Raw genomic sequence first — 72,089 nt, 5'->3', positions numbered from 1 at the left:
ATCTGAAACTAAAAGAAACAGTCTGCAGCATTCAGCAAGTGGAGATCAAGCAGACAGAAGACATTCGGCCGCCGAACATAACCCACTTTCGGCCGCCGAACTCCACTGAGCTTCAATCATCGCATTCTGATGCACCACTTCAGAAACACAATGCGCAAACAGAAGACGCACTTCGGCCGCCGAACATCTTTCGGCCGCCGAACTTAGAAGATTTGCGGAAGCCGAATCCATCGCCGCAGCTCATTCCGGAACTCGAAGACATTCGGCCGCCGAACTCAGTTACTTTTCGGCCGCCGAACCTTTCACAGCAGCCCCCATCACAAGCAAGCTCTTCCAAATCACCTTTGCAACCACCTTCTGATCTGAAACCTCTCCCAGACCATCTGAAATACATGTACTTGGGAGCCAACAAGACACTTCCAGTAATAGTGTCCAATGAATTGAACCAACATGAAGAAGCAAGCCTCTTGAAGGTACTACAAAAACACAAGGAAGCCATAGGATGGACCATTGATGACATCAAAGGAATTTCTCCCTCCACCTGCATGCATAGAATTCACATGGAGGAAGAATGCAAGCCAGTTAGAGATGCTCAAAGAAGGTTGAATCCACCCATGATGGAAGTGGTAAAGAAAGAAATAGTCAAACTCCTTGATGCAGGAATCATCTACCCAATCTCTGATAGCAAATGGGTGAGCCCTGTACATGTAGTTCCAAAGAAAACTGGAATTACCATTGTTCCAAATGCTGAAGGAGAACTTGTACCCACTAGAGTTCAAAATGGATGGAGGGTATGCATGGACTATAGGAAGCTCAATTCTGCAACAAGAAAAGATCACTTCCCACTTCCCTTCATTGATCAGATGCTAGAAAGGCTTGCAGGTAAAACTCACTATTGTTGTTTAGATGGTTATTCAGGTTTCTACCAAATTCCAGTTGCCCCAGAAGATCAAGAGAAGACTACTTTCACCTGCCCTTTTGGCACTTTTGCCTTTAGGAGGATGCCCTTTGGACTATGCAATGCACCTGCCACCTTTCAGCGATGCATGATGAGCATATTTTCTGACTATGTTGGTAAGACAATTGAGGTATTTATGGATGACTTCACAGTTCATGGCAACACTTTTGATGAATGCCTTTCCAACTTAGAAAAGATTTTGCAAAGATGCGTTGAGACTAACCTTGTGCTTAATTATGAAAAGTGTCATTTTATGGTTAATCAAGGTATGGTCTTAGGTCATGTTGTTTCAGCCAAAGGCATTGAAGTTGACAAAGCTAAGGTGGACACCATCAAAAATCTGCCTTACCCTTCCAATGTTAAAGACATCAGTTCCTTCCTTGGACATGCAGGCTTCTACAGAAGATTCATAAAAGACTTCTCAAAAATCACACAACCATTGTGCAAATTACTCCAACAAGATGTTGCATTTGATTTTGATGCAAATTGCAAAAGAGCATTTGATCTGATAAAAGAATTGCTTGTGACTGCCCCAATCATTCAAGGGCCCGACTGGAGCCTACCTTTTGAAATCATGTGCGATGCAAGCAATTATGCTGTAGGAGCAGTCTTGGGACAACGTGTGGGAAACTCACCCCACGTCATCCACTATGCCTCTCGCACTTTGGATGCTACACAAAGCAATTACACAACAACTGAAAAGGAGCTCTTAGCCGTTGTATTTGCCCTAGAGAAATTCAGACCATATCTCTTGGGTACCAAAGTCATTATCTACTCTGACCATGCAGCTCTGCGATATCTGATCAAGAAAAAGGAAGCAAAACCAAGACTCATTCGGTGGATCCTTTTACTACAAGAATTTGACCTAGAAATAAGGGACAAAAAAGGGAAAGAAAATCTGGTAGCTGACCACCTCAGCCGACTCCCATCCACTTCTGCACCTTGTCCAGTTGAGGAAGCTTTCCCGGACGAACACCTGTTCGTCACTCATTCTGCCTAAAGTGATCATACCATGCACACCACACCCCAGGGAAGTACTCAGTGTCCTTTGTTCTTTTATGTTTCTTATACATTGAGGACAATGCATGATTTAGGTGTGGGGGTATTCTGTATATCTCTGAATTTTATTTTTGCTTTAATCTTTAGTTTGCTTGCATTAGGAAAATTTTTTATTTTTTGTTATTGTTATGCTTTCAATAAAACACACACAACCACAACCTTCCTCTTCTTTTTTTTGTTTTGCTCTACTCAAACTAATGAGCTATGTTAGATGAGTCTTTTTTTTCCTTGACCCCATTGATGTTATAACTCTTTAAACTCATGTTGAATCACTTGCAGTGGGTTGTGTTCATGTTTGAGAAGTGCCTTTTGAATTGAATCTTTGAGTTTGCCATGGTGAAAAACATATTGATGACCCTCAATTGATGAGAAAAATCTGAATTTGTGTGAATGAACTTAATATGACTTGCTTAGCAATAGGTGTTGATTTGCCCAAGTCGTTGAGAGAAAGAAAATTCAGCAAAGGCAAAGCCCTCAAAAGCACAAATTCAAAAAACTGTTCCAATGGTCAAAAGACTAAGAACAAGGCTACTAGCCACTTGGATAGGTGACCAACTGAAATATCAAAAAGTTACATCAAAAATAGGTTGGTGACCTTTCCAAGCAAGATCTAAAGTGCAAAAGCCTGAATAAAGTACTTCAAGGTAAGGGCAAGTCACACCAAGAGCTGGAAAAAGTCTTAACAATAATATGCATGATCTCTCTTGAGGAAAACAAATCCTAGCCATGGTAAGCAAAGGGAATCAAGGAAAAGAGGTAAGTAATCTTCATGCACATACTCTTCACTACAATGCTTCAACATAAGTGTCTTGAGTAAGAGCTTAAAGTGGAAATAAGGATCAAGTAGCAAAGAAAACTTATTTGACTATGTTTGTTTGCTTGAGGACAAGCAAAAGTTTAAGTGTGGGGGTATTTGATAGAGCATAAATTAGCCCATATTATCATGATATTCTTGATGTCTATTTACACCTTTTCTACCTAATTTTGTGGTTTTAATCATGTTTTGCAGATATTAGGTGAAAAGGGACATTCAAGAGAAAATGCTCTTAAAAACGCTCAAAAGTGCAAAATCTGGAAAACCCACCTTCGGCGGCACCTTCGGCCGCCGAACATTGGCTCCAGAGACGAAAGTCGACCTCCTTCGGCCGCCGAACTCCAACCTTAGGCCGCCGAACCTTCAGACCAGAACCGAAGTCCAGCCTCCGAAACTCAATTTAGGCAGCCGAAAATGCGCTCTAATTCATTCCTTCCTTATTCAAGAAGCCATATCCCAAGTTGCCATATTTGAGGAGCCAATTAAGGGAAGTATCTTGAGATCCAAATCTTCAAGATTCACATTTAATTATTGGATCTCAAAGATTTAGCTCATTAAATGAACCAAATCCAAAGATCACATCTTTCCCACTTCATTCAAGTTTCCTAAGAAGGCTCCATCTTCCTGATTAGTGCATGGGCAATCTCTTGGACTTAATGTACAACATCTTGAGGATCTTGGACAGCTATGAAAAGACCAAAGTGCCCCCACTTGCCTCCCATCACATGTGACTCGTTTTTGCCTTCACTCATGCACAACCAAGGCACATGCAACACCAAGGGCACTTTGGACAGCCTCTAAAAGACTCATGGACTGCCACCAAACCCTAGGCAGCCTCTCAAGACATATTTAAAGGCTTCAAGAAGACAAGAAGGGGGATTTTTTAGGTTTTTTCCTCTCCAAGAATCGGCAGCCTCTTCCAAGACCTCTCTCACCCTAGTTCTTCATTTTTCTTTCTTCTTTTCTTTTATTTTCTGTTTTGGTTCAGCCATGAGTGGCTGAAACCTTTATTCTAGTTGAAGTTTGGTTGAAACTAAGGTTGTTTAAAGGGTTGTGAGATCTGAACAGAAACTTTTGTCTTTGATTATATTCAATATTCATGCAATTGATGCTTAATTCTAAGATTGCTTTGTTGTTTTGATCAAATTGGCCACTTGATTCTTGATTGCAAAGTTAATTGATTGTTGGATTAGGATATTTGTTAGTCCGTAATTGCTGGAAATATTCTGTCCATAGAACACTTGGTGTAAAAACCAAGAATTGCATGATCTAACACCATCTCATACGTTTGAGTAGTTAGGGTTTGGATCTTTCTTGTTCTTCATGCAATTGGCAATTGTTTTGATGCCTATGGCCCAAGGACGTTCCTTGGCAATATGTTGATTAGTAATTGGTTAGAGGACGTTCCCTAATCAGTTTGTTCATAAGGAAAGACATGGTGGTGAGAAGCGTCTTCCACCCCCATAACCAACCTATTGAATCAATCAAGGTAACCATGTTTCAATGATCAACCCAAACAACCAAAGTGGATCCATATCTTCAACTAGACTTTTCTCTTATTGATTTCCTCTTTATTTTTATTACTTGCTGTTTTAATTACTTTCATTAGTTGTTAATCAAATCATCTCAAAACCCCCATTTTTACTTTCCTTGCACTTTACTTTTGTTCTATTTGCAATCACTTGCTTTCACTTGTGCTTTCCATTGGTTTGATTGGTCTTGATTAAGACAAATAAGTAGGTAATCAATTCTCTGTGGATACGATCCTTCACCACTGTCTACAGTTGTATTTGTAGGTAACCAAGAAGGTTATTTTTTACCGGCTTCGACAACCGCTCCTGTCAGAGATCTTACGGGATCCTGATCTTTTTTGTTCCTGGGTGACCTCGGGGCCCCGCCGGCTGTCTTTTTCTTCAGGAGATCTTACAGGATCCTGATCTTTTTTTTGTTCCGGGGTGACCTCGGGGCCCCGCCGGTTGTCTTTTTCTTCAGGAGATCTTACGGGATCCTAATCTTTTTGTACCTTCTTGAGGTTTTACACAATATTCAGGCATATTGGTCTTACTGTCGCTTCGTCATCTCAACTGGTTTTGTGTCTAACTGAGGTCTTGTTTTTTCAAGAGGTCTCTTTGAGCCCTATTCGTTCTTTTTCCACGGAGGAGTATTATTCACAAAGATAATCACATTGTATAAACAATTTTATTCACTCATGTGTGTCAGAGTACAATGTTTTTCTTTACAAATATTTTAAGGGAAATACCTCTTTAAGTGCTGGATGTTCCAAGCGTGGGGTTCGGGGTTTCCTTGCATATCTTCGATCCGGTATACCCCTGGCTTGACCACTTTTGTCACCCTGAACGGACCTTCCCAGGTCGGTGCTAACTTGCCCGCGGCCGCTCTTTTCCCTGTAGCTTCTAGGTTCCTTAAGGCCAGGTCTCCCATTTTCAAGCTTCTCTCTCTAACCTTTCGGTTGTAATATCGTGTTGCCCGTTGTTGATAAGCAGCAGTTCGGATTTGTGCTTCTTCCCTAACTTCTTCAAGAGCTTCTAGGTTGCTTCTTAACTTGTCCCCATTAGTGTCTTCACTAACGAATTGGACTCGGTGAGTGGGAATCTGCAGCTCGACTGGGACTACGGCTTCCGTGCCATAAGCAAGTGCAAAGGGTGTTTCTTTAGTGGGTGCTCTGGGAGTGGTTCGGAGTGCCCACAGGATACTGTTGAGTTCTTCAGCCCAATTCTCCTTTGCGCCATCTAGCCGTTTCTTTAACCCTTGAAGGATAGCTCTGTTAGTGACTTCTGTTTGGCCATTAGTTTGAGGATGGGCCACAGAGGAGAATTTGTGCCATATGCCCACGTTCGTCGTGAAGGCCCTGAAGGTACTGCAGTCAAATTGTCTGCCATTGTCTGAGATAAGCACTCTAGGTATGCCGAATCTACAGATGATATGCCCCCACACGAAATCTATCATCTTGCGAGCTGTGATTGTGGCTATCGCTTCTGCCTCTGGCCATTTTGAAAAGTATTCTACAGCCACCACTACGAATTTCCTTTGCCCCGTAGTCTTGGGGAACGGTCCCAAGATATCGATTCCCCATTGTGAGAAAGGCCATGGACTGGATATGCTTGCTTGAGGAGTGGCAGGGGTCCTGATGGCATTAGCAAATCTCTGACATACGTCGCACTTCCGGACAAACTCTTCTGCTTCTTTTTTAACAGTGGGCCAATAGTATCCTTGCCTGAATACTTTGTTGGCTAACGTTCCTGCTCCCTCGTGGGCTCCACACAGGCCTCTATGTATCTCTTCCATTACTTTTGTAGCCTCTTCCGGGCTTACACATCGGAGCCATGGACTGGATTTTCCTTTTCTGTATAAGGTCCCCCTTATTGCTTGGTAGTTAGCGGCACGAGCTGCTATCTTTCTGGCTTCATCTTTATCTTCGGGGAGCTCGCCCTTTTCCAAGTATCTCAGGTATGGAGTCATCCAAGTTGGACTTTGTTCTACCTGCAATATCGTGTTAGTTTTATTAAAAGCGGGTGTATGGACCTGCTGTATGTATACTTCATCGGGAAGCTGTTCCAGTTCTTCTTTGGATAATCGGCTGAGCAGATCTGCTTCCTCATTTTCCTCTCGGGGTATTCTTTGAAACCTGACGGTTACTCCTTGACCCATGAGCTCGGCTTCCAAAGTTTTTACTTTGTTCTGCATGACGGGGTCTCTAGCCTGATATAATCCTGTCACCTGGTTGATCACTAGCTGAGAGTCGCTATTCACCTCGAGGTCGGTTACCCCTACCTCCAAAGCTACCAACATTCCATTCACCAGGGCTTCATATTCTGCTACATTGTTCGAGGCTTTGAACTCTAGACGTAGGGCGTAACACACCTTAAACTCCTCTGGCCCCTTGAGCATTATTCCGGCACCATTGCCCTCAGTGCTTGATGCTCCGTCTACATATAGCTTCCAGTTAAATTCTGGATGAGGCTCCCCCTCCCATTGCTGTTTTGCTGCCCCTGAGGATGATCCTCCCTGCACCTTATTGAATGAGCACTCTGCTATGAAGTCAGCCAAAGCTTGGGATTTTATAGCTGTCCTGGGTCGATATTCTAGACAGTAAGGGCTGATCTCGACAGACCAAGCCAACATCTGACCTGAAGTTTCTGGCCTGCGTAAAATCTTCTTTAAGGGTTGGTCTGTCATCACAACTCCTTGGTGGCCCTCCAAGTAAACCTTGAATTTCCGAACTGCTAGCAATAAGGCGTAAGCCATTTTTTCAATGTTTGAGTATCTGACCTCGGTATCTCTGAGTACTTTGCTGACGTAAAATATGGGTTTCTACTCCCCCTCTTCCACCCTCACTAATACTGCGCTGACTGCTTGTTCTGAGGCCGCCAAGTATATCAGAAGTTTCTCTCCTTTTACAGGGCTGCTGAGTACATGGGGCGAGCTAAGATATTTCTTAAGCTCTGCAAAGGCTTTTTTGCAGTCTTCCGTCCACTCGAAGTTCGGTACTTTCCTCAACTTCTGGAAGAACGGCAAACACTTTTCTGCCGATCTTGACATGAATCGGTTAAGCGCCACTACTCTCCCAGTTAGTCTCTGGACGTCCCTTACACAGGTCGGCTCTGGCATATTCAATATGGCTTCCACCTTCTCCGGATTAGGTTCGATGCCTTTTCCGCTTACCATGAATCCCAGGAATTTTCCTCCTCGAATAAAGAAAGCACACTTTGCTGGGTTCAACTTCATTCTGTACTGATTTAATACCCCGAATACCTCCTTCAGGTCTGCTACGTGCTGCTGGAAATTTGGGCTTTTAACCATCATATCATCTACATAATCTTCTACGTTCCTGTCAATCTAATTTTTGAAGATTTTATTCATCAATCTTTGGTACGTTGCCCCGGCATTCCTCAATCCGAATGGCATAGCTCTGTAGCAATAAGTCCCGTCTTCAGTGATAAACGAGGTCTTTTCCTCGTCCGACCTTTCCATTGGGATTTGATGATAACCAGACATAGCATCCAAAGAAGACATATAATCAAAACCGGCCGTAGAGTCGACCATTTTATTAATGTCAGGAAGTGGATAACAATCTTTAGGGCAGGCCTTATTTAGGTCAGTAAAATCTATGCACATCCTATATTTGCCATTGGCTTTTTTGACTAATACAGGATTTGCTAACCACTGTGGGTACATAACCTCCCTAATAAAACCTGCCTCCTCAAGTTTCTGCACCTCTTCCCTGGTGGCCTGCTGCTTTTCTCTTCCTACTACTCTCTTCTTCTGTTTTACTGGCTTGGCTTTGGGGAGTACATTCAACTTGTGTGTCATTACCATGGGGTCAATTCCAGGCATGTCGGAGGGCTTCCAGGCAAAACTAGACGCATGACCTCGGATCAGGGCCATGACTTCAGCTTTCTGTTCTTTAGTGAGGCCGGCGTTGAGACTAAAGACCTTTTCTATCTCTGCTTTTGATAAAGGGAAAGTCTCCAGCTCCCCCACCGGTTCTGTCCTGGCCTCTATTTTCTCATCTCGAACCTCTAGGACTTCCGAGTCAAGAGCTTCTCCAATGGAGCTTGGTTCTGCTACTGTGGCTAAGTATACTGCTCTTGCCTCTTCCTGGCTGCCCCGGACTATTCCCACTCCTTCTTCTGTTGGAAACTTAAGCGCCAAATACCTGATACTGGTGACGGCTTCAAAATTGAACAGCGCAGGCCTTCCCAAGATCACGTTATAGCTTAACGGAAGTTTGACCACTAAAAATACCTCGTGGTGAGTACGAGTTCTGGGTGCTTCGCCCAAGGTGAGAGCCAGCTTCACCTTCCCTTCTACGACCACCGGTACCCCTCCGATCCCCTTGATTGGTGCCTGGTCTCGGACCAGCTGTTCCTCCGGAATTCCCATCTGCTGAAAAACCCGGTATGGCAGCAAGTTGACTTTACTTCCGTCATCCACTAAGACTTTCTTTACCCGATAATTATGAATGACGGCCTCAATGACGAGCGCGTCATCATGGGGCATCTGAATACCCTGAGCATCTTCTGAAGAGAAGGTGATTGTCATGGGAGAGTGGTCAACGATCTACATGACCTCAGTGCTGCTGGTCTCTCCCTCCCGATTTCTCTTCTTCCCTCGGCGGCCCATCCGTCCTCCCGTTCCTCCAACAATCATGTTGATGGTCCCGCTGGATCCATCGTTCACTGGTCCCGTTCCTGTTCTCCTCGGCGCCTGGACCGCCGGACTGGGTTGAGGCCTTTGTCCCTCTGATTTCTTTACAAAATTCTTTAGGTGCCCCCGCTTTATCAACCTCTCTATCTCTGCTATCAACTGGAAGCAGTTGTTGGTATCGTGGCCATGCGTCCGATGATATTGACAGTATTTGTCAGGATTTCGATGATCTGCTTCCGACTTCATAGGTTTGGGCCACTGGAGAAAATCCTTATCCTGGACAGCCATGAGCACCTCGGCTCGGGACACATTTAATGGTGTCGGCTTTTCAGGGACCCAAGGGGGAGGCATCCTTGGCTCAAGGGCCCGTGGAGGGGGAGGCCTTTGATCCCTTCGCTCCCAGGCCTGCTTGTATGGCTCGGGCCTCTTGCCGTGTTTCTTTTCATGTTTCTCCGGCCTCCTTTCCTCTGAGGCTTTTTCTTTTCCTGCCATCCTTTTGGCAAATCGACTCGTTACTAAGGTGTCATCCTGCCTTATATACTTCTCCGCTCTCTGCATCAGCTCGGCCAGGGATGTGGGAGGCTTCCTGCTCAAGGAACCGAAGAACTCGGCAGAGGTCGTTCCCTTTTGCATTGCCTCTACCGCCCTTCCTTCATCAAGATCGGGAATCTGCAGGGCCTCCGTGTTGAAACGAGCGACATACTCTCTGAGTGATTCATCTTCTCTCTGCCTTACTGTCTCCAAGTAGCTCGTCTTCCTCTCCGCTGGCACTCCGGCTACGAATCGACTGATGAAGCGAATGGCTAGGTCTCCGAAACTCCTGATACTTCCGGCCTCAAGGCTGTTGAACCACGCCCGCGCTGGTCCCGAGAGCGTCGTTGGAAATACTTTACACATTAAGGCATCAGACAGAGTTTGCAACTCCATGAAGGTCTTATAGTTCATGACGTGCTCCCTCGGGTTACCAGTTCCATCATAAGCCACCATTGATGGCATCATAAACTTCTTAGGGACAGTCTCTTGCTGCACCCACTTTGAGAAAGGGGAAGAAGTAGGCAAAGAGGTTTGGCTTTGGTCTTTCTTACCTAGCTCGGCGAGGAGCTGTTCTTTCCATTTTTTCAACTTTTGGTCCACCTTATCGTCTTCTAGGCTGGGTTTTTTCTCCGGGTGGTACTCTTCCTCCTCTGCTCCAGTTCCCGTCCACCCGGTTATTTCAGCGGAATAGTTATCCACCTCCTCATTTTCTATCATCTCTCTCGCCCTCCTCGCATGGATTCGGGCCTCCGGTCCTTCCTCTTCGCCGGCTTTTCTCCCTCTTTCTTCAGTATCGCGGCTGCTGGTTTGAAGATGGTCAGGTGCAGGGCGAGGGTCATTGGTCTGAGGTTCCTCTACAACCGGAAGTGTATTTACTGAGGTGTTGAGGCCTCTCTGTTGCATTATCTGCCCCAACCAGTGGGCGGTATTCTGTAACTGGAAAGCCATGTTTTGAAGATCTTGGTTGGACAAGATAACAGCGGGAGTGTTCCCTGCCAAACTTGGCGAGGGATTAAGAGGAACAGGTGTTTGGTTGTTTAATGTCGTAGGACTGGAAAAGGAGAATTGTTGCCCCTCTTGGGCAGAGTTTAGGTCATTTGGGATGTTAAGGTTACTTTCTTGGTGATTGGCCATCGTGGATCTCAGTGGGTTTTGTTAAGAGTGAAAACTCCGGTGATGAAAAGATCTCCGTCGTTTTCCCACAGACGGCGCCAATTGATGATCTGAGATCCAATAGAATAGGGTTTTACAAGGGTTTTTGTATTAGAGAATAAAGCTTCAACATTCTGAGGAGGGGACTCCCCTTTTATCCATTTCGTCTTGCTTGCTGGTGACGTGTAAAGGTCTCTCCAGGATTGGGCCACGCGTCTCTGCCATACAGATTCGGGCGTACGAGGGTATCAGGCGCCTGCCCCATGCGTAACGGCCTCTGATTCTCTCTGGGCTTACGTTCGAATGGATCTGCCAGGCTGTCTGGTGAGTATCATTCTGGATACTGGGTCGGGCTGAGAGTTGGGCCAGAGAGGAAAGGGCCTGTTTTGCGCGGACTGAGCCCATCTGAGTGAGGAGGATTGGTCGAGCCTGACCTTGGAAGTTGGATGAGCCGGACCTGCTTTGGGTGCCAAGTACATGGGTCTTTACTCTGTGGACTTTAGGTTGTGGTCGAGGTCCTGGGCCGGGATGAAGGGATCCAGCGGTCATCATATATATATTATTTGATATCTATAATTTCAGATATTTATATTATTTAATTTTTCTAATTAAAATTGAAATGAAATGATTAATTATTTTTTTAATAAATAAATTAAATAATTTAATTTTATAAAATATAAAAATATTTTAATAGAGTAATTTTAATATAGAAATGAATTAATAAATTTTTAAAAAAATTAAAAATTTTATAATAATTCTCTCAAACCGATAAAACTCCTATATTATTTTTATAGCAACTACATTTGGTCTAAATAAAACTTCTATATTATTTTTATAACAACTACCTTTTGTTCATATATTTCTTTCCATCTTTTTTTTATCTAAAAAATTTATTTTTAATTTTAAATTTTTTAATTTTAAAATTTTAACTCTAAATATTTTACTTAATTTTTAAAAAAATATTTATAAAATCAATTATTCACTTATTATTTAATTTATTTTTATACATATTTTTATTATTAAAAACATTATATAAATTTTTTCAATTGCTTTAATTAAACTTAAAAATCAATTTAAAAATCGTCTTTAATATACATCTGAATTCTTGAAAATATTTTAAATTTTTTATAATATTTAATAGTTAAACATAATAAAAAGACTAATTAATAAATTCTTAAAATTTTAAAAATATTTTAATATATTTTTTAAAATCGAATAATTCTAATAAATTTTTATATAATATAAAAATTGTAACGACCCGGAAATCCGGACCGCTACCGGCGCTAGGATCCAGATCGACTTAAGGTCGCCGGGACCCGTAGCAAACCTAACATACATCCTGTACAGCTGGTATAATCTCATACATGATCAAACATTTTCATAAAACATTTAAAACTTTACTTTTAACCAATTTGACCTGTGTATGCACTATGACTGAACTCATAGAACCCCTAGGGTCAGCATACCCTATGTCAAACTCGGTCCATCACATGAAACAACATAAAATAAAACTCATGTACAAAGGGATTATCTAACTCGGGCCAAGCACAATACTATAACTCTGAACATATAACATAATGTCATTTTACAACATAATTCTTTTACATCCTTACTTAACTTTACATTACATCATGTCCACTACTATTCTATTACATAAACATGACCATGGACGTAACCTGCTGATCTCCTGACTATCTCTGACCCTGCAAACCTGGGGTTAGGGGAGAGGGGTGAGCTAAAAAGCCCAGTGAGCAGAAACCATAAAAGAAAACAGTTCATTTTAACATATGCTATCATGAAATGCGTCACATCACAAATAAATCACCTCAAGGATGAATCTGTCACCAATAGCCCCCTACACAATCAATCTCGTACCATATCAAGTCAACAATACTCTATGCCAGGGGCGATACGGCCACGCCTGGACTTCACATACTCTATGCCAGGGGCGATACGGCCACACCTGGACTTCTTATGCTCTATGCCAGGGGCAATACGGCCACACCTGGTCTTCTCATCTCATATCATATCGTACATGCCATATCATATCAATTCATATCATGTCATAACATACTGAGGGCTAGAGGATCATCCAGTATCCATCCACATCATTATCATCGTATTATGCAATGCATCATATTCGTGAATTCTAATGCAATCAACCTATTGCATAACATGGTATTCATGATGCATGAACATGCTTGAACATGCCGAAATCATTTGATTTAAAAACATAGGGGTTAGTTCCACTCACCTCTGGCTAGCTCTGAACTAACTCTAAAGCAGCTAACACTGCTAGACACCTCGGTTCCTCGGGTCCGATCCTACACAGGTGGACTCCAGTGAGGTGCCAAACATACTCTAAACAACTCATAAACAACTCCCCAAAAACCCCCTAAAGCATCACTTAAACATGCATAGAAAATACTCATGAAAAGGCTGGACAGGGCACTTTCGGCGGCACCTTCGGCGGCCGAAAGTCCCACTCCAGAGACGAAAGTCAGGCACTTTCGGCGGCACCTTCAGCGGCCGAAAGTCCCGGACAGATCCGAAAGTCCTCTTTCGGGGGCAAGCTTCGGCAGTCGAATGCTGCCTCCACGAGGGGGTTCGGCGGCCGAAAGTTCCTTCGGCTGCCGAACCTGGTTTCTGCCAAACGGGCAGAAAACATGGTTCACATGAACCTCTTGCCTCCCAAAGCCTCAAATCATGCATAAACTTGTTCTAAAACATGCATACATAACATACATTACACCTAGGGGTCTCAAACTAACATATACCCCAACTACAACACTTCAAACAACACATTTCCAACATACATAGCTCAAAACATAACATTTATCCAAAAACTCATACAACCCTATATATGCCATTCTACCCCATGAAACTTCATAAAACTTGTTTAAATCATACATTGAGCTTAAGATCGGCTCTTACCTCTTGAAGATCGAGGGTTGAGGAGATCTAAACTTGGAGATGGGAGAAGTTCCAACTTTTGGTCTCCAAGCTCCAAAACTCGTTCTAAGCTCAAAGATCTTCAAAACCAAAGTTATAAACTTGTAAAAATCATGGAAAAAGGAAGGAAAAACTCAAGATTGGGGAAGGATGGCAGAATGCTCACCTTGGCCGAAATGGGGAGAAAAAGCTCGCCCGTTTTCGGCTAAGGGACCCTTTTATAGGTGGATGGCCAGGCCACGTTCGGGGGCCGAAAGTGCCTCCGCATGCATGCCATGTTCGGCGGCCGAACTTGACTTTCGGCGGCCGAACCTGGACTTCCCTCGCTCATGCTTTCGGGGGCCTAACGTGCCTCCAAAACGTATGCATGTTCGGCGGCCGAACTTGACTTTCGGCGGCCGAACCTGGGTTTTCCTCCAAAGACTTTTCATGCAAAAACTCGTTAAATTTCATACTTAAAACCATTAAAAACGTGAAAACATTTCAAAAAAACATGCTTTTACCCTTCTAGAGGTTTCCGATATCCAAATCCCACCGGACGGTAGGAATTTCGATGTCGGAGTCTAGCCGGGTATTACATTCTTCCCCCCTTTAAGAACATTCGTCCTCGAATGTTCAAACAAACAAACAGGCAGCTCAAAGCATAGCATCTAACATACATAAGCAAGCAAGCAACAAGCAAGCAAAACCCAAAAAAACCTCTCTTCTAAAAGAGAGACACGGTCATTGCTGGAGTATAAACTCTCGGTCTCCCCGGTGAACTTTTCATCTTAAGGTGATTCTAAGGGACTTTCACCATCGGGATTTCCTTGTTTCCACACTTTCTGACTTGTGTGTCGGTGGTCCGTACTAGCTGCTCAACATAAGTGAGATCCTCTACGGTCTCCACCTCTGGTTCCTTTAAGAACCTCACTCGGACCCGACACGAACTCATATATCGTGGAAACATGGAAAAACGAATGGATCTCTTCCATTGAAGTGGGTAAATCTAACTCGTGGGATGCATTCCCAAATCCTTTGCAGGATTTCAAGGGGTCTAATGTATCTTAGAGCTAATTTACCTTTCCGCCCATAGCGAATCACCCTCTCTTTAGGAGACACCTCCAGCAAACCTCGACTTCCTCGAGAACCTCAACACGCTTCCGCCGTGCACTCTGACAAAACTCTTCTTCTCTTCTGAAACTCTACATGCCTCTTGCGGACAACTTCATAACTCTTCTGCTGACTCATAGCAGTTCTGATTCTTCTCATCTTCTGACTATGCAGCTCTTACTCCTTTTCTCTGCCTCTGATTCTCCTCTCTTGACTCAAGATGTATTGCAAGCTCTTTCGATCTGTAAGGATCTGTCCTCATACCTTTTACAGGTATCGCCTCCACATCTTGAGTGCAAGTATTTCCATTGCCATCTCTGGATCGTGTGTAAGATGATTCAACTCATGCTTCTTCAGCTACCTAGAAGCATAAGCAATCATTCTACCACTTTACATTAACACACAACCTAGTCCCACACGGGACGCATCACAGGACACTGTGAAATCTTCATTACTGGCGGACAGAGCCACCACTGGTGCTGTCATCAACATTTCCTTTGGCTTTTCAAAGCCCTCATCACTCTGAGTAGACCACACCTTCTGGTTCTTCTTGATCCATCTGGCCATAGGAGCGGCAACTCTAGAAAAGTTCTAGATGAACCTCCATTAGGTAACCTGCCCAACCCAAAAAGCTCTTGATCTTAGTCATTACCATGAGCCTGGGCTAGTCTGCTACAACTTCAACTTTCTCAGGTCTACTTCACTTTCTTTTCCCCGACACACATGACCCAAGAAAGACATGCTCCTCGACTAGAACTCACATTGGAGAACTAGGCATCCAAGCCATGTTCTCTCAGAATCTACAATCCTGATTTCAGATGATGGGCATACTCTTCTGCATTCCTGGAACTCGCCGAGATACCGTCAATGAAGACAATAACGGAGTGATCCAGGAACCGACTAAAACTCTGCTTATGAGGTCCATGAATGATGTAGGGGCGTTCATTAACCCGAACGACATTCCTAGGAACTCATAGTGCCCATATCTGGTTCTAAACACTGCTCTCTATACATCTTCTTCCTTGATCTTAACTGATGGTACCTAGACTTCAGATCTATCTTGGAAAGGCAACTAGCTCCTGCTAGCTGGCTTAAAATAGATCGTCGATCCAAGGTAACAAATACTTGTTCTGGGTAGTGACTTTGTTCAATGACTTGTAGTCGATACAAAGTCCTAGGGATCCATCCTTCATCCTCATAACAACACTGGAACACCCCAAGGCGAAGTGCTCAGTCAGATGGGAACCCTTAACTACCAACTCTCACAACTGATCCTTATCACTCCTTTAACTCTGTTGATATCATCCTGTGGGGAGGAATAGAGATTGGTCCAATTCCATGCATTACTTCTATTTTGAACTCTATCTCCCTGACAGGTGATAGTCCTAGGAACTCGTCTGGGGAAACATCTAAACTCTCTAACAACGGGCACTGAGGCGGGCTCCCTGACCTGACGGCTATACTCTCTCTCAAGAGCTAGAACCCCTGACAACTTTTCCTGAACAACCTACGAGCCTATAGGGTTGATACTGAACCTCTAGGTATCCCTATTCTGTCCCCTCTAAGGACTACCTCTGATCCATCCTTACCTCGGAACCTGACTACCTTGTCTCTGCAGACTAGGTAGTACCACTAGTAGAAGAACCAATCCAACCCTAGAATGACATCAAACAGTCAAATCTAGAACCGCTAGGCCAGCTGGAAGGCATCTACTCACACACACACTCTGACTATACCGGCAGACTGACTCTGCCACTGTAACGCCCCGGAAATCCGGACCGCTACCGGCGCTAGGATCCAGATCGGCGTAAGGCCGCCGGGACCCGTAGCAAGCCTGACATACAACCTGTATACCTGTATAGTCCCATACATGATCAACAGCATACATAAAACTGTAAACATTTTTCTTTCTTTTCCAAGCTCAACCTGTGCATGCACATAACTATAGACATAAACCTCCACTGGAGCCCTCATCAAATGCTCCCATGGGGTGTCTCATCATTACATAAAGCTTGGACTATCATAAGATCATATCTCATAAACAACTCTATAGATCATGTGTATAAGAGGGACAACTATACATATAGGGTCAAGCACATTTCTAATCCTCAATATCATACATAACATTACATAACTGTTCAATACTTTTACATTACATCAAAACATTTGTCATGTCCACATTCTAACTATTACATAACATCTCTTCAGTACTCTGGCTAACCTTCTGATCTACCCTGTACCTGCACATCTGGGGTTAGGGGAGAGGGGTGAGCTAGAAAGCCCAGTGAGCAGAATAGAGAAAAAACATTATATTAAAGTTTCATGCTCACATGAAATGCAACACATCACAAACAAATCACATAAGGATGGAATTGTCACCTCTAGTCCTCTACAATCCAAAGTGCCGGGACGTAGAATGGGTCAACCGGTCTTTCTCTTACATAACATACATAACATAACATTCCAATATGCCAGGGACGTAGAATAGGTCAACCTGGTCTTTCTCTTATTCTGGCCGGGACGTAGAATGGGTCAACCGGCAAACATACCATACCATATCTCATCATAACATATCAAGGACTAAAGGATCATTCAATGCCCATCCACATCATCATCAAGTATGCAATGCAACATATTCGTGAACTAATGCAAGCAACCTATTATATTCACATGGCATTCATGATGCATGGGTCATGCTCAAAATTCACATTTCATTAATTAAAAATTTAGGTTTATTCCACTCACCTCTGGCTAGCTCTGACAATACTCTGAAGCAGCTATCACTGCTGGGGTCCTCGGTTCCTCGGGTCCGAACCTACACAGGTGGACTCGAATGAGGGACCAAACATACTTAATCAAGACTCTAACATACTCCCCAAAAACCCCCTAGAATATCATGAAAACATCACATAAAAATATGCATGAAATGGCTGAACAGGGCACTTTCGGCGGCAGGTTCGGCGGCCGAAAGTCCCAGACAGAGACGAAAGTCAGGCAGGTTCGGCGGCACCTTCGGCGGCCGAAAGTGCCAGACAGAGACGAAAGTCTCTTTTCGGGGGCACCTTCGACAGCCGAATGCTGCCTCCACAAGAGGGGTTCGGCGGCCGAAACTTCCTTCGGCTGCCGAACCTGGTTTCTGCCAAACGGGCAGAAACTTGGTTCAAATGAACCTCCTGCCTCCCAAAACCATAAATCATGCATATGACTCAACCAAAACATGCATACAAGCTCCTAGGGGCCTCAAACAAACATATACCCCATCTACAACACTCCAAACACACACAATCAAGCCACATTGTTCATTAAAGCATCAAAAACCCATAAGCTCAACATATACCCTAACATGCATTCTACCCCTTAAAACTTCATAAAACTTGTTTAAAACGCATAACAAGGGTGGATCCGAGCTTACCTCTTGAAGAAACGAGAGGGAAGACGATCCTAGCTTGGAGATGAAGAGATTGAGCTCCTTGAACCTCCAAGCACCCAAAACTTGTTCTTTGCTCACAACTCTTCAAAATAGAAGTTAAAACTCGTGAAAACCATGAAAGATCTAGGGAAAACACTCAAGATTGAGGGAGGAGCGGTGGAGACTCGCCTTGGCCGACAATGGGAGAGAAAAAGCTCGCCCGTGCGGACCAAAGGGACCCTTTTATAGTGGCTGGCCAGGCCACGTTCGGGGGCCGAATGTGCCTCCGCATCCATGCAATGTTCGGCGGCCGAACATAAGGTTCGGCGGCCGAACCTGCACTTCCCTCACTCATGCTTTCGGGGGCCTAACGTGCCTCCTAATCACATGCATGTTCGGCGGCCGAACTTGTCTTTCGGCGGCCGAACCTGGGTTTTTCCTCCAAAGATATTTCATGCAAAAACTCATTAAATTTCATACTTAAAAACATTAAAAACATGAAAACATTTTATAAAACATGCTTTTACCCTTCTAGAGGTTTCCGACATCCGAGATTCCACCGGACGGTAGGAATTCCGATACCGGAGTCTAGCCGGGTGTTACATTCTCCCCCCCTTAAGAACATTCGTCCCCGAATGTTCCTCAACTAGTACATGCATAGCATACACAACAATCATAACATACAAAACACATAAAACACACAGGGACTAACCTTAAAAGAGATGGGGATATTGCTGGAGCATAGACTCCCGTGTCTCCCAGGTACACTCTTCGATGTTGTGGTGGTTCCAAAGGACTTTCACCATCGGGATTTCCTTGTTCCTCAACCTTCTGATCTGTGTGTCAAGAATCCACACTGGCTGCTCTACATAAGTGAGATCCTCTTGGATCTCCACATCAGGCTCACTAAGAACCTTGCTCGGATCTGACACGAACTTCCGTAACATAGAAACATGGAAAACCGGATGGATTCTCTCCATGGAAGCAGGCAAGTCCAGCTTGTACGATACATTCCCAACCTTTTGCAAGACCTCAAAGGGTCCGATGTACCGTGGAGCTAGCTTACCTTTCTTACCAAACCGAACCACCCCTTTCATTGGAGACACTTTGAGCAACACTAGATCCCCCTCCTGAAACTCTACCTGTTTCCTGCGGATGTCTGCATAACTCTTCTGTCTGCTTGCAGCAGTCTTGATCCTTTCTCTGATCATGGGCACCACCCTGCTGGTGATCTCTACTAGCTCAGGCCCTGCTAAGGACCTCTCTCCAACCTCTTCCCAGCAAACAGGTGACCTGCACTTCCTCCCATACAAAGCTTCATATGGGGCCATCCCTATGCTAGCATGATAGCTGTTATTGTAGGCAAACTCCACCAAGGGTAGATGCTGCCTCCAAGAACCGCCAAAATCTAGCACACACATTCGGAGCATGTCCTCTATTGTCTGGATGGTCCTCTCTGACTGTCCATCAGTCTGGGGGTGGAAGGCAGTACTGAAGTCTAGCCTGGTACCCATAGCACTCTGCAGACTCCGCCAAAATCTGGAGGTGAACTGGGGCCCTCTATCTGACACTATTGAAATAGGAACCCCATGCAGCCTGACAATCTCATCTACATACACCTGCGCCAACTTGTCCACAGAATAGCCGCTCCTGACAGGGATGAAGTGAGCAGATTTAGTGAGTCTATCCACTATCACCCATATGGAGTCTAGTCTGTTGGATGTTGCCGGTAACCCCACTACAAAGTCCATAGCTATATTTTCCCATTTCCACTCTGGAATAGGTAGTGGGTTAAGCATTCCAGCCGGCTTCTGATGTTCCAGTTTCACCCTCTGACACACTTCGCAGGCTGACACGAACTGTGCCACTTCCCTCTTCATAGCTGGCCACCAATACACTCTCTTCAGATCCTGATACATCTTGGTGGCTCCAGGGTGAATACTGTATCTCGCATTATGAGCCTCTCTCATAATGTCTCCCTTTAGCCCTATGTCATCTGGTACACACAGTCTGTTCCCATAGCGGAGGATCCCCTTACTGTCAAATCTGAACTCACTGTCCTTGCCTGACTGAACAGTCCTGGCAATCTTCACTAACTCTGGGTCCTCGTGCTGTTTCTGAGCCACCTGCTCCAGAAACACAGGTGTCACTTTCATCTGGGCTATTAAAGCACCTGTACCAGACAACTCCAACTGTAGACCTTCCCTCATGAGCTTGTAAAACTCCTTCACCACCGGTCTCCTTTCTGCTATAATGTGGGATAGACTGCCAAGTGATTTCCGGCTTAAGGCATCAGCAACTACATTAGCCTTACCCGGATGGTACAGAATCTTGCAATCATAGTCACTGAGCAGCTCTACCCATCTCCTCTGCCTCAAATTCAGCTCTCTCTGGCTCAAAATGTGCTGAAGGCTCTTATGATCGGTGAAGATCTCACACTTTACCCCATAGAGGTAATGCCTCCACATCTTGAGTGCAAAGATAACTGCTGCCATCTCCAGGTCGTGTGTGGGGTAATTCAACTCATGCCTCTTCAGCTGTCTAGAGGCATAAGCTATCACCCTTCCATTCTGCATTAGCACTGTAATACCCGGCTAGATTCAGACATCGGAATTCCTACCGTCCGGGGGAGTTCGAGGATGTCAGAGGTCTCTGGAAGGGTAAGAGAAAGTTTTCTAAAATATTTTCAAGTGTTTTAAAGGTTTAGTGTAGAAAAGGATTGAGTTTTGAAGAGATATGGCCAAGGAGGCATTTTGCCATGTTCGGCCCCCTAAGGTTAAGTTCGGCCGCCGAAAGTGCCCAATGTTCGGCCCCCGAAGGTTAAGTTCGGCCCCCGAAGGTTGCATGGTTTTGCATGCGATTCGGCAGCCGAACCTGAGGCGGTTGCTCATCTATAAGGGCACCGAGTGGCAGAAAAAGGAGGAGGTTTCTTCTCTCCTTCTGACCTAGGTGAGGTCTTGATCTCCTTAAAGTATTTTCATGGTTTTTCTTCAAATCTTTCACGGTTTTAATGAGTTTTACCCTTGTTTTGAAGAGTTGTGAGCTTGAAACAAGGTTTTGGAGTTTGAAGCTTTTGAAGCTTGGTTTCTCCATATCTTTGAGTTTGGATCATCTCAGCCTTTGTTCTTCAAGAGGTAAGTGTTGATCCATGGTTCTTATGATGTTTTTATGAGTTTTGTAAAGGGAAAAGGGAGCTAGGCATGAGTTTGCATGAGATGTGCATCATAGGGTTTATGAATCCTCTATGTTTGATGTGTGTCTTGTGAGCTTGTTTGTTGGAGTTTAAAGTTATTTGAAGCTCCCTTAGGCTTGTTGAAGTGTTTATGCATGTTTTAGAAGGGTTAAATGCATGTGTTGAGGTCTGAACAGGTGATGGAGGGACTGGCAGGCGTCCTTGTGCACGAAACTGAGTTCTGGCTAAACTCAGGTTCGGCCCCCGAAAGTCCAAGTTAGGCCGCCGAACATGCCTGACTTTCGTCTCTGGAGGAGACATTCGGCCGCCGAAGGTGCTGCCGAAGGTGCCCTGTCCAGCCTTCCTTTGCTTGTTTTGCATGCATGTTTTGTGATGTTTTAGAGGGTTTTTGGAGAGATGTTCATAGTTATGTTAGAGTATGTTTGGTACCTCATTTAAGTCCATCTGTGTAGGATTGGACCGAGGAACCGAGGAGGCTCCAGAGTTAGAGTTGGCCCAGAGTTAGCCAGCATTGGCTAGAGGTGAGTGGAACTAAACTGAATATTTTATTTTGAGAAATGACACGATTCTAGCATGATCCATGCATCATAAACTGCCATGTTATGTATTAGGTTGTATTGCATTAGACTTCACGACGATGATACATTGCATATACGTTGTTGGTTATGTGGATGAATGTTGGATGATCCTTAGCCCTTGACAGAGAGCAGATACAGATTTGTGGCATGAGATAGCCATACCAGGTCGCCCCTGGATAGTCCAGGTCGCTCCTGGTACTATGAGTGAGACAGCTGGGCTGTCAAAGCAGAGATAAGAGTAGACCAGGTGATGACATCGTCTCCCTGGCACAGTTGGTCATGTTATGATATCAGAGCAGAGATAAGAGTAGACCAGGTGATGACATCGTCTCCCTGGCACAGTTGGTCAGATTATCACATGTAGTTGAGGGCTATTGGTGACAAGTTCATCCTTGAGATGATATGTTTGTGATGTGATGCATTTCATGAAAGCATGTAATGAATGAACTGTTTTTATTGTTCCTCCTCACTGGGCTGTAGTAGCTCATCCCACTCCCTTAACCCCAGTTTTGCAGGTTCTGAGATAGCTATGGGAAGTTAAAGTCAGCAAGAGTACAGAGGGAAGATATGCATGAATGTATGGTTGTAATACAGTAGTGGACATGATGTAACTCAAAGATTAGTGGTAATGTAATGTGTATAGATATGTACTGTCGTATACTGGATAGACTTGTGCTTTTCCTAGTATCATTGCTATAGTGTGATGTATGATTAATCCCTTGTACATGAATCCTGTTTTACATTTCTTGATGAGAAATGTGTGAGTTAGGCTTAATGTATGGCTTTGATGTGATACCAGTGGATTGTGTTACAGAGAAAAAGGGTTTAAATCCCTTGATCCACAGCAGATAGTAGTCCCTGGTATAGGCCCTGAGGGCCATTTCAGATTGATATATCTGAGTAGCAGTAGTTAAGCCTACAGAGTTTACAGGATTGGTGAGTCTCTTTGTATCATGTATGGGATTTATCAGGTACACAGAGAGTATAGTCGGCTTGCTACGGGTCCCGGCGGCCTTAAGCCGATCTGGATCCTAGTGCCAGTGATGGTTCGGGCCGTTACTGAGGGGTACCGGTTTCCGGGTCGTTACAAGCACACAACCCAAGCCTACTCTGGATGCATCACAGAACACTGTGAAGTCCTCATTGCTATTCGGCAGAGCTAACACCGGTGCTGAAGTCAACCTCTTTTTGAGCTCCTCAAAGCTTTCTTCACACTGATCGGTCCACTCGAACCTCTGATTCTTCCTGGTCAATCTGGTTAGGGGAGCTGCAATTTTTGAGAAGTCCTGAACGAACCTCCTGTAGTAACCAGCTAAACCCAAGAAACTTCGGATCTCTGTCACTGAGGTGGGTCTAGGCCAGTTAGTTACAGCCTCTACCTTCTTGGGGTCTACCTCTATTCCATTCTCTGACACTACATGCCCCAAGAATGATATGCTCCTTAACCAGAACTCACACTTGGAGAACTTGGCATACAAGCCATGTTCCCTCAAGGTCTGCAGAACTATCCTCAGATGATGGGCATGCTCCTCTGTATTCCTGGAATACACTAAGATATCGTCTATGAAGACAATAACAAAGTGATCTAGGTACGGTCTAAACACTCTGTTCATGAGATCCATGAATGCTGCAGGGGCGTTAGTTAACCCGAACGGCATCACAAGGAACTCATAGTGCCCATATCTGGTCCTGAAAGCTGTCTTCGGTACATCTTCCTCTCTGATTCTTAGCTGGTGATACCCGGATCGTAGATCTATCTTGGAGGAACATCCAGCTCCTGCAAGCTGGTCAAATAGATCATCGATCCTTGGCAACGGGTACTTGTTCTTGGTAGTGACTTTGTTCAACTGCCTGTAGTCGATACAAAGTCTGAGGGATCCATCCTTCTTTCTCACAAATAGCACTGGAGCACCCCAGGGTGAGGTACTCGGTCGGATGAAGCCCTTGTCTACCAACTCTTGCAACTGTTCTTTCAATTCTTTCAACTCAGCTGGTGCCATCCTATAGGGAGGGATAGAGATCGGTCTAGTTCCAGGCATCAATTCAATCTCGAACTCTATCTCCCTAACAGGTGGTAAACCTGGCAACTCGTCTGGGAACACATCTAAAAACTCATTGACCACTGGCACTGCGGCGGGCTCTCTAATCTGACTGTCTAGCTCTCTCACATGAGCCAAATACCCCTGACATCCCTTCCTAAGCAGCCTTCGAGCCTGTAGGGCCGATATCAGACCTCTAGGCGTACCCCTCTTGTCTCCTCTGAAGGCAACCTCTGACCCGTTCTGATCTTTGAACCTGACTACCTTGTCCCTGCAGTCCAAGGTAGCTCCATGGGTAGATAGCCAATCCATCCCTAGAATGACGTCAAAATCTGTCAAGTCTAGAACCACAAGGTCGGCGGAGAGGCATCTTCCCTCAACAAACACTGGACTGCACTGGCAGACTAACTCTGCAACTGACGGGTCACATTTGGGTCCACTGACCCATAGGGGACACTCTAACCCAGAGACCATCAACCCTAATCTCTCAACTGCCCTCGGAGCAATAAAGGAATGAGATGCACCCGGGTCCATTAATGCATACACATCGGAACACCCAATGATGAGATTACCTGACACCACGGTGTTGGATGTGTTAGCCTCCTGCTGTGTCATGGTGAAGATCCTGGCTGGAGCTGATGGACCTTCACCTCTGAACCCTGCTGAGGAAGAAGCTGACCCTCTCCCTCTGCCTCTGCCACTGGCCTGTGTAGCAGCTGGAGCTACTGGCTGCGCCACACTACCTGATGCTGTCTGCTGAGGCTGTGCCGTATGAACTGCCCTAGGACACTCCCGAGACAGGTGTCCCTCTTGCCCACATCTGTAGCAGGCTGTCGTCCCAAACCGGCACACTCCCCAGTGTTGCTTGCCACACCTTGCACACACGGCATTATCTGCACCAGAGCTCGAACCACTTCCCAATCCCAGACCTGATTTGATCTTGTTCCAGAATTTACTCTTCTTTGATTTCCTGGAGGTAGTACCCCACCTCTTGCTGCCTGAACTCAAGGATGCAGGGTCCACTCTTCCCCCACCTGGGGTCTTAGAACCAGAAGGTTGTGCCACTGATTGTTTAACTTTGCCCTCAATGATAGCACTAGCCTCCATCCTCCTAGCCATATCCACTATGGCGTGAAAACTTTCTCTATCTGCCGACTGTATCAAGGAGGAATACCTGGAGTGGAGCTTCATGATGTACCTCCTTGACTTTTTCTGGTCTGTATCCAGATTCTGCCCAGCAAAAGGCAACAGCTCCAAGAACCTGTTGGTGTACTCATCAATACTCATTTCATCCGTTTGCCTCAGCTGTTCAAACTCTATCATCTTCTGTTCCCTTGAGCTATCAGGGAAGGCCCATCCTGTAAACTCGTTTGCAAACTCCTCCCAAGAAAGACTGTCCACCCTTGGCTTCACATAGGCCTTGAACCACTCACGGGCCTTCTTGCATTTTAGGGTGAACCCAGCCATCTGAATGGCTCTACTGTCATCCGCCCCTATCTCATCTGTAATGGTCTTGACCCTCTCCAGGTACACAAACGGGTCATCACCTGTTTCATATTGGGGAGCACCCAACTTCATGTAGTCGGTCATCTTCACCTTGCTCCCTCCAGATGAGCTAGGTTGAGGTATTTGGGTTTCTGGTGCTGCTGGGGGTGGAGGAGGTGCAGCATTCCCTGGGGTAGGGTTTGCTGGATTTGGATAGTATGGTGGAGGTGGGTACATGGGGTACTGTGTGTAGGGTGGGTAGTATGGTGGGTATGGCATCTGTGTGGGATAAGGGGTGAAGCTAGGATAATCCGATGTACCTCCCATCGAATATCCAGGATTATGTGGAAAGGGTGGGTACTGTGATGGCTGAACAAATCCCGAGGCCTGAGTGCCTCCTTGGGATTCTCCCATACCCTCTTCTGACATGCTCATCCCCAAACTGCCATCCCTCCTCTGCTCCACATCCATGTCATCTCCCACGTCCTCTGACATGCCTCCCTGAACTGTCCCTCTAACTGATCTGCTCCTTCCCAGATCTAAAGACCTTCTAGGGTCTCTCGCCGCTCTTTCCCTGTTAGACCTGCTAGACATTGCCCTAGGCAATGCTGGAGGACGGGCGCTCATGCCCTCATCCTCAGGTGGTACTCCAGTCAATCGTGCAGATCGACGAGTTCCTCTCATCCTGTTTCTGAAAAACAGCACATAACAAGCAAACATTAGCATCTTATGGTTCATGTGGGCACACATGAACCCTCATCACATACATATCACATCATTTATGCACATGCATATTATCATGGCATATCACATTATCATAGCAAGACAGGACTCTACATCCTATCCTAGTGGACATGACTTTTCCTATTGTGCTTGACCTTCTATAACCTCTATGAGCCCGACACGCTAGGTCCGACCATATGAACCTAGGGCTCTGATACCACTCTGTAACGCCCCGGAAATCCGGACCGCTACCGGCGCTAGGATCCAGATCGGCGTAAGGCCGCCGGGACCCGTAGCAAGCCTGACATACAACCTGTATACCTGTATAGTCCCATACATGATCAACAGCATACATAAAACTGTAAACATTTTTCTTTCTTTTCCAAGCTCAACCTGTGCATGCACATAACTATAGACATAAACCTCCACTGGAGCCCTCATCAAATGCTCCCATGGGGTGTCTCATCATTACATAAAGCTTGGACTATCATAAGATCATATCTCATAAACAACTCTATAGATCATGTGTATAAGAGGGACAACTATACATATAGGGTCAAGCACATTTCTAATCCTCAATATCATACATAACATTACATAACTGTTCAATACTTTTACATTACATCAAAACATTTGTCATGTCCACATTCTAACTATTACATAACATCTCTTCAGTACTCTGGCTAACCTTCTGATCTACCCTGTACCTGCACATCTGGGGTTAGGGGAGAGGGGTGAGCTAGAAAGCCCAGTGAGCAGAATAGAGAAAAAACATTATATTAAAGTTTCATGCTCACATGAAATGCAACACATCACAAACAAATCACATAAGGATGGAATTGTCACCTCTAGTCCTCTACAATCCAAAGTGCCGGGACGTAGAATGGGTCAACCGGTCTTTCTCTTACATAACATACATAACATAACATTCCAATATGCCAGGGACGTAGAATAGGTCAACCTGGTCTTTCTCTTATTCTGGCCGGGACGTAGAATGGGTCAACCGGCAAACATACCATACCATATCTCATCATAACATATCAAGGACTAAAGGATCATTCAATGCCCATCCACATCATCATCAAGTATGCAATGCAACATATTCGTGAACTAATGCAAGCAACCTATTATATTCACATGGCATTCATGATGCATGGGTCATGCTCAAAATTCACATTTCATTAATTAAAAATTTAGGTTTATTCCACTCACCTCTGGCTAGCTCTGACAATACTCTGAAGCAGCTATCACTGCTGGGGTCCTCGGTTCCTCGGGTCCGAACCTACACAGGTGGACTCGAATGAGGGACCAAACATACTTAATCAAGACTCTAACATACTCCCCAAAAATCCCCTAGAATATCATGAAAACATCACATAAAAATATGCATGAAATGGCTGAACAGGGCACTTTCGGCGGCAGGTTCGGCGGCCGAAAGTCCCAAACAGAGACGAAAGTCAGGCAGGTTCGGCGGCACCTTCGGCGGCCGAAAGTGCCAGACAGAGACGAAAGTCTCTTTTCGGGGGCACCTTCGGCAGCCGAATGCTGCCTCCACAAGAGGGGTTCGGCGGCCGAAACTTCCTTCGGCTGCCGAACCTGGTTTCTGCCAAACGGGCAGAAACTTGGTTCAAATGAACCTCCTGCCTCCCAAAACCATAAATCATGCATATGACTCAACCAAAACATGCATACAAGCTCCTAGGGGCCTCAAACAAACATATACCCCATCTACAACACTCCAAACACACACAATCAAGCCACATTGTTCATTAAAGCATCAAAAACCCATAAGCTCAACATATACCCTAACATGCATTCTACCCCTTAAAACTTCATAAAACTTGTTTAAAACGCATAACAAGGGTGGATCTGAGCTTACCTCTTGAAGAAACGAGAGGGAAGACGATCCTAGCTTGGAGATGAAGAGATTGAGCTCCTTGAACCTCCAAGCACCCAAAACTTGTTCTTTGCTCACAACTCTTCAAAATAGAAGTTAAAACTCGTGAAAACCATGAAAGATCTAGGGAAAACACTCAAGATTGAGGGAGGAGCAGTGGAGACTCGCCTTGGCCGACAATGGGAGAGAAAAAGCTCGCTCGTGCGGACCAAAGGGACCCTTTTATAGTGGCTGGCCAGGCCACGTTCGGGGGCCGAATGTGCCTCCGCATCCATGCAATGTTCGGCGGCCGAACATAAGGTTCGGCGGCCGAACCTGCACTTCCCTCACTCATGCTTTCGGGGGCCTAACGTGCCTCCTAATCACATGCATGTTCGGCGGCCGAACCTGGGTTTTTCCTCCAAAGATATTTCATGCAAAAACTCATTAAATTTCATACTTAAAAATATTAAAAACATGAAAACATTTTATAAAACATGCTTTTACCCTTCTAGAGGTTTCCGACATCCGAGATTCCACCGGACGGTAGGAATTCCGATACCGGAGTCTAGCCGAGTGTTACAGCCACAGATGGATCACACTTGGGTGCACTGACCCCAAGGGACTACTCTAACCCATAAGCTATCAACCCAACCTCACAAGGGCTCACAAGCAAACAAAGAAAAGAGAAACATCAGGGTTCATAAAACAGACACATCAGAACATACCAGAGTGAGATTACCTGATCCCATCGGGTTCGATGTGTTAGCCTCCTGCTGGGTCATGGCGAAGATCCGCGCTGGAGCTGATGGACTTTCCCCACGGGAACCTGCTGAAGAAGGGGCTGTCCCCCTGTCTCCGCCTCTACCACTGCCCTGAAACATGACTGGAGCTGATGGCTGTGCCATACTGCCTGGAGTCGTCTGATGGGAAGGTGTCATGAAAGCTGCCTTAGGGCACTCTCGAGCTATGTGCCCCTCCTGGCCGCATCTGTAACATGCTGTAGTCCCAAACCGACAGACTCCCTTGTGCGGCCTACCGCACCTCATACACTCTGCAACCTCTGTGCCTGAGCTCGAGCCACTTCCTAATCCCAGACCAGACTTTATCCGATTCCAGAACTTGTTCTTCTTCGATCTTCTGAGACCTCTGTCTCCCTTCTTACTTTTTGTGACAGCCTCGCTCAGAGGGGCGAGATTAACATCACTTGTCCCCGGGATTTGGAGTCCCGAAGACTGTGCCACAGACTGCCTAACTGTCTCTTGAATGATGGCACTAGCCTCCATTCTCCGTGCCATATCCACTAATGCATGGAAGCTCTCCCTTTCTGCTGATTGAACCAATGAGGAATACCTGGAGTGAAGCTTCATAACATATCTCCTAGACTTCTTCAGGTCTGTGTCAAGACCTTGTCCTGCAAACGGCAACAGCTCCAGGAACCTGTCTGTAAACTCCTCTACGCTCATCTCTTTCGTCTGCCTTAGCTGCTCAAACTCAATCATCTTCAGTTCTCTGGAACTATCTGGAAAAGCCCATCATGCAAACTCATTGGCAAACTGCTCCCAGGATAAGCTCTCCAACCTTGGGTTCACATAGTTTTTGAACCACTCCCTTGCCTTCTTGCATTTCAATGTGAACCCTGCCATCTGAATGGCTCTACTGTCACTTGCTCCTAGCTCATCTGTTATCATCTTTACCGTTCTGAGGTACTCAAAGGGGTCATCGCCTGCTTCAAACTTGGGGGCATCCAACTTGAGGTAATCTGTCATCTTTACTTTACCCCCAACTGATGAACCAGGTTTGGGTATCCGGACATCAGGGACTATTGGTTCTGCTGGTGGAGGAGGAGGTGCAGCATCCCCTGGGTTAGGGTTTGCTGGACCTGGGAAAAAGGGTGAGGATGGAAACATGGGGTACTGTGGGTAAAAGGGAGGATAGGGCATAAAGGTGGGATATGGGTTATGGCTAAAGAAATCCGATGTACCTCCCATCGGATACCCTGGCCCTTGCGGGTAGGGTGGATACTGTGGTGGAACAAAGCCCGAGGCCTGAGTGCCTCCTTGGGACTCTCCCATATCCTCTACTGACATACTCATGCCCAAACTACTATCTCTTCTCTGGTTATCCTCCTCTGTTTCCATCACATCCGCTGACATAACTTCATGAACTGATCTCCTCCGACCTGCATCAAAAGACCTTCTAAGGTCCCTTGATGTACTTTCCCTGATCGTCCTACAAGATCTTGCCCTCTGCAGAGCAGGGGAATGGGCATCCATGCCCTCATTCTCTGGCGGAGCTCCAGTCAATCTCGCAGATCGACGAGTTCCTCTCATCTTGACTTCTGAAAGCATAACATAGCACATAAACATAAGCATCATACGGTTCATGTGGAGACACCTGAACCTGCATCACATACATATCATAGCATTAATGCACATGCTCATCATCATGGCATTTCACATCATCATACAAGACAGGACTCCATATCCTATCCTAGTGGACATGATCCTCCTATTGTGCTTGCCCTACTATAACCTCTATGAGCCCGACACACTATAGGTCCGACCATGTGAACCTAGGGCTCTGATACCATTCTGTAACGACCCGGAAATCCGGACCGCTACCGGCGCTAGGATCCAGATCGACTTAAGGTCGCCGGGACCCGTAGCAAGCCTAACATACATCCTGTACAGCTGGTATAATCCCATACATGATCAAACATTTTCATAAAACATTTAAAACTTTACCTTTAACCAATTTGACCTGTGTATGCACTATGACTGAACTCATAGAACCCCTAGGGTCAGCATACCCTATGTCAAACTCGGTCCATCACATGAAACAATATAAAATAAAACTCATGTACAAAGGGATTATCCAACTCGGGCCAAGCACAATACTATAACTCTGAACATATAACATAATGTCATTTTACAACATAATTCTTTTACATCCTTACTTAACATTACATTACATCATGTCCACTACTATTCTATTACATAAACATGACCATGGACGTAACCTGCTGATCTCCTGACTATCTCTGACCCTGCAAACCTGGGGTTAGGGGAGAGGGGTGAGCTAAAAAGCCCAGTGAGCAGAAACCATAAAAGAAAACAGTTCATTTTAACATATGTTATCATGAAATGCGTCACATCACAAATAAATCACCTCAAGGATGAATCTGTCACCAATAGCCCCCTACACAATCAATCTCGTACCATATCAAGTCAACAATACTCTATGCCAGGGGCGATACGGCCACGCCTGGACTTCACATACTCTATGCCAGGGGCGATACGGCCACACCTGGACTTCTTATGCTCTATGCCAGGGGCGATACGGCCACACCTGGTCTTCTCATCTCATATCATATCGTACATGCCATATCATATCAATTCATATCATGTCATAACATACTGAGGGCTAGAGGATCATCCAGTATCCATCCACATCATTATCATCGTATTATGCAATGCATCATATTCGTGAATTCTAATGCAATCAACCTATTGCATAACATGGTATTCATGATGCATGAACATGCTTGAACATGCCGAAAACATTTGATTTAAAAACATAGGGGTTAGTTCCACTCACCTCTGGCTAGCTCTGAACTAACTCTGAAGCAGCTAACACTGCTAGACACCTCGGTTCCTCGGGTCCGATCCTACACAGGTGGACTCCAGTGAGGTGCCAAACATACTCTAAACAACTCATAAACAACTCCCCAAAAACCCCCTAAAGCATCACTTAAACATGCATAGAAAATACTCATGAAAAGGCTGGACAGGGCACTTTCGGCGGCACCTTCGGCGGCCGAAAGTCCCGGATAGATCCGAAAGTCCTCTTTCGGGGGCAAGCTTCGGCAGCCGAATGCTGCCTCCACAAGGGGGTTCGGCGGCCGAAAGTTCCTTCGGCTGCCGAACCTGGTTTCTGCCAAACGGGCAGAAAACATGGTTCACATGAACCTCTTGCCTCCCAAAGCCTCAAATCATGCATAAACTTGTTCTAAAACATGCATACATAACATACATTACACCTAGGGGTCTCAAACTAACATATACCCCAACTACAACACTTCAAACAACACATTTCCAACATACATAGCTCAAAACATAACATTTATCCAAAAACTCATACAACCCTATATATGCCATTCTACCCCATGAAACTTCATAAAACTTGTTTAAATCATACATTGAGCTTAAGATCGGCTCTTACCTCTTGAAGATCGAGGGTTGAGGAGATCTAAACTTGGAGATGGGAGAAGTTCCAACTTTTGGTCTCCAAGCTCCAAAACTCGTTCTAAGCTCAAAGATCTTCAAAACCAAAGTTATAAACTTGTAAAAATCATGGAAAAAGGAAGGAAAAACTCAAGATTGGGGAAGGATGGCAGAATGCTCACCTTGGCCGAAATGGGGAGAAAAAGCTCGCCCGTTTTCGGCTAAGGGACCCTTTTATAGGTGGATGGCCAGGCCATGTTCGGGGGCCGAAAGTGCCTCCGCATGCATGCCATGTTCGGCGGCCGAACTTGACTTTCGGCGGCCGAACCTGGACTTCCCTCGCTCATGCTTTCGGGGGCCTAACGTGCCTCCAAAACGCATGCATGTTCGGCGGCCGAACTTGACTTTCGGCGGCCGAACCTGAGTTTTCCTCCAAAGACTTTTCATGCAAAAACTCGTTAAATTTCATACTTAAAACCATTAAAAACGTGAAAACATTTCAAAAAAACATGCTTTTACCCTTCTAGAGGTTTCCGATATCCAAATCCCACCGGACGGTAGGAATTTCGATGTCGGAGTCTAGCCGGGTATTACAAAAATAAAGTAATAATTTTTTTTTATATTAACTTATATCTTTTAGTTTATTGATGTTGAAAACTCGAATTTAAATCTAATTATGCCATCTTCCAATTCCTTTATAATTAGTGTCAACCCTCTGAATGTTAATAGCCACAAATAATTGCCAATCAATTAGATTTTTTATATCCGTCTATTTACTCATTATATTTTGTTTTTCAGAACAATTAATTTTATTATAAATTATATTTTAGTTTTTAAATTTTAATATAATTAATAAATAATTTTTATATTTTTAAAATTAAAAACTTAATTTCATTTATAATTAATTCGTGTAAACTGAAAAACCATTTCATTTGTTTATAATTCTGTTATCCAGCAAGTATGAGGAGAATAAATATTTAAAACACTGCATTCTAAACACTTAAAAGTGGATAAACTATTTCATATTGTATAAATTATATTTTAATTCTTAAATTTTAATATAATTAATGGATTTGTTATTATATTTTTAAATTTAAAATTTTAATTTTGTTTTGAAATAGAAATCTTTATATTTTTGATATTGAGTTCATTCAGTTAGTTCAGTTCAAAATTGAGTCGAACTAAACAAATCAAAATTTTAAATTTTAGTATTTTAAAAGTTTAAATCAAATTGATTTTAGATAGAAATTAAATCAATCTGATTCAATTCGATTTGATTCGATTTTATCAGTTGGACTTTTTAATAGATATTTTATTTTTTACATTATTATTTTTAATATTTTAAAATTTAATTGAAATATTTTAATCTTAATTATGATTTAATCTTTTTATATTATTAAAAATAATATAAAATTATACTAATAGATTTAATATAATTTTTTAATTTTTATTTATTAAAACACAATCGATGTGAAATAATTAAAATTTTTAAAATTTAAAATTAAACTAAAATAAATAAAAAAATTAAATTAAAATTTTAAATTAATTCAGTTTAATTGCTTTTTTCAGATTAAATTAATACTGTTCACCTTTAACCACATTTATTCTATTGATAGATATTAATTTAAAATTAATAAGTGGTGAAAAATTTATGAAATTATAATTTTTAAAAAACATAATTTTTTTAAAATATAATTTTTTAAAAATATTATTTATAAAAATCTAAAATCTATTCATAGACTATTTGGTTCTACTTCACATCACAATGGCCGAAGCTCTAAATTTTTTATGAATATTTTTAACTTATTAGGTATTAAAGTATTTTAATAAAATAAAATTTAGAAGACAAAAAAGGTGTTATAATTGATTCAAAAAAACAAAGGTGTTATAAGTTAATTGAATGTGACACTTTTAACAAAAATTAATGAAATTTAAATATTTTTTAAATAAAAAATAAGGATTTAAATTTTAATAAATAAAAGGAAATAAATGAAATTTTAGTTGTTTAATATTATTAATTCAAAAAAATAATAAAAATATTTTTATTTTTTTAATAGCAAGAAATAAATTGAAATTTGAAATTTAATTCAACTAAATTTAAATATTTAATTTTAAAAATATAAAAATTAATTATATTAAAATTTAAAATTTAAAATATAATTTATTTATTTAAAAAATAATAAAAATATTTTCACGCTTTTAAAGATAAAAATATTCATATCTCTTATAATTATGATTATACCGTCTATTTTTTTTATTTTATTTTTTCTTAAATTATATTTTTTTATTTAATAAAAATATCATTATCTCCGTATCGTTAAACTTTTTCTTTATTTTATAACTGAATTATCTAATAAAAATGTATCCTTCTCTCTTTAGATTCGAAAATCTTATCATTTGAGATTATTTCACTTTTTAAATTTTAATGTATAAAAAAGAATTTTTTATAAAAATTAATTAGATTATTTTTAAAAATTAAAAAGCTATGTGACTTTAATTAATTAAAATTTTATAAATATAATCACTGTATCTTAATTAAATATAATATCCTAATTATAATAAAATTCTAACTTTAAACAATGAGATGCTTATCATTTTGAGTATGATGAATTGAAATGATTAGCCTAAAAAATTAATTAATTAAATATATTATAGTTATTAAATTAATTAATTATTTCACTATTGATTGAAAATTAAATATATTATAGTATTATGAATTGTGATTCTTATATTGAGATAAGTTTTTTTTTTAAATTTTTATTTCACTATTGATTGAAAACTGCTATTATATATATATATTGAAATTATAGTAATAAAATAAATAATGGTTCAAAATGGGTACATCTAATTTTTATTATTTTAACAAACAATAATTATTTATTTATTTTTCACGATAAATAAAATTATTATTAAAATTATAATTTATTAAATATAAAATAAGTAATTTATTATAATATATTATTATATATAATAAAATTATTTTTTTAATAATAATTTTAAATTATTATTAAACTATATTATTCCATTAATATTAAAATAATAATTTCATATTCGTTACTAATTAATTAAATTTTAAAGTGTAGTAATGAGTTTATCTATTCTTTCTTTATTTTTAAAACTATAATACTGAAAGTAGGTATATTTTTTCATCTACATGCTTTGAGAGATTTATTAATTTGATAATGAAAAAAAATACTATCTTTTATAGCTGAAAATATTTTTTAACTAGATATTTTTTTTATTATTTAATTTTAATTTAAAAAATAAATTTATAGGTTTCAGATTTTATCTTTTTAATCTTTAATTTTTTGTTGAGATAAAGAAGTGATGATTTTATTTAGTTTTTTCATAATAATTTATAATAAATTTAAATTAAAAATTTTAAATTTAATCTGTTTGACTCTACGGTTCTTTGGAGATAAATTTAACCTTTTAAGAAAAAAAAAAAAATCTAAGTGCAATTGAGCTGGAGAAAACGAGTATTGGCTCCACATGTTTGTCTTCACCAATTCTAAAATGTATTAACTGAGAAAAGCTCTTAACTTATGGTGGGCCCTATCCGATTGACTGTATCTTATGTACAGTTAGGCAACCAACGTGGCAAGGACGACCAAAGTAAAGACATTTTGGGGCTGTATCTGACGTGGAAAGCATACGTTTTAAGCTGTGAGTGGACCACGTAAAACCAGCGTTTGCTAAATGCAAGATTTTGCAATTATTTTAGCAATACGTGAAAAATAAGATTTCAACTTAGACTCATTAAATAAATGAAATTTCTTCAATTATCGAATTTAAATCAGAAATTTGCAACTTGGTCCCTAATTAATTACTGATCATTTTGGCTTTTAAGGAAAAAGACCACCTGTTTATGGTTTGTCTTTTTCATATTTTAAACCTAAATGATTTGGGTATTAGTTATGATTTTGCAAATTATATTTTGCTTGTAATTATTTCTTGGAACACCTTATTGATTGGCTCTTTTGATTTTAATATATAATATAAATTTCTAACATAAAATATAAAAAATATCTAAACAATAACCGCTTGATTTTTATATTCGTACTGCAGTTAAATTTAGATTGAAGGGTCAAACTATAATTTATTCAAATTCTATATACAACTGAATTATTAGCTTATAGCTCAGATTTCATTCGAATTAATTAAATTAAACAGGAATCAGACTCACATAAAATAAATTTAACTCATTTAAAGTGATAAATTTATAGGATAAAAGACTCTGAATATTCGAAGTCGTATTTGCATGAGGTTGAAAAGTATTAAATGGTTATTTAACGATGGAAAATATATTAAATGGTTATTTAATAATAGAAATTGATACAGTATGTTCGTATATATATTTGTATATTTTTGAATGAAAATAACAATGTATATACGTGTAGGATGGCGGTTATATATTAAAAAAATTAAAAAAAAAATTAAAAAAAATTAAAAAAGCGAACGAGACTAAATTTAAACATATATTTTAATTCTACTTTTTATTAAATCTCACATTATCATGCCTTTAAGATATGATACAGGTGAATAATAGGATGATTAAGCTCAAAAATATTTTTAATAAAAAATTAAAAAAATATTATTTAATTTTATAATTAAAAAAATTATTAATTTATGCGTAATTTTAAAAGATACATTAAATGTTTTTAATATTTTTTTTAATTATTAATTATAAGAATAATAGCTTTAGTATGTGGTTGATCAAATCTAATTTATAGATTATAAATATTACAATAGATACTATGAATTTTAAATTAAAAATTTTACATACAAATAAATTTATTTATTATTTTTTAATTAATCAAAATAAAGGTAATTTATAATAAATGTAATACAATTATTCTAAATAATCTTGTTATTTACTATTACTCTCATTTTTTATATATAGTATAAATTATATGTGAACTAAAAAATAATAAAAATTTATATAATTTATTATAGATAATAATTCAATTAAATTAATATTTAATTACTAATTTTTATTTTATTTCTACATACAGTATATTATAAAATTTCACTTTTTCTAAGGATATTAAACTACGAACTTTGTATTAGTATTATTATAAATATTTTAATACTTTTTATAAAATGTGTTTACTTAAGAGAAAAAAGATTTTTTTTTCAGTAAGAAATCACTTTTTTTAAAAAGATTTTGAATTATAATTAAAATTACTATAATAATTTAAACAGAAAAAATTAACAATTTGAAATTTATATAAACTCTATGATTAATTAAATTAATAAAATTTAAATTAAATTAGATTTTTTTTGAAAATTTTTGTATTATATATTTGATAATATTATTATTTTTAATTAATTATAATCCAAATAGATTTTTAATTAAAATTATCTATTAAAATAATCTCATCAATAAAACTATAAAAATATTTAAATAACATGATATAATAATTAATTTAAATATTTTATTTTATTTTTAAGTATTTAAATAATATTAAAATTAAAATAATTTATTTTAAATTCATTAATAAAATTAAAACAATCTCATCAATAAGCTCAACCATATTTAAATAAATTTTAGCGTTTTCTCATCCCTTCACAGATTTATATATATTATTTTGTATAAAATTAATCAAAATTACAAATTTTGACAATTTCTGCTTCAGTTTCGTTGTATCATATTTTGTTTCTTTAAAGTATTTAGTTAATATTAAAATTAATAATAATTAAAATTAAAACAATATTTTTCTAAATAATATAAAATTATTTTATTATTAAATAATTATTTAAACACATCAATAAATGATTTAATTGAATTAAGTTACCATTAACTTTCATTAATTTCAATGCACATAGAATTTTAAATAAATTTATATATTTTAATTAAAATTACCTATCTATCTAATAAATTTTATATAAAAATTAAATGAAACACATTTATTTATATAAAAATCTATATTTATTTTTCAAATTTTAAAAATTATAATATCTGAAAATAATAAAATATTTTTAAAAATTTATTTTAATTATTTTTATAGAATAGAATAAATATTTTAAATATAAGGGATAAAATTTAAAATATTTATTCTATCTTATAAAAATAAAAAATTTTAAATAATTTTCAAACTTATTCTGTTATATAATTTATTTAAATTTGTAGTAACAAATAGAATTTAACTACAAAATATAACTAAGAATTTTAGAGTTAAGTAAACTCTAAAATTATTTTATATAATAAATTTTTGCGATTTAATCGGATATTTCAGTTCGAACCGAATAAACTCATCCATACTTTTAATATAGTAAAGTAAGTAAATATATTAAATTATAATAATGTAATTTTCCAAAATTAAGCAAAGAAAATAAAGTAGAATCAGATACTTTGATGGTGATCCATAAATGCATTAATCACTTTGAAATTTAATTATTTTTCAAAATTTTTTACTAGAAATGGGAATATTTTATAAATTAAATGGTTAATTTGATTGTAGAATCACTAGCCTCTCAAAAATCTTAATCAAATTTTGTAGATAAGCATTTTGTCAATGAGTTGGCTATTTTAGTGGATTCAGCATCTAATCCTATCATTTGTGGTTTTAATTCAATGCTCAACTTTTTTTTTTTTTTTAAGTATGCATCCAAAAAGAAAAACTTGGAAAATCAAATCCCTAATTATAATTACAATTAATTATTACTTTTTTTTATAAAATTCAGGAAAGATAAAATAAGCTTTTGAAAAAATAAAAATAATGGCATAATTATTTTTATAAATAAAAAAGAGATTTAAGACAAATAATGGGCTATTTTTTAAATAATAATATATTTTTTAGTTTAATAATATAGTCATATTTAAGATCATTAAAAAGTAATATTTTTAAATTTTAAGAAAAATTTGGTGATGAAACAATAAAGGGTATATTAATAAAAACAAAATAAAATTTATTATTTAATTATATTAATCATATTTTTCGATTCATATGAAAATAAATATAAGTTTATTTATAAAAGAGGCAGTACATTTAAATTTTATTATTATATTTTTTATACCAAGTCAAATATATAGTAATGGATTTTAATAAAAAAATATATTATTTTTTAATTATTGGGAAAGTAGAAGAATATATTGTCATTAGAAAAAAAAAAAAAAAAAACTCCTATTATTGGAGGGTTAAAAGGTAAAAGTGTAAATAGAGAAAATAGAATATATTGGATCCAACAAGAAAACAAAAAAAAAAGCTGTAATCTCATTCCATGGGGTGCATGCATGGCAAACCAAGGAAGACATCAACCATATAAAACCAATAGGTCACTACCTAAATTTACCAATTAAAATGGAACTATCTGTGAGTAAATATCAAATTAGAAAACGAAAAGTTGAAGAGAGAAGAGAGCGGAGCGGCAGAGTTTGCCTTTGGTGGAGAATGTCACTTCACCTTGGTGACACCTCCTTTTATGATTTTTTTTTGTTTTTGTTTTATTTTTTCTTAAATCTTGGTTGTAATTGGAGAGATTGCTTTGAAAATCTGGATTGTTATTTTATTTGGTGTGTCTTCTCCTTTTGTCAAAAGTTGCTGCCTTGCCGTACTAATTTTTGCTGTGGCTATATCATTGCCGACCGAGTGATCGGACGGTGAATATCGATGCTGGAGCACTGAATTTTTTTTAAGGTGGCTCAACACTAAATGCTGATCTTTTCGCGGTTTTGACACTAAATATAGAGTTTTAATTGGTTATAATTTATTGGTTATTAATTTGTTGCCATCCGTTTCTACTTCTTTTATTTGATTTTTTTAATTTTTTTCTATTATTGAAGAGGTGTTTGATAAAAAAAACGAAACCGTCATTAAATCTCTGCAGCAAAATTGATACATAGATTGCCATCTATTAGAATATGTTATGAACAATCGTAATATAATAATTATTTTATTATTATTTTATCTGAATTGATTTGAACCGATTTAATTTAATTATGGGTTGAACTTTTATGAATTGAGTAATATATCATGTAGCGATAGTAGCTTTTTATTATTTTTTTATAATTTATTTAAATATTTTAATTGTAAATACTTTTATATTAATAAAAAATTTTAAAAAAAATTTAACTAAATAATTTTCTGAATTTAAATTATTAATATTTAATTACAATTTGTCAAAACTACATCGTTTTCTGTTAGTTTCACTTTGGTTATGTATGTTGTTTATACAGTGTCGTTTTAGGACAGTTGTTTTGGTCTCTTGCACATGATGTGCACGAGCTGGTCTTTTGTCTTATAAGGAAGATACAAGCTTCCAGAAATGCAATGTAACGACATTTTTTCTTTCCATTTGAAATAAAACCAGAAGGTTTTCTCTCTCTCTCTCGTTCTTGAACATGGTATCAGAGCTAGGTCTCTAGCTCACGCCGGCGCGTTGCTGGTCGCCTGAAGGCGATCCTCTGCTCTTTCGAAAGATCTGACGATGGCGGAGCGAGGAAACAGTAGTAACGATCAGAAGGCGACGAGACCACCCGAGAAAGCACAGATCGCGAATGCCGGGATGGAAGATCTGCTGAGTCTTCAAACCTCCGATCATCCAGGTATGAGTCTGGTCTCCGCTCCTCTCATAGGTACTAATTTCAGATCTTGGAGCAGGGCTATTAGAATAGCGCTGGGTGCCAAGATGAAATTAGGTTTTATCGAAGGCACAACTTCGGCACCTAGTAAAGATTCTGAGGGCTATGAACAGTGGAAAAGATGTGACTTCATGGTCACATCTTGGATTCTTAATTCCATCTCTAAGGAGTTGGTTGATGGTTTCATATACACTGCCTCTGCCAGAGATCTCTGGTCAGAGATTTGTGAGAGATTTGGAGAGTGCAACGGACCTATGATCTATGAGTTGCACAGAAAGATCTCTCTTATATCTCAGGAAAATGCTTCTGTGTCTGTTTACTTCACTAAGTTGAAGAGGTTATGGGATGAACTTGAGTCAGTAGAAACGCTCCCAACCTGTACCTGTGGAGCATCTAAGGCTATGGCTGACATAGCCAACAGAAATAGGCTCATGCAATTCCTAATGGGTCTAAACGAAGTCTTTGGGTCTGTAAGGGACCAAGTGCTAGGAATGGATCCTCTGCCAACGGTAAACAAAGCTTACTCTATGGTAGTAAAGTTTGAGTCTCAAAGGGAAATCTTAGGAGCCATGAATGACAACACTGAATCCCTTGCCTTATTAAACAAAACTCAATCTGAAAACCTGAATAGACCAAGAAGGTCTGAGAATAAGAAGGGACATTGCACCTTCTGTAACATGAATGGTCACACCCGGGAAGGGTGTTTCAAGTTGATTGGGTACCCGGATTGGTTCAAGGGTAAGAGCAAGGCTAGGACACAACCAGTCAAAAATTTTAGAAGCACCAAAATTATGGCTGCTATTGATGGAAATAATCCAGAGGAGGACAGTCCTCTGAAATATCTGGATACATCAAATAGAATTCTTGAATTGTCTTCTATGCTGAGCTCCCTGAAACAAGAAGTCTCCCAACTTGCAAAAGGGAAAGGAGTTCTTGGCCCAAGCACTTCTCATGGTCCAGAACCACACTTTATGGACTTTGCAGGTAAATCTACTATCTACAAGACTTGTAATGCACAAATACACAACAATGTTAGTTGGATCTTAGACACTGGAGCCACAAACCACATGTGTTCAGATAGTGCTCTCTTTACCACTCTACAATCATCACACAAACACATATCTATTTGCTTCCCAGATGGAAGAACCACTCAAGTTTCTCAATCTGGAAAGGTCAATCTCTTTGGGAAATTGTTTCTTGATGATGTCTTATATGTGCCTCACTTTCAGTATAATCTGATCTCTGTTAGTCAGTTGATAAGTAGATATGGCTACTGTATAATCATATGTGATCATTACTGCCTCATACAGGACCCACTGAATAAGAAGGTGGTGGCCATAGGCAAGAAGCAGAGAGGTCTTTTCAGACTTAACCAGATGAGCTTTTCTCATTCTGACATCAGACATTGTTTACTTGAGATCATGAATTTTAATGCTGATCTTTACAGCTTTGTAAATAGTACTTTTTCTCTAGTGGAATTAAATAAAGAATGCTCAATGCAATATGAACAAGCTCATAACTGTCTTGTAACAATGAATGACATGCATGATAGACTAGGACATGCATCTGTTAGTAAGCTCAAACATATTAAAGGGATGAATATGAGCAATGAGTCTATGCAATGTTGTCCTGTATGTCCTCTAGCAAAGCAAGCAAGGTTACCCTTTTCCAGAAGTCATACCTTGACTTCAAGACCTTTTGAGTTAATACACATCGATATATGGGGACCATATAAGACCAGCTCTATTACTGGGGCTAAATACTTTCTCACCATTGTAGATGACTATAGTAGAGCTGTTTGGCCCTTCATGATGCACTTGAAAGATCAAACCTTTAGCATAACTAGACACTTCATTCATATGGTAGAGAACCAATTTAATACTGGCATTAAGGTCATTAGAACTGATAATGGGAAAGAGTTTCTAAGTCAGAATTATAGATCTTTGCTTATGAACAAAGGGATAATACACCAAAGATCCTGCCCATACACCCCACAACAAAATGGGGTTGTGGAAAGGAAACATAGACATATTCTTGATACTGCCAGAGCTTTGAAAATGCAATCACATGTTCCCATTGAGTTTTGGTCAGAGTGCATTCTTACTGCCACTTACCTAATAAATAGAATGCCCATGGAACACTTTGATTGGACCACTCCCTATGAGAGACTCTATGGGACATCACCTAACTATTCCCATTTGAGAAAATTTGGCTGTCTATGCTATGCAACTTCTGTGGGAACACAAAAGGATAAATTCCAAGAAAGAGCTGTTAAAGCTGTTATGATAGGTTATGCTAACACACACAAAGCCTATAAATTGTATAGCATGAATGACAAGTCCTTCTTTGTGAGTAGGGATGTAATTTTCCATGAAAATATCTTTCCTTTTCAAGGGACTGATATGGTAGAAAGACCTGTGATTCCTCTTCCTATGGTTGAGGATGATAAAGTAGCTCCAGATTCCTCTACTCCCAGTCACACCAATGAGGATCTTCAAAATTGCCCTTCCATTAGAAGGATGCAAAGGCCAAGAAAGGCCCCTGCTTGGATGAAAGACTATGTTAACTCTTTAGAAACATCCTCCATGTCTTTCCATCCTATGCATAAGTCTTATATTTGCAATGTTAACAAGGTTACTGAACCTGGTACCTATGCTCAAGCATCCAAGGATGCACAATGGGTAGAGGCCATGAATCAGGAACTTCAGGCCTTGGAAAACAATAGCACATGGGTTCTTACTAGCTTGCCTAAGGGTAAGAAAGCAATAGGGTGTAAGTGGATATATAAAGTGAAGTTTAAACCAAATGGGGATGTAGAAAGGTATAAGGCTCGGCTGGTTGCTAAAGGATATAACCAAATAGAGGGCCTGGACTACAAGGACAGATTTTCTCCTGTGGCCAAACTTACCACTGTGAGAATTTTCATTGCTCTTGCCACATTTAGACAGTGGCCTATTTTCCAACTAGACATAAATAATGCTTTTTTGCATGGACATTTGGATGAGGAGGTGTACATGACACCTCCACAGGGATATCACAAAGCCCAGCCTGGGGATGTTTGCTTGCTAAAAAGGTCCTTATATGGGCTTAAACAGGCCTCTAGGCAATGGAACATTGAATTCACCAACTTCCTCAAAAATTTAGGCTTTGTGCAATCTCCTCATGATCACTGCTTGTTTACACAGCATACTGATACTATAACTCTGATATTACTTGTTTATGTTGATGATATCATTCTCACTGGAAACTCTATTGATGCTATAACTGAGTGCAAGCTTGCTTTACACTCGAAGTTTACTGTTAAAGACTTGGGGCCCATGAAATATTTTTTGGGTCTAGAGATTGCTCGATCCAGTCAAGCAACCTTCATTAGTCAAACTAAATACATTTCAGATGTATTGAAGGATGCAGGTATGTTCAATTGTAAGCCTGCCTCCTGTCCTTTACCTCAAGGTTTACACTTATCTCCTGATACAGGGGAGCCTTTTGATACACCTGACATGTATAGAAGGCTCCTTGGCAGATTGCTTTACATTAATCTCACAAGGCCTGATATTTGCTATGCTGTCCAGCACTTAAGCTAGTTTATGAGCATGCCTCGAAAGCCTCATTGGGAGGCAGCTTTACATGTGCTTCGTTATCTTAAAGGTTCCTTACAACAAGGCCTTTATTTTCCTGTAAGTGCTGATATGTCGCTAAATGCATATTGTGACTCTGATTGGGCTGCTTGTACTTACTCCAGAAAATCACTTTCTGGTTATTGCATATATTTGGGACCTTGCCTTGTCTCTTGGAAGACTAAGAAACAACCTACTGTTTCTAAATCCTCAGCTGAGGCTGAGTATCGTGCCATGGCTAACACAGTATGTGAGCTCCTCTGGATTAGCTACATTTTGCAGGATTTGCAGGTCACTGTCCCGTTGCCAATCCCACTACACTGTGACAGCAAGGCGGCCATGCATATAGCTGCGAACCCAGTGTTTCACGAACGCACCAAGCACATCGAAATAGACTGTCACCTCGTCAGAGATCAGCTTCAACAGGGGTTCATACTACCTCATTATCTCCCTACTGAAGAACAGTTGGCAGACATCTTTACAAAAGCCTTGCCAGCATGTCACCATGTTAATCTCACTCACAAGTTGAACCTTTTGCCTTTACCAGCTTCAACTTGAGGAGGGGGTGTCAAAACTACATCGTTTTCTGTTAGTTTCACTTTGGTTATGTATGTTGTTTATACAGTGTCGTTTTAGGACAGTTGTTTTGGTCTCTTGCACATGATGTGCACGAGCTGGTCTTTTGTCTTATAAGGAAGATACAAGCTTCCAGAAATGCAATGTAACGACATTTTTTCTTTCCATTTGAAATAAAACCAGAAGGTTTTCTCTCTCTCTCTCGTTCTTGAACACAATTTACATAATTACTATAAATAAACTCTGAATTTTTTAAAAATTAATCTCTTAAAAGTTTGTAGCTGTTTGTTTCGATAATATCTTGTGATAATTAAATTTTTTATTTCTCTTTGAACAGTGCAATTGATTCTATTGTTGCCCTTACAACTTATGAATATAATGTATAAATTAATAAATTATAGAAATAAAAGTTTTGAAAAATAATTTAATAATTAGAAATCAAATAAAAGTTTTTTTAAAAATAAATTACTTGTTTAATAAACTCATTTCCAATTAAATAAGGCTAAAAAACTCTAGTTCGAAGAAGATCGGTTTTGATTTGGGTATTTGCGCGTCAGCTTGATCCAAATTGTAAGTTAACCAACAATATGACAATTATTTAATAAATCAAATTTATAAAATTAAAATATGAAAAATATTTTTTTTAGGTCATGAATTTTAAATAATATTATATGAATTAATAAAATCAACTTGCTTTTTGAACGTAACAGGAGCCAGTAAAGACTGGCCTTTTAAGCACATGAAGGATTTTTTCCCTGGAATTTACTGGACAACTCCTTGCTTCTCTGTAATCATCCCTGAAAAATATCCTTTTTTTTTTAATATATTAAAACCCTAAAATAAAATTAAATAAAATTCTACTCCCGACGTTGTCTTCCACGTGTCATGATCTGGAAACATCCAATGTTCTAAAACCTGTTCGATGTTTAACTCTTAAGAGCTATAAATAGCCACCCGCCTTCCCTCTCCCTCCTCAATCCTCACGGGTCTGTTTATCGTGTGAGCGCGCATTTCTTGAACTGAGATTTGCTTGGAGCCTCTCCGTTTCTCGTAGAAGAAGAATTCACTAGTGAATTCGCTTCTATTGAGCTTTACCTTCTCTGAATTTTCTCGATAAAGGTTCCTTAAGCTTGGCAAGCGCAAGAGCGAGAGCTGCTCATCGTCTAGCTAGTGATTTTTCTTCTTTACCGGTGAGTTTCTTGGTGGTGTTGCAGAACTCTCGACTGTTATTAGTTCTTTTTTTTTTTTTTCTTTCTTTGAGCCTTCATTTTGTGAAGAAATCGGAGTATTCAGTTATTTGCTTTAGAAATCTAAGATGGTTTTGTTTTGGTTTTATGATATCTCATTGTTCATGGCCTAATTTTAAATTTGTATGCTGGAGAATTTGAAGCTCTTTCTATGGCGGTTGATGGGACAGCGAACTCTGGCTGTGGAGATTTTCGGAATCTCTTTGTAGATCGGGATAATCTTATAATTACTAGCAAAAATGAACTTCAAATTAGGCTTAAATATATTCTCAGATCGCAAGGGAGTCTCGCCCGAATTATGTTTTTTAACTCTGAAAATTAATCTTTTGAAGCAACCAAGGCTCTTTTTCCTGAAATACCCATTTTGAAGCTTTTCTAGCTGTGTTCATCCTTCTCTTTTTATTTTTTCTTCTTTCTGTTTTTTTTTTTCTTCAGATTTTTTTAATATTTCATTGCATTTCTGATCAGTCACTATCGATTGACATTTTCAGTTTTTGGATTTCTGGACAATATGCCTGTTTCCACATTAACTGAAAGTTGAAAGGGGACCGTGATCGTTTTGGTGGTCCAACCGCCAAAGTGGCTCCGTAGTATCTTGGGCGATTTTCATAAACCCTCAAGTTTCCAAAATTAACAAACAAGTCCATTCGACTGCGATATTTTCTATTCATACCAAGATGAGCGAAACTTGTAGGGCACATGCTGATGACTCTACTAAACCTTTCAAATGAAAATTTTGGAGTTTCCAGTATAAAGCCTCTAATTCATATTATTTTTTATTCTGTTCTAAAAAATAATTGTGGAGCCGAAATACTGAAAATACGTTTCAAAGAGCGCGGCAAAAAATAAGTACGTTTCTATTTTTTGTTTATGCTTTTTTCCCCTCTTGGGCGTCGGGTAGGTGAGCGAGAAAATGCTAAGGATTGCGGGAGCACAACAACATTTGAAGGGCGTTCGTCCTTATTGGCGGAAGTTTTATGGCGGTCATCTCAACAATGCTCGAATGATATCCCCAAATTCTCAAATTTGCTTCTGCAGAAGAAATTATAGACGCTTAGGTTATTTTTTTAGATTATTCTTTTTTCTAACGAGTAGAGATATTTTTCTTCTTTTCATTAGCTGGAGGTTGGATTGATTGTTTGTTTTTTTTTTTTTTGGTAAACTCAATTTGGCACCTAAGGCAAAATTTTATTGGGAGTGATTTGTTTCTCAGGTGCTTTATTGGTTTCATTTCTTTTATTAACACATCTATATAATTTTTTATTTGTGTTGAGGTGGCAGTAACTCAGTGCTCAGCAGCAGCAGCAATGACTGTCACTCCCAAGATTTCAATCAACGATGGGAACCTTGTTGTTCATGGGAAGACCATATTAACTGGAGTGCCAGATAACATCGTCTTGACTCCTGGATCGGGCGTGGGACTCGTTGCTGGTGCATTCCTTGGTGCCACTGCTTCCAATAGCAAAAGTCTCCATGTCTTTCCTGTAGGCGTTTTAGAGTAAGTTTCAGCTTCTATTGTTGTTTTGACGACTGTGATGAATCATCTTGTTGCTCTTAAAAAAATATTGAGATTGATTGTGTATTTGTAAATTCACACTTCAGCCAATCTTTAGTCATGGTTGCTTGGTATAACAAGGGCTAACTGTATGTTGTACTTCTGATCCAATTTTCTTGCTATTAGCATAAGGAGCTGAAGCTCATAGCTTTGAGATTTTTTTCTTCTTAGTTTTTTTACCCCTTTTTAATCTTCAATTTCTTGTCAAGACTAGATCTTTTAAAATGACCGTGGTGATTAGATACTGCAGAGTTCTTAAAGTAACTAACGATGGTAACTTTTAATATATGTAGAATTTTGATCGGACTCTACTCATCTTTTAGCCTACAGCATGGTTTTGAGAACTTTGATGAATATAGGAGAACGTTTTGATTATTTATGAGCAAAATATTTATTAAATACAAAAACTCACCTTTTACTTGTGGCAGGGGTCTCCGTTTCATGTGTTGTTTCCGTTTTAAGTTATGGTGGATGACCCAGAGGATGGGCAATTGTGGGAGAGACATTCCTTTGGAGACCCAGTTCATGCTAGTGGAGAGCAGAGATGGTGGTGAAGGGGTTGATCAGGATGATGCCCAGACTATCTATACTGTCTTCCTTCCCCTACTTGAAGGCCAGTTCCGTGCTGTTCTGCAAGGCAATGAAAAGAATGAGATGGAGATCTGCCTTGAGAGCGGTGAGTTGATAGTAGCCATCATAAAGTATCTGGTGTAGGCTATGTGCAACATGCACTTCCTCTTCCTTTTCCACATATTCAAACAAGTACAACAGTACAACTGAGTGGAGCTATCATTAATGAGGCCATTACAGAGGGCTGAATCTTACTGTTAATTTATCTCATCCTGTCGGCTTCTAGTGAGGGAAACAAACATGCTGGAGAACTGATCAATGACAGTTCCATCCCAAATGATCAAATTTATGGAGTTTATATCAATTTGAGAAGAAATAGATTTAGAAGGTTCGAGTGAAAGAACCAAAGCGATGTGTTCTTTTTGGTGTGTGATGGTTTTGCAGGGGATAATGCTGTTGAAACCAAGCAGGGCCTTTACCTAGTCTACATGCATGCTGGGACCAACCCCTTTGAAGTTATCAATCAGGCAGTAAAGTGAGTCCCCCCTTTTAGCTTGAAATAAACTTCACTGATATTTATTTTTGAAATATTAGTAAAAAAAGATGTATTATATATGTCAGAGTCCTTTTGGGAAACAGAGCTGTTTAACTGGTATTCAGCTGTTTTCTTGCAAATTCATACAAGTTAACAAGTGATTTCACATGAAAACAGGGCTGTGGAAAAACACATGAAAACTTTCCTTCATCGTGAAAAGAAAAAGGTAAGATTATTCTGTTCTGATTTACAATTAATCCTTTGTTTGAAATCAACAATTTCAATAACAATTATGATGAAGCCCCAAGTTTTTGAATCTCATGTCTTTATCCTTCTGGTCTTGTGTAGTTGCCATCTTTCCTTGACTGGTTTGGATGGTGCACTTGGGATGCGTTTTACACTGATGTCACAGCTGAGGGTGTTGAGGAAGGCCTTAAAAGGTAGTTCAGAAATGATTTTTGGAGAGTGAAATAACTCCTAATTTATATATGGAAGCTAGAACTAATGAACAATTATAAGTTATTGAATGATCGACTTGTTGTCTGATTATATTTGCAGCCTATCAGAGGGAGGGACTCCTCCACGATTTTTGATCATAGATGATGGTTGGCAACAGATTGAAACCAAAGCTAAGGAAGATGCTAATGCAGTTGTGCAAGAAGGAGCACAGTGAGAATCTCTTTCTCTCTCTCTCTCTCTCTCTGTTAGAACTGTGATCACATCTTCTGGAAATTACACTAGTGGAATTTATTGCAAGTCCTATCTTGCTAAGAATGCATTGCCAGGATCAAATGGCAATGGTAATGTCTTTGATGCTTGTAATGACATCTTCATGCATTGGTTTAGATGCTTGTTCTTAGATCTAAGCTTTGAGGGCCATATCATGTCTTTGGACTGATACAAGGACTTGAGTCTTCATTTCTTCTATTATCATTCTAAGCTTAATATTTGAAATTCACTGCATGTACTTGACAAGAAGTCATGAGCAAAATCTTCTAATTAGCATTTTGTTGGTTAAATTGAAATTTCAAGTCGTTGACCGAACTATTTTTTTTTTCACCATGCAGATTTGCAAGTAGGCTCACTGGAATAAAGGAGAATGCAAAATTTCAGAAGAATGGTGAAAATGCTGAGGAGGCCAGAGGACTAAAGCATGTTGTTGAAGATGCCAAGCGACGACACAATGTGAAGTAAGTGGTCTTTGTTTGTTTTCTTGGAAATCTCTTGGTTTTCTGCTGCTGCTAGTGGTGGATATTCATGGGAAATTCACAATGTGCATAGAAGCTAATTTTATGTAGCTCTTTTTAGTGGTTGAAAATATAAATTGAATGACAGGTAAAAAAGAAAAAGTAGCTTAAGAAAATGATGTATGTGAAAGTTACATTCTGTTTTATTATTTTTCATAGGTTTGTGTATGTGTGGCATGCTTTAGCTGGCTACTGGGGTGGAGTAAATCCAGCAGCTGCTGGAATGGAACATTATGACCCTGCATTGGCATATCCAGTTCAGTCTCCTGGTATACTAGGCAACCAACCAGACATTGTCATGGACAGTCTCGCTGTCCATGGCCTTGGTTTGGTGCATCCCAAGAAGGTTTTCGACTTCTACAATGAGCTTCACGCCTACTTGGCCTCATGTGGGGTAGATGGAGTGAAGGTTGATGTTCAAAACATCATCGAGACTCTTGGTTCTGGTCATGGTGGTAGAGTTTCCCTCACCCGCAGCTACCACCAAGCTCTTGAGGCTTCAGTTGCGCGAAACTTCCCTGACAATGGATGTATTGCATGCATGTGCCATAACACTGATGGGATCTATAGTGCCAAGCAGACTGCAGTTGTGAGAGCTTCTGATGATTTTTACCCTAGGGACCCTGCTTCCCACACCATTCATATTTCTTCCGTGGCTTACAACACCGTATTCCTTGGAGAATTTATGCAACCTGACTGGGATATGTTCCATGTGAGTAAAAGCAAATTTTCCTATTCTTGAGGCTTTAACTTCAGTTTACCAGGAAATCAATTACGAAATATTGAAAATAAAAAAAAAAAATTTTTGCAGAGCTTACACCCTGCTGCTGATTATCATGGCGCAGCTCGTGCTATTGGTGGGTGTGCAATCTATGTCAGGTATATTACTTCATCCTTAAAATTGATTTAAGTAGCCATTGAGAAAAACATTGAAATGTGAATAATTAACAAGGGTTGACATGTAAATATGCTTTCATTTTCTTGTGTAGTGATAAGCCCGGCAACCACAACTTTGAGCTGCTGAAGAAGCTAGTCCTTCCTGATGGATCAGTTTTGCGTGCCCAACTTCCTGGTAGGCCAACCCGTGATTCTCTCTTTGTTGATCCAGCAAGAGATGGCACCAGGTGCGTTGCCTTTCCATTCTCCTGTATGGCTGGGAGCTTAGTTCTTAGCATGCCGGCTTTGTTTAGAGGTGTTTGATATGTTGTGTATTTTTTCCAGCTTGCTTAAGATATGGAATGTGAACAAATGTACCGGTGTGGTTGGTGTTTTTAATTGCCAAGGTGCTGGTTGGTGCAAAGTTGAAAAGAAAACCCGCATTCATGATGCTTCTCCTGGTACCCTCACGGGCTCTGTTCGTGCCACTGACGTGGACTGTATTGCCCAAGTTGCTGGTGCAGATTGGAATGGGGAGACAATAGTATATGCCCACAAATCAGGTAAAAAGTTACTAGAGTTGCTCGCTCTTTATGATGGGGGCGACTTTCAGATGCTACTGAAGGAAGAGAAGTTTCAGATACCATGAGGACATTTTTTTTTTGCAAGTCTTGAATTTATTATATGAAGCTTCTTACAAGGAAATTAAATAATGCATGCTGGAAAGAGAGTAAACAATCAAATCTACTTTGAAATAAGGTTCATAGTTCTCCTCTACTCGTTTATTCAAAAGATGATAACCAGAACTGGTGCTCTGTTTTTAATTTCAGGGGAGGTGTTTCGGCTGCCTAAAGGTGCTTCTGTGCCGGTGACACTGAAAGTTCTCGACTTTGAACTCTTCCATTTCTGTCCAATTAAGGTAACTTTCATTGGTTCCCCCCCCCCCCTCCCCTCCCTTCTTTTTATACCTGGTTGCCCCATTGATTTATAGTAATAGTCTGATAACCTAATGATCCAACTGATTGTGCAGGAAATCACTTCCAACATTTCATTTGCACCAATTGGGTTGCTTGACATGTTCAACACAGGCGGTGCTGTGGACCAATTTGAAATCAAGATGGCTTCTGACAAGAAGCCAGAGCATTTGGATGGTGAGGTCTCCACAGATGTGACTACTTCACTGAGCGAAAATCGTTCCCCAACTGCAACCATTGCACTCAAAGTCAGAGGCTGCGGACGTTTCGGGGCATACTCTTCACAGCGCCCATTGAAATGCATTGTTGGTAACGCTGAAACCAACTTCAACTATGACCCTGATACTGGACTAGTGACCCTGACTCTCCCCGTACCAGAGGAGGAGATGTATAGATGGCCTGTGGAGATCCACGTTTAGGCAAAAGCTCGAAGTAGTTTGAAGAGATGACACCACCATCTCCAGTGGAGGGGAGGGAATGTGCTTATGGGTACTGGGAGTGATGGTCTTGTAATGGAAAAGATGGGGTGAGAGATATTGTACACTTGAGATGGTGGTGATGGTATCTCATCTAGATGAGTGCTAAAAAAAAAAGAAAATCCACTAACAGTATTTCACTTTAAATAAAAGAAAAAAGCTTGATAAATCAGGTTAATAAATATTAATGTGCCTTAATGGGGCTATTTAAATATTTTCTAAACTGCTTTTACTATATTACCTTTCTGACAATTTTTCTAAAATAATGTGTTTAACTCAAAAAAACATTGGGCCTATTATCCTTGTGGGACCCATGTGGATAAACTTGATACTTCAGTCGATGTCTTAAAAGAAAAAGAACAATCATGTAACTGGAGGTTTTTGATTGATCTCTCACACAGAATTTCACATTTCAAGGCAATCAAATCCCCTGGAATTTTGCTACTCTCTCTAATCAAAACGTCATTTCACCTAAAAGATTCAAAGCAAAACATGTTTTCTTCTGTAAATCTACAATATCAAGCTCATACGATTCATGTCAACAACTTTTTAAGGGAGCAAAAAAATGTTACCAGTGATCATTACAGGAACATGTTCCATTGACAAATTTGTGGAAACGAACCCGATCCCTTACAATAATTTCCCTGTTATAAACTCTACTGATAATTTTTGTCACTTCATGGCAGTCCTCACAAACTGTCAGATTCTTAACTATCCTAATTGCTGCAGGTGCTTTAGTCTTCAACAGGCCATAAGCAATGGCGAGCCTCTCACTATGCTCAAACAAAGAATTCTCCTTCTCTTCATCATCCACATAGTGAAGCACAGAAGACACACGTGGCTCATATCCAGTGCTATGAATCCTTGCAGAGACATTCTTCAGAATTCTTTTTATTTCCTCTGCCTCAGGGTGTGACCAGTCACCCATTACAAACTCATGCACAAATCCATCAATCTCAATAGAGGTGCATCCTGGCACTGCCTTGATGCCTTTTTCTTTCATCTTCTTTCTCACATGGCTCATTTTCTCCCACTCTGAAACAGTAGCATACAAATTTGAAAGAATGATGTAATTTTCTGCATTTAGGGGTTCGAGTTCGAATAGCCGCTCAGCAACCATTTCAGCTTGCTGTAACATCTGATTTCTCTTGTAACCCACAAGTAATGTTCGCCAAATTACTGCATTTGGAGAGGGTGTGGATAAGGCAAAATTGTAGGCCTCGTCAACAAGGCCTCCTCGGCATAGCAAATCAACCATACAACCATAATGCTCCATTGAAGGTTCTATGCCCAATTCAAGCATCCTTGACCAATGTCTCTTTCCTTCTGAAACTAGTCCACCACGGGCACATGCAGATAAAACGCCAATGAAGGTAACATGGTTCGGCTTGGCCTGAAAAAATATAATCAAGATTATTTCTTGGCGCCTACAAAAATTTATAACAATAATTTAACCCATCACATGGCAGCTCAATCTGTCATGTTTATATTCATAATAATACTCATTTATGTAATGATTGATCTGTTTTATGAATCTTAATTAAAAACTAACAGAACTTAAACTAATGATTCTATTTTACATTAGCCCAGCTTTAATCATGATTAAACTTGTGCAGACAACAAAAACAGAAACAAAAAGGTATCTTTGTTCATGAGCACTGTTAGACCTGGTCTTGCTAACCCATTACCTTTGCTTCTTCCATCCTTGTAAACATGTCCAACGCATCCTGTGCAAGTCCATGAATGGCCAATCCAACAATCATTGAACTCCAAGCTTTACTATCCTTTACTGGCATCTCATCAAAAATTTCTTTTGCTTTCTCTATGTACCCACACTTAGCGTACATATTGACTAGTGCTGTATTAAGCTCAAGATCAATATCAAGCTTCCTTTTGTTGATATACGTATGAATCCACTTCCCTATATCCAGTGCTCCCGCCATGGCACATGCAGAAATGACACCAACCAAGGAAACTTCATCAGGTTCAATACCGACCCCCTGCATTTCCCTAAACACACTAAAAGTCTCATTGACCATTCCCACCCTTGCATACCCAGTTATCATTGCACTCCAGGAAACCAAATTCCTCTCAGTAATTTCATCAAACACCTTCCTAGCAAGCGTAATTTCCTCACACTTGGCGTAGAAATTGACCAACGAAGATTGCACGTAAGGGCTTAAAGTATACCCAGATCGCAATATACAAGCATGGACCTGCTGACCCTCTTCAAGCGCTATTATAGATGAGCATGCTTTTAGAACAAAAGCAATTGTAAAAGTGTTTGGAGTTGGGTAGGCTCTTGTGAGCATCCTTTTGTAGAAATAAAAGGGTTCTTTTGATGGGGTTTTAGTATATGAACCACCCCTTATAATGGTGTTGTAAGCAAAAACGCCTGGGTTTGGGATTTGAGAGAAAACTTTGCGTGCATAGGCGAAGTTTCCAAGGGGAGAGAGAGCGGAGAAGGAGAGAACTTTGGAGAGCAAGAAGGAAACAGTGGAGAGAGGAAGGAGATGTGTAAGGATGCGCGCATGGATTTGGCTGAGAATGAACATGCTCGGGCATTTTCGGATGAGAAAAACGATTCGCGCTTCTTCTTCTTCTTCTTCCAGCTCTTCTTCTTCTCAGTTGGGGTTTTTGGAAAAACACTGAAATTCAGCGCCGCAATTTGCAACTCTGCATTTGAATAATATATTTGTACATTATAATTAGACGTGGCCATGGGCCGATTCGGGTTCGAGCATCCGGTTCGTTTATTTTTCAAACTGAATTAAAATTGGTCTAATTTAAAAAAGTTCACGTTTGTTTTAATTTTTTAATATTTCAATTCAATTTTAAAGGGATTATAATTATAATTTTTTATTATTTTGATTTTGATATTTATGTTAACTATAATATTGTAATTAATTTATTTTAATATTTAAATATATTTATTTAAATGATCTAATATTTAATATTATCTATTGAATAAATTTCAATTTATTCAAAATTATTTAGTATTTGAATTAATAATAAATTTTAATATTTAATAATACCTTTTATAATTGTTTATATTTTAATATCATCTACTAATCAGATTTAAAATTTATTATCACTTATTTATTATCTCATTTTTATAATTATTTAATATTTAAATAAAAATATATTTTAATATTTGATAATCTTATCAAAATTATCTAATATTTTATAGCACCTATTAATTAAATTTGAACTTGTTATCAAATTAAAATTTATTAATTTGTTAATTTTTTCATGACTATTAAATATTTAAACGTGGTATTTTAATAATTCTTATTCTTAGACATTCAAATATAATTTATAATAATTAAAAGAATTATACATATTTTAAACAATATTTTATCCCTCTTTATAGTACAATTTTAAGAAAAAATACCTTTTGTTGATGCAATTATTATATGTGAATCAACTCCCGATCCAAGTTTGTGATACCAACTAAATAAGAAATTATCTCCGATTTTTTTTTATCTTATAATAAGCACACAACCCAAACTATTGGAAACATATGATTATTTGCATCATTTCTAATTGCACGTAACCTTAACTTCTATGCAAACTCTATAAAAAAACTTCCATCTATGCCAATAATTGGCCTACACCCACATAACTAATTTTGTATGCATGCTGCTGATACCTGTCGAATATCCTCTTCTCATTGAGTAATCATCTTTTATTCAACTCTACATGACAAACAGAGTTTGGATTCAACTCTACATGACAAACAGAGTTTGGATTACAATCTCAGCTGCATATGCTTCAAAACAGAAATACTCATCCTTATAACTCCCTTCTATTTCTTTCATCAACAATTTCTTAGCTCTTACACTTAGCAAAACTCACATGTATTTTCAATTCATTCTTGTCAAACTGTCTCAATTGTTCAACCTTTATATTAATATTATGGCATAATCTACTCTTAAAGTGATTGGCTAAAAACCTAGCGGTCACTCTTAGATTCTTGAAAACTCTATAGCACTTCTAAGAAGTTTACAATATTTTAATGACTAATAGATCATCGTAATTACTCTTTTTGCTAGCAAATATTAAAGATAGGCACCATCTTGGCGAATTGGTCTAACTCTACCTGGTTCATTTCTCATATACCTTATTTTAAAACCTCTGGATACTCAATACTTAGCAAGTGCTTCTCTAAATTCAATTGTATATGAGAATTCCATCTCTAAACTAAAGACAGGTAGTTCTGCTTCTCTATTATACCTTGGTTTCCTGCTTTTCTTCCTAATAAATTCAACCCTTTCATCATCTGAATCTTCAGCAATTGGACTCAAATGATCCATGATCATCTGAAAAAATATGTTCACTTAAATTACTTGAACTATCATCACTAGAACTATTGTTAGTATCTGTCTCATTTATCTCATCATTAATTTCCTTTCTTTCTTCCTCTTCGAAATCTGTGACATCCTCAACTATATCTCTATCAATATTATCCACAACTATCTCATTTCTCTTATCAAATGCAGACAATCTATTCTTCCTACATCCTCTCTTTCCACTAGTAGAAATACTCCATTTGTTTATCCCTATATTATCATCTTCTCTAATATTGCAATCATCTTCACCATTGGATGCATATAAACGAGCTATCTGAGAGTCAAAACAATTAATTCCTCTCCCTTTTTCAAAGTTTACTCTAGTACCTTGTGTCCCACAAAAGTTTTTAAAATAGCTGGCTGTTCTGCTTTTTCACCTAATCCCCTTATATCTAAGCTTTTACCTCCCTCGATAATACCCTCATAACCCACACTTGGATCAATGTTTATATTACTAACAATACTGGACAAAGATAGAAATTTATAACTCATGCTAGGTTGGTCCACAAGATGCTTAGTATAGATATGAAACTCTTTCAATTTTCTATAATATTTACTTAAGTAGTTAAAGTTGTAACGACCCGAAAATCGGACCGCTACCGGCGCTAGGATCCAGATCGGCTTAAGGCCGCCGGGACCCGTAGCAAGCCAAACATTCATCCTGTATACCTGTTTAATCCCATACATAATCAACAACATACATAAAAATTAAAACTTTTCTTTTTATTCATTCATCATCATAAACTATTAACATTTTTCTTTATTTCTTTTCCTATACCAAGCTTAACCTGTATATGCACATAACCATAAATATAAACCACTCATTGGAGTTCTCAACAAATGCTCCAATGGGGTACCACATCATATATTAAGCTTGGTTCAACATAAACATCATTATACATCTAAGATCATGCACTAAAAGGGATAAACAACATACTATGGTCAAGCACAACTCTAAACTCCCATAATCATTATTACATTACATTTCTATACTGTACTTTTTACATGACTGTACTAAACATAACACATCCACATTTTTCATGTCCACACTAGCTATTACATGACCATAACTTCATTACTCTTGCTGACCTCTTGGCCTACCTTGTACCTGCAAACCTGGGGGTTTAAGGGAGAGGGGTGAGCTACTAGAGCCCAGTGAGCAGAATAAACAAACATTCAATTTAATTTCATGCTTTCATGAGATGTAACACATCACAAACAAATCACATCAAGGATGGTGTTGTCACCAATAGTCCTCTACATTCCAAGGTGCCGGGACGTAGAATGGGTCAACCGGACTTTCACTTAAACATAACATATCATAACATTCCAAAGTGCCGGGACGTAGAATGGGTCAACCGGACTTCCATACCATGCCATACCGTATCATATCACATCGTATCATATTGAGGACTAAGGATCATCCAACATCCATCTATATCATCATCAAATTATGCAATGCAACATATTCGTGAATTCTAATGCAACAACCTAAAATATCATATGGCATTCGTGATGCATGAACATGCTCAATCAATATTTAATTACTTTAAAACATAAGTGTTTGTTCCACTCACCTCTGGCTGAAGCTCTACTGACTCTGAAGTGACTGACTCACTGCTGGGGTCCCCGGTTCCTCGGGTCCGAACCTACACAGGTGGACTCAAATGAGGGACCAAACATCCATGAATATGACTCTAAGATACTCCCCAAAACCCCCCTAAAACACCTTAAAACAATCATAGAAATCATGCAAAGGAGGGCTGAACAGGGCACTTTCAGCGGCAAGTTCGGCGGCCGAAAGTCCCTCCAGAGCCGAAAGTCAGGCAGGTTCGGCGGCACCTTCGGCGGCCGAAAGTGCCCTCCAGAGACGAAAGTCCATTTTCGGAGGCAGGCTTCGGCAGCCGAAAGGCTTGCCTCACAGACAGGTTCGGCGGCCGAAAGTCCTTCGGCTGCCGAACCTGGTTTCTGCCAAAGGGGCAGAAACTCGGCTCCTCATGCACAAATGCCTCCCACTCTATTCAATCATGCATACAACTCAACCAAAACATGCATAAACACATACATAAGCTCCTAGGGGACTCAAACTATCCTAAACCCCTACTACAACACATCCAACATTCATATATAACACACATTATCCATAAACATAACACAAAACCTAACAAAGCTCAACTAACCTAAACATGCATTTCTACCCCATGAAACTTCATAAAACTTACTTAAAACATAAAATGAGTTCAAGATCGGCTCTTACCTCTTGAAGATCGAGAGAGAGACGACCTAAACTTGGAGAACCAAGGAAAAGAGCTCTTGAATCTTCCAAGCCTCAAAACTTGCTTAAATGCTCAAAATCTTCAAAACAAAGTGAAAACTCATGAAAATCATGAAAGATTTGAAGGAAGAGACTCAAAATCGGCGAGGGACGGCGGAGAACTCACCTTGGCCGAAAATGGGGAGAAAAGCTCCCCTATTCGGACAAGGGGACCCTTTTATAGGGGGCTGGCTAGGCCACATTCGGGGGCCGAACGTGCCTCCGCAACGCATGCAAGTTCGGCGGCCGAACATAAGGTTCGGCGGCCGAACATAAGGTTCGGCGGCCGAACCTGGACTCTCCTCACTTATGCCTTCGGGGGCCTAAAGCACTCCCGAAGTGCATGCATGTTCGGCGGTCGAACTTGAGGTTCGGCGGCCAGAACCTGGGTCTTCCTCCAAGGCTATTTTCATACAAAAACTCATTTTCTTTCTTGATTAAAACAATAAGATACATAAAAACGTTTTATGAAAACATGGTTTTACCCTTCTAGAGGTTTTCGACAACCGAATTTCCACCGGACGGTAGAAATTCCGATACCGGAGTCTAGCCGGGTATTACATTCTTCCCCCCTTAAGAACATTCGTCCCCGAATGTTCACCAACAATCAAGGCATAGCATAAAACATGAACATACAAAGCATAAAACATAACCTTACATACAAAACACATAAAACTTACCTTAGAAGAGATGAGGATATTGCCGGAGCATGGACTCCCGTGTCTCCCAGGTACACTCCTCAATGTTGTGGTGATTCCAAAGGACTTTCACCATCGAAATTTCCTTGTTTCTCAACTTTCTGATCTGGGTGTCTAGGATCCGTACCAGCTGCTCAACATAGGTGAGATCCTCTTGGATCTCCACATCTGTAACAGCCCGGAAACCGGTACCCCTCTGTAACGGCCCGAACCATCACCGGCGCTAGGATCCAGATCGGCTTAAGGCCGCCGGGACCCGTAGCAAGCCAAACCTACCTCCTATCACCTGGTCAAATCCCATACATGATCAAAACTGTTCGTGAAAACTTAAACTTTTGCGGATAAACCTTTAAACTTGTTTTCCTTAACTTGGCTTGATCTATGCATGAAAACATAGAACCTCATACAAGATGGGTCATCAAGCTAACTTTCAAAACCACGTCCGCCTTGGGTCAAGGGATTGAAACCCTTTCTTCCCTCACGGCCGTTCAAAATTCATAACATTAAAACATTTCAGGAAGATCATGCATAAACCTAGGGATTAACCAAACACTTAGGGCAAAGCACTACTCTATCCATTCATGACATTCACATGACATTACTAGGTTTTTCTTAACTTTACTCTATCTCTTTTCAACATAATTCTTTCCATTCCTAACCTTTACATATACATCATAACTTACTCTTTACAATCATGTCCACTAACCATACTAGACAAGTATACAAGCCAAAATATAACCTCACTTAGACTTACAATACATCCCAAAAAAAACATATACATACATAATCTTCTGAAAACTATGCTATGCTATTACATAACTCTTCATTACTCTTGACTTCTTATAGCTCATTCTGCTCAAACTCTGGTCCTGCAACACTGGGGTTAGGGGAGAGGGGTGAGCTAAAAAGCCCAGTAAGTAGAAACAAAGAAAACAGTTCATTAATTACATGCTTTCATGAAATGCGTCACAGCACAAACAAATCATATCACGGATTGGACCCAACCCCAAAACATCCCTAAGCTATTTGCCCGGCCACCAAAGAGGGCACCACAGGACTTCGTAATGCCTGGCCCAGCCAGGTCTTTTCCATAGGGCTAGTGGGGTTGCCCTTGGTCCAATCTCCATCAACAGTGAATAATACAATGCTTCATATTCGTGTAACTAGTGCAATCAACCTATTACATATAAACATGATGCATGAGCATGCTTTAGGCATTTGATTTCATAAAATAAAGATTAAGTTTAGTTCTACTCACCTCTGGCAGACGCTGGACCGACTCTGCAACTGCTAACACTGATGGCCTCCTCGATTCCTCGGGTCCGATCCTACACAGGTGGACTCGAATGAGGTGCCAACACACTCTAAACAATTCATAAACAACTACCCAAAAACTCCTCTAAACATCACCAAAACATGCATAGAAAACACTCAAGAAACGGCTGGACAGGGCACTTTCGGCGGCACCTTCGGCGGCCGAAAGTCCCTTCCAGAGATGAAACTCGGGTAAGTTCGGCGGCAGGTTCGGCGGCCGAAACCCTGGGACAGAAACGAAAGTCCCTTCCTTCGGGGCACGTTCGGCAGCCGAAAGACTGCCTCCCATGCAGGTTCGGCGACCGAAACTCCTTTCGGCGGCCGAACTTGGTCCCCTCTGGACGACAGGTCCGATTCTGCCAAGCCAAAAACCAAACTCAAAACACCCCAAATCCTTACACATTCTCTCCCAACATGCATACTCACTCCCACATGCATATAGGGGCTAAAAACTAACTTAAAACCCCAACAAACATTCACATAAACATACATTGGCATACATTGGGCATAAAACCCACATAAACCTAAACATGCCATTCTACCCATTAAAACTCCAATAAACTTACTTAAAACTCATTAAAACATAAAGAAAAGCAGAGATCTACACTAACCTCTTGGAGATCGAGGGTTGCGTGATCTCTAACTCGGAGGTGTGGAGAATCCAAGCTCCAAAAGCCTCCAAGCTCCCAAAACTTCCTTTCAAGCTTCAAAACTCTTCAAAACAGCCATGGAGCTCATGAAAACATGAAAGAGATGAAGGAAAACATGAAAATGGCCAAGGGATGACATGAACTCACCTGAGCTCGAGAATGGGGAGAAACTCGCCCATTTCCGATCTGAGGGCCCTTTATAGGTGGCCTGGTCGAAGACCTTCGGCGGCCTAACGTGCCCCCTAAACTCATGCAGGTTCGGCGGCCGAACTTGACTTTTGGCGGCCGAACCTTGGCTCGTTCAAACAAGACTTTCGGAGGCCAAAGGCGCTCCCGAAGCCTTTCCATGTTCGGCGACCGAACTTCACTTTCGGCGGCCGAACCTGGCAAATGCCTCCTTGGTCTTTTCTTTTAAAAACTCAATTCTTTTTCATTTAAAACCATAAAATCATTTGAAAATATTTTTAGAAAACACATTCTACCCTTCTAAAGAGATCCAACACCCTAGATTCCGCCGGAAGGCAGGAATCCCGATGCCGGATTCTAGCCGGGTATTACAACATCAGGCTCACTAAGAACCTTGCTCGGATCTAACACGAACTTTCTTAACATGGAAACATGGAAAACCGGATGGATTCTCTCCATTGAAGCAGGCAAGTCCAGCTTGTACGATACATTCCCGATCTTTTGCAAGATTTCAAAGGGTCCGATGTACCGTGGAGCTAGCTTACCTTTCTTCCCGAACCGAATCACCCCTTTCATTGGAGACACCCTGAGCAATACCAAATCCCCCTCCTGAAACTCTACCTGTCTTCTGCGGATATCTGCATAACTCTTTTGTCTGCTTGCAGCAGTCTTGATCCTTTCTCTGATTATGGGCACCACTCTGCTGGTGATCTCTACTAGCTCAGGCCCTGCCAAGGCCTTTTCTCCCACTTCTTCCCAACAGACAGGCGACCTGCACTTCCTTCCATACAAAGCTTCATATGGGGCCATACCTATGCTGGCATGATGGCTGTTATTGTAGGCAAACTCCACCAAAGGTAGATGCTGCCTCCAAGAATCGCCAAAATCCAGCACACACATTCTGAGCATATCCTCTATTGTCTGGATGGTCCTCTCTGATTGTCCGTCCGTCTGTGGATGGAAAGCAGTGCTAAAATCCAACCTGGTACCCATAGCGTTCTGCAGACTCCGCCAAAACCTAGAGGTGAACTAGGGTCCTCTATCAGACACTATTGAAACAGGAACCCCATGCAACCTGACAACCTCATCGACATACACCTGCGCTAACTTGTCCACAGAATAGCCACTCCTGACAGGGATGAAGTGAGCAGATTTGGTGAGTCTGTCCACAATCACCCATATGGAGTCCAATCTATTGGACGCTGCCGGTAACCCCACCACGAAGTCCATAGCTATATTCTCCCATTTCCACTCTGGAATAGGTAGTGGGTTAAGCATTCCAGCCGGCTTCTGATGTTCCAGCTTCACCCTCTGACATATTTCGCAGGCTGACACAAACTATGCCACTTCTCTCTTCATAGCTGGCCACCAATACACTCTCTTCAGATCTTGATACATTTTGGTGGCCCCAGGGTGAACACTATATCTGGCATTATGAGCTTCCCTCATAATGTCTCCCTTCAGTCCCACGTCATCTGGTACACACAATCTGTTTCCATAGCGGAGGATCCCCTTGCTGTCGAATCTGAACTCACTATCTTTGCCTGACTGAACAGTCCTAGCAATCTTCACTAACTCTGGGTCCTCATGCTGTTTCTGAGCCACCTGCTCCAGAAATATGGGTGCCACTCTCATCTGGGCTATCAAAGCACCTGTACCAGACAACTCCAACTGTAGACCTTCATTCATGAGCTCGAAGAACTCCCTCACTATTGGCCTCCTCTCTGCTGAAATATGGGACAAACTGCCAAGTGATTTCCGGCTCAAGGCGTCTGCCACAACAATCGCCTTACCCGGATGGTACTGGATTTTACAATCATAGTCACTAAGCAGTTCTACCCATCTTCTCTGTCTCAAATTCAAATCTCTCTGACTCAGGATGTACTGCAGACTTTTATAATCGGTGAAGATCTCACATTTTACCCCGTAAAGGTAATGCCTCCACATCTTGAGTGCAAAGATTACCGCTGCCATCTCTAGGTCGTGTGTAGGGTAATTCAACTCGTGCTTCTTCAGCTGCCTAGAAGCATAAGCAATCACCCTTTCATTCTGCATTAGCACACAACCCAGTCCCACACGGGACGCATCGCAAAAGACTGTGAAGTCATCATTACTAGATGGCAGAGCTAACACTGGTGCTGAAGTCAACCTCTTCTTTAGCTCTTCAAAGCTCTCCTCGCACTGGTCGGTCCACACAAACCTCTGGTTCTTCTTAGTCAGTCTGGTCATGGGAGCTGCAATTTTTGAGAAGTCCTGAACGAACCTCCTGTAGTAACCTGCTAAACCCAAGAAACTCTTGATCTTTGTCACTGTAGTGGGTCTAGGCCAGTTTGCTACAGCTTCCACTTTCTTGGGGTCTACCTCGATTCCATTTCCTGACACCACATGCCCCAAGAATGAAATGCTTCTCAGCCAGAACTCACACTTGGAGAACTTGGCATACAAGCCGTGTTCCCTCAAGGTCTGCAAAACCAACCTCAGATGATGGACATGCTCCTTTGCATTCCTGGAATACACTAAGATATCATCTATGAAGACAATAACAAAGTGATCCAGGTATTGACTAAACACTCTGTTCATGAGATCCATGAATGCTGCAGGGGCATTGATTAACCCGAACGGCATTACAAGGAACTCATAATGCCCATATCTGGTCCTGAATGCTGTCTTCGGCACATCCTCTTCTCTTATCCTTAGTTGATGGTACCCCGATCTCAGATCTATTTTGGAGAAACAGCCTGCTCCGGCTAGCTGGTCAAATAGATCGTCGATCCTTGGCAACGGGTACTTATTCTTGGTAGTGACCTTGTCCAACTGCCTGTAGTCGATACAAAGTCTGAGAGATCCATCCTTCTTTTTCACAAATAGCACTAGAGCACCCCAAGGTGAGGTACTCGGTCGGATGAATCCTCTATCTACCAACTCTTGCAACTGCTCCTTAAGCTCCTTCAGTTCTGCTGGTGCCATCCTGTAGGGAGGAATAGAGATCGGTCTGGTTCCAGGCATCAATTCTATCTCGAACTCTATTTCCCTAGCAGGTGGTAAACCTGGCAGTTCGTCTGGGAAAACATCTAACAACTCTCTGACCACTGGCACTGAGGCGGGCTCTCTGACATGACTATCTAGCTCTTTCACATGAGCTAGAAAACCCTGACAACCCCTCCTGAGCAACCTACAAGCCTAAAGGGCTGATATCAAACCTCTAGGTGTACTCTCCATGTCTCCTCTGAAGACAACCTCTGACCCATCCTGACATCTGAACCTGACTACCTTGTCTCTGCAGTCCAAGGTAGCACCATGGGTAGATAGCCAATCCATCCCTAGAATGACGTCAAAATCTGTCAAATCTAGAACCACAAGGTCGGCGGACAGGCATCTTCCCTCCACAAAAACTGGACTACACTGGCAGACTGACTCTGCTACTGACGTGTAATACCCGGCTAGAGTCTGGCATCGGAAGTCCTGCCGTCCGGTGGAATTTCGGGTGACGGAACTCTCTAGAAGGGTAAGGGTTATGTTCTTATATGTGTTTTTGCAAGGTTTTAAGGTTTTAAGCATAAAGGAAATGAGTTTGTGAAAGAAAAGCAACAAGGGAGAATTGCCAAGGTTCGGCCGCCGAAGGTGACTTTCGGCCGCCGAACATGCATGGCTTTCGGGTTCACGTTTGGCCGCCGAAGGTGGTCTAGCCAGCCACCTATAAAAGGCCCTAGGTCGGTCAAATGGATAAGATTTCCTTTCCATTTGCACGAGCTGAGGTGAGACCATGATCTCCTTTGGGTAATCTTCATGTTTCTTCAACTTTTTCATGGTTTTGATGAGTTTTCTTGATTGTTTTGAAGTTTTTGAGCAAAAGAGCAAAGTTTGGAAGTTTGGAGATTTTGTGAGAAGATTTCTTCATATCTCCACGTTAGGATCGTTTATTCTCTTGTTTGGAAGAGGTAAGTAAAGATCCTGAACTTCCTTTCTTGATTTTTGAAGGTTTTATGGGAGTTGTATGGGTAGTTATGCATGTTTAGGTTAAGGGAGGTTTTTGATGCTTTTTGTGTATAAGTATGTTTAAGTTCTGTTTGTTTGAGGTTTTAGGCTAGTTTTGGACCTCTTTATGCATGTTATATGGTATATGCTAGTTGGGAGTAGTTGATATGCATGTTGGGTAAGTTTTGGGTAAGTTTGCATAAAACAGAGCAGGTTTCTGCCCAACGGGCAAAACCAGGTTCGGCTGCCGAAGGGAGGTTCGGCCGCCGAACCCCTTGTGGAGGCAGTTTTGGCTGCCAAATCTTGCCTCCGAAAATTGGGACTTTCGTCTCTGGAGGCAAGGTTCGGCCGCCGAAGGTGCCACCGAAGGTTAGAGACTTTCGTCTCTGGAGGGCCTTTCCGCCCCCGAACCTTGCCCCCGAAAGGGTTCGGCCGCCGAAAGAAGGAGTTCGGCCGCCGAAGGTGCTTGAGTTTCGTCTCTGGACGGGACTTTCGGCCGCCGAACCTGCCGCCGAAAGTGCCCTGTCCAGCTTTCTTATGCATGTTTTATGTGATCGTTTTAGGATGTTGTAGAGGGCTTTTGGGGAGTTTCTTAGAGTTGTCCTTGAGTTGGTTTGGTCCCTCATTTGAGTCCACCTGTGTAGGAACGGACCAGAGGAACCAGGGAGTTCAGCAGTAAGCACTGCTTTAGAACCTGCAGAGTCAGTTCAGAGTCAGCCAGAGGTGAGTGGAACTAAACTTAATCTTTTTAATATGAGAAATAAAATGCTTTTGGCATGTTTCATGCATCATGATGATTATAGTAGGTTGATTGCACTAGCTTCACGAATATGGCGCATTGCATAATATGATGAATATGATGATGTGGATGGACCAAGGCGACCCCAATAGCCCTAGATCTGTTGTAAGACCTGGCCGGGCCAGGCAGCCATCTGTTGTAAGACCTGGCTGGGCCAGGCAGACAGAGATTGTAAGACCTGGCTAGGCCAGGCAGACAGATATTGTAAGACCTGGCCGGGCCAGGCATACTGAGGTTGTAAGACCTGGCCGGGCCAGGCATTCTCACACTGAAGGGAGTTTTGGTGGTCATGTCCATCCGTGATATGAAATGTTTGTGATGTGATGCATACCATGAGACCATGTTTTAATAACACGTTGTATAGTTCTGCTCATTGGGCTTGTATAGCTCATCCCTCTCCCTTAACCCCAGTCTTGCAGGTTCAGAGTCCAGAGGGAGTCCAGCAGGGTATGGACGGAGAAGAGTTATGTAATAGCTAGTGTGGACATGTACTTGTACAGAGATCGTATATGTGTAATAAGATGTATAGAATTGTGCTTGACCATTTGTAGTAATCCCTTTGTTATATACATGGTCAGTTGATGTATATGTTTGTCTTTTATGTATATGAGAAAACCAGGCTTAGCATTATGAGTTTGACCCGCCTAGAGAAATGATGAGAGCTCTAGTAGGGGTGTCTATAGTACAGAGTTAGTGCATGCACAGGTTAAGCCTTGGAGCAAAGAAAAGTTTTAATCTATACAGAAAATGTATGATCATGTATGGGATTTCACAGGTACACAGAGTTCATAGGAGGCTTGCTACGGGTTTCGGCGGCCTTAAGCCGATCTGAATCCTAGCGCCGGTAGCAGTTCGGTTTCCGGGCTGTTACATGACGGGTCACACTTGGGTCCACTGACCCATAGGGGACACTCTAACCCAGAGACCATCAATCCCAACCTCTCGACGGCCCTCAGAGCAATGAAAGAATGAGATGCACCAGGGTCCATTAATGCATACACATCAGAACAACCAATGATGAGATTACCTGACACCACTGTGTTTGATGCATTTGCCTCCTGTTGAGTCATGGTGAAAATCCGTGCTGGAGCTGATGGACCCTCACCCCTGAAGCCTGCTGAAGAAGAGGCTGCCCCTCTTCCTCTGCCTCTGCCACTAGCCTGAGTCGCGGCTGGAGCTACTGGCTGAGCCACACTACTAGAAGCTGTCTGCTGAGACTGTGCCACAAAAGCTGCCCTAGGACACTCCTGTGCCATGTGTCCCTCCTGCCCACATCTGAAGCAGGCTGTCGTCCCAACCAGACATACTCCTTTGTGCGGCTTCCCACATTTCTTGCATACTGCATTATCTGCACCTGAACTCGAGCCACCTCCTAATCCCAGACCAGACTTGATCTTGCTTCAGAACTTGTTCTTCTTAGGCTTTCTAGTGGTGTTACTCCACCTCTTACTGCCTGAACTCAGAGAAGAAGGGTCTAACTTGCCCCCACCAGGGGTCTTGAAACCAGAAGGCTGTGCCACTGACTGTTTAACCTTCCCCTCGATTATAGCACTAGCCTCCATCTTCCGAGCCATATCCACTATGGCATGGAAACTCTCCCTCTCTGCAGACTGAATCAAGGAGGAATACCTGGAATGGAGCCTCATGATATACCTCCTTGACTTCTTCTAATCCGTATCCAGATTCTGCCCAGCAAACGACAACAGCTCCAAGAATCTGTCTGTATACTCATCCACACTCATCTCATCCGTCTGCCTCAGCTGCTCGAACTCAATCATCTTCAATTCTCTTGAACTGTCAGGGAAAGCCCATCCTGCAAACTCATTTGCAAACTCCTCCCATGATAGGCTGTCCAACCTCGGGTTCACATAGTTCTTAAACCACTCTCGGGCCTTTTTGCATTTTAGTGTGAACCCAGCCATCTGAATGGCTCTACTATCATCAGCTCCTATCTCATCTGTAATTGTTTTGACCCTCTCAAGATACACGAACGGGTCATCACCGGTTTCATATTGGGGAGCACTCAGCTTCATGTAATCGGTCATCTTGACCTTGCTCCCCCCAGATGAGCTAGGTTTAGGCATTTGGATTTCTGGGACAGTAGGTGCTGCTGGTGGTGGAGGAGGTGCAGCATCCCCCGGGGTAGGGTTTGCTGTGCCTGGATGGTAGGGTGGGGGTGGATACATAGAGTACTGTGGGTACGGTGGGTAGAAAGGTGGGTATGGCATCTGAGAGTGATAAGGGTTAAAACTGGGGTAATCCGATGTGCCTCCCATCGAATACCCGGGATTATGTGAAAAGGGTGGGTAGTAAGGTGGCTGAACAAATCCCGAGGCCTGAGTGCCTCCTTGGGACTCTCCCATACCCTCTTCTGACATACTTACTCCGAGACTGCCATCCCTCCTTTGATCCACATCCATCTGATCCCCCACATTCTCTGACATATCCCCTTGCACTGTTCCCCTTACTGATCTGCTTCTACCCAGAAACAAAGACCTTCTAGGGTCTCTTACTGCTCTTTCTCTGCTGGACCTACTTGACATTGCCCTAGGCAATGCAGGAGGATGGGCATCAGTGCCCTCATCCTGGGGTGGTACTCCAATCAATCGTGCAGATCGACGAGTTTCTCTCATCCTGTTTTCTAAAAAACAGTACACATCACATAGAACATTAGCATCAAATGGTTCATGTGCAAACACATGAACCCGCATCATATACATCACATACATAGCATATCATTAATGCACATGCATATAATCATGGCATTTCACATCATCATACAAGACAGGACTCTACATCCTATCCTAGTGGACATGATCTTCCTATCGTGCTTGACCTTCTATAACATCTATGAGCCCGACTCTTTAGGTCCGACCATATGAACCTAAGGCTCTGATACCAATCTGTAACGACCCGAAAATCGAACCGCTACCGGCGCTAGGATCCAGATCGGCTTAAGGCCGCCGGGACCCGTAGCAAGCCAAACATTCATCCTGTATACCTGTTTAATCCCATACATGATCAACAATATACATAAAAATTAAAACTTTTCTTTTCATTCATTCATCATCATAAACTGTTAATATTTTTCTTTATTTCTTTTCCTATACCAAGCTTAACCTGTACATGCACATGACCATAAACATAAACCACTCATTGGAGTCCTCAACAAATGCTCCAATGGGGTACCACATCATATATTAAGCTTGGTTCAACATAAACATCATTATACATCTAAGATCATGCACTAAAAGGGATAAACAACATACTATGGTCAAGCACAACTCTAAACTCCCATAATCATTATTACATTACATTTCTATATTGTACTTTTTACATGACTGCACTAAACATAACACATCCACATTTTTCATGTCCACACTAGCTATTACATGACCATAACTTCATTACTCTTGCTGACCTCCTGGCCTATCCTGTACCTGCAAACCTGGGGGTTTAAGGGAGAGGGGTGAGCTACTAGAGCCCAGTGAGCAGAATAAACAAACATTCAATTTAATTTCATGCTTTCATGAGATGCAACACATCACAAACAAATCACATCAAGGATGGTGTTGTCACCAATAGTCCTCTACATTCCAAGGTACCGGGACGTAGAATGGGTCAACCGGACTTTCACTTAAACATAACATATCATAACATTCCAAAGTGCCGGGACGTAGAATGGGTCAACCGGTCTTTCTCTTACATAGTGCCGGGACGTAGAATGGGTCAACCGGACTTCCATACCATGCCATACCGTATCATATCACATCGTATCATATTGAGGACTAAGGATCATCCAACATCCATCCACATCATCATCAAATTATGCAATGCAACATATTCGTGAATTCTAATGCAACAACCTAAAATATCACATGGCATTCGTGATGCATAAACATGCTCAATCAATATTTAATTACTTTAAAACATAAGTGTTTGTTCCACTCACCTCTGGCTGAAGCTTTACTGACTCTGAAGTGACTGACTCACTGCTGGGGTCCCCGGTTCCTCGGGTCCGAACCTACACAGGTGGACTCAAATGAGGGACCAAACATCCATGAATATGACTCTAAGATACTCCCCAAAAACCCCCTAAAACACCTTAAAACAATCATAGAAATCATGCAAAGGAGGGCTGAACAGGGCACTTTCGGCGGCAGGTTCGGCGGCCGAAAGTCCCTCCAGAGCCGAAAGTCAGGCAGGTTCGGCGGCACTTTCGGCGGCCGAAAGTCCTTCGGCTGCCGAACCTGATTTCTGCCAAAGGGGCAGAAACTCGGCTCCTCATGCACAAATGCCTCCCACTCTATTCAATCATGCATACAACTCAACCAAAATATGCATATACACATACATAAGCTCCTAGGGGCCTCAAACTATCCTAAACCCCTACTACAACACATCCAACATTCATATATAACACACATTACCCATAAACATAACACAAAACCTAACAAAGCTCAACTAACCTAAACATGCATTTCTACCCCATGAAACTTCATAAAACTTACTTAAAACATAAAATGAGTTCAAGATCGGCTCTTACTTCTTGAAGATCGAGAGAGAGACGACCTAAACTTGGAGAACCAAGAAAAAGAGCTCTTGAGTCTTTCAAGCCTCAAAACTTGCTTAAATGCTCAAAATCTTCAAAACAAAGTGAAAACTCATGAAAATCATGAAAGATTTGAAGGAAGAGACTCAAAATCGGCGAGGGACGGCGGAGAACTCACATTGGCCGAAAATGGGGAGAAAAGCTCGCCCATTCGGACAAATGCCTCCCACTCTATTCAATCATGCATACAACTCAACCAAAATATGCATATACACATACATAATCTCCTAGGGGCCTCAAACTATCCTAAACCCCTACTACAACACATCCAACATTCATATATAACACACATTACCCATAAACATAACACAAAACCTAACAAAGCTCAACTAACCTAAACATGCATTTCTACCCCATGAAACTTCATAAAACTTACTTAAAACATAAAATGAGTTCAAGATCGGCTCTTACTTCTTGAAGATCGAGAGAGAGACGACCTAAACTTGGAGAACCAAGAAAAAGAGCTCTTGAGTCTTTCAAGCCTCAAAACTTGCTTAAATGCTCAAAATCTTCAAAACAAAGTGAAAACTCATGAAAATCATGAAAGATTTGAAGGAAGAGACTCAAAATCGGCGAGGGACGGCGGAGAACTCACATTGGCCGAAAATGGGGAGAAAAGCTCGCCCATTCGGACAAAGGGACCCTTTTATAGGGGGCTGGCCAGGCCACATTCG

At 40.6% G+C, this 72,089-nt stretch overlaps 2 protein-coding genes across 3 annotated transcripts; one reads left to right on the top strand and one right to left on the bottom strand.

Annotated features, from left to right (window-relative positions):
- Nucleotides 1-46,002: 46,002 nt before the first annotated feature.
- Nucleotides 46,003-52,695, top strand: LOC110623809 (probable galactinol--sucrose galactosyltransferase 2). 2 transcript variants are annotated; one of them, XM_021768841.2, is made up of 15 exons: nt 46,003-46,225; nt 46,774-47,340; nt 47,564-47,780; nt 48,266-48,513; nt 48,852-48,942; nt 49,120-49,168; nt 49,291-49,382; nt 49,501-49,611; nt 50,010-50,132; nt 50,349-50,901; nt 51,001-51,068; nt 51,179-51,313; nt 51,411-51,628; nt 51,896-51,984; nt 52,096-52,695. In XM_021768841.2, the coding sequence occupies exons 2-15, from the start codon at nt 47,196-47,198 to the stop codon at nt 52,456-52,458; spliced, it is 2,502 nt and encodes an 833-aa protein (XP_021624533.1). In that variant the 5' UTR covers nt 46,003-46,225; nt 46,774-47,195; the 3' UTR covers nt 52,459-52,695. The 2 variants fall into 2 exon arrangements, with proteins under 2 accessions (XP_021624533.1, XP_021624534.1); XM_021768842.2 differs by lacking the exon at nt 46,774-47,340 and having other exon boundaries at nt 46,004-46,225.
- Nucleotides 52,696-53,010: 315 nt separating this feature from the next.
- Nucleotides 53,011-57,359, bottom strand: LOC110623810 (pentatricopeptide repeat-containing protein At4g21065). The gene is made up of 4 exons (XM_021768843.2): nt 57,195-57,359; nt 56,865-57,141; nt 54,204-55,135; nt 53,011-53,908 (listed from the first exon to the last, which is right to left on the bottom strand). The coding sequence occupies exons 1-4, from the start codon at nt 57,357-57,359 to the stop codon at nt 53,084-53,086; spliced, it is 2,199 nt and encodes a 732-aa protein (XP_021624535.2). The 3' UTR covers nt 53,011-53,083.
- Nucleotides 57,360-72,089: the final 14,730 nt, after the last annotated feature.

Source organism: Manihot esculenta, chromosome 9, assembly GCF_001659605.2.
Source record: "Manihot esculenta cultivar AM560-2 chromosome 9, M.esculenta_v8, whole genome shotgun sequence".
NCBI classification, from domain to species: Eukaryota; Viridiplantae; Streptophyta; class Magnoliopsida; order Malpighiales; family Euphorbiaceae; genus Manihot; species Manihot esculenta.
This window is presented reverse-complemented; position numbering and strand designations above follow the sequence as displayed.

Excerpts from the sequence above, each read along its gene's own strand:
- LOC110623809 (XM_021768841.2), top strand. The coding sequence starts at position 47,196 with ATGCTAAGGATTGCGGGAGCACAACAACATTTGAAGGGCGTTCGTCCT. Across the intron at positions 51,069-51,178 it reads GGGTGTGCAATCTATGTCAG|TGATAAGCCCGGCAACCACA; the intron begins GTATATTACTTC and ends TTTCTTGTGTAG. Across the intron at positions 51,314-51,410 it reads CCAGCAAGAGATGGCACCAG|CTTGCTTAAGATATGGAATG; the intron begins GTGCGTTGCCTT and ends TATTTTTTCCAG.
- LOC110623810 (XM_021768843.2), bottom strand. The coding sequence starts at position 57,359 with ATGAGTTATAAATTTCTATCTTTGTCCAGTATTGTTAGTAATATAAAC. Across the intron at positions 57,142-57,194 it reads AAACTTTTGTGGGACACAAG|ATAGCTCGTTTATATGCATC; the intron begins GTACTAGAGTAA and ends TTTGACTCTCAG. Across the intron at positions 55,136-56,864 it reads TTCTAGTGATGATAGTTCAA|AAGAAGAGCTGGAAGAAGAA; the intron begins GTAATTTAAGTG and ends CCAACTGAGAAG.